The following is a 72,089-nucleotide window of genomic DNA, read 5'->3' on the forward strand; positions in this document are numbered from 1 at the left end:
AACAAGTTCTCATTTACAACTGTGACCTGGCCAAGATAAAGCAAAGCAGTGCGACACAAACAACAATACAGAGTGACACATGGAATAAACAAACGTACAGTCAATAAAACAATAGAAAAAATCTATATACAGTGTGTGCAAATGAGGTAAGATTAGGGAGGTAAAGCAATAAATAGGCCGTAGTGGCGAAGTAATTACAATTTAGCAATTAAACACTGGAGTGATAGATGTGCAGAAGATGAATGTGCAAGTAGAGATACTGGGGTGCAAAGGAGTGTGTCCCATATGGCACCCTATTCCATAGTGCACTATTTTGGTACATAGCCTCTGCCTTCCCAGTACCAGGACTGATTACCTTTGGGAGATGGAAAAAAAGTATAGAGCCATCCCCCACCTATTGTATCATACTTTACCAAAATAAAACAATAGAGCCATTCACCCCACCTATTGTATCATACTTTACCAAAATAAAACAATAGAGCCATTCACCCCACCTAGTGTATCATACTTTACCAAAATAAAACAATAGAGCCACCCCCCCACCTATTGTATCATACTTTACCAAAATAAAACAATAGAGCCATTCACCCCACCTATTGTATCATACTTTACCAAAATAAAACAATAGAGCCATTCACCCCACCTAGTGTATCATACTTTACCAAAATAAAACAATAGAGCCATTCACCCCACCTATTGTATCATACTTTACCAAAATAAAACAATAGAGCCATTCACCCCACCTAGTGTATCATACTTTACCAAAATAAAACAATAGAGCCATTCACCCCACCTATTGTATCATACTTTACCAAAATAAAACAATAGAGCCATTCACCCCACCTAGTGTATCATACTTTACCAAAATAAAACAATAGAGCCATTCACCCCACCTATTGTTTCATACTTTACCAAAATAAAACAATAGAGCCACCCCCTCACCTAGTGTATCATACTTTACCAAAATAAAACAATAGAGCCATTCACCCCACCTATTGTTTCATACTTTACCAAAATAAAACAATAGAGCCACCCCCTCACCTATTGGATCATACTTTACCAAAATAAAACAATAGAGCCACCCCCCCACCTATTGTATCATACTTTACCAAAATAAAACATTAGAGCCATTCACCCCACCTATTGGATCATACTTTACCCAAATAAAACAATAGAGCCACCCCCCACCTATTGTATCATACTTTATCAAAATAAAACAATAGAGCCATTCACCCCACCTATTGTATCATACTTTACCAAAATAAAACATTAGAGCCATTCACCCCACCTATTGGATCATACTTTACCCAAATAAAACAATAGAGCCACCCCCCACCTATTGTATCATACTTTACCAAAATAAAACAATAGAGCCATTCACCCCACTTATTGTATCATACTTTACCAAAATAAAACAATAGAGCCATTCACCCCACCTATTTTATCATACTTTACCAAAATAAAAATAAACATTAAAACCACTCTTCGTTTTGATTGGATAATTATTCAATGGAGATCTGTCAATTCCTCCTTCTGGTTCCATTTCCTTAAAGTAAGAATGTTTTTATATACTCATATTAGGCAGCATAATTATTGATGTGAGTAAATCTGTTTGTGAGCACCAAACCTGCAGCCAAGAAGCAATATTTAGGCAAGTAAGATTTAGGAGGAACTCAACAGATTTGGATTGATCCAAAGTAAACAGTGGTCACTCGCTGAGGAAGTGAAATTTACAGTCATCAAATTGTAGAGAGAGAGAGCGAGAGAGAGAGAGAGAGAGAGAGAGAGAGAGAGAGAGAGAGAGAGAGAGAGAGAGAGAGAGAGAGAGAGCGAGCATCTATAAGAATAGTAACAAACTCAACTGTAAGTCAGGTAAGAAACTAAGAGGGTCAAAAGTTCACCTCACCTACGAGATCCTTTCAGATTCTTACAGATGATACAATCAGTCTCTGTGGGCTGGATGGAGGGAGAGGGTGCTGTGGGCTGTGAGCTGCTCTGCTCCATGATTTCAGCTGAATAAACAGTGTATATTCCACTGGTTACGTCACAAATGGCAGCCTTTACCCTATATAGTGCACTATGTTAGAACAGAGCGCGGGTCAAAACTAGTGCACTATATAGGGAATAGGGTGCCATTTGGGACACTCTCCCAGTCTAAGCCATGTAGGGGTGGACCCGGACTTAAGGGCTTTGGCCTGTGCCTAACCTTTGTATTATTGCGTTTTAAACACCCTCATTTTATTGAAAATGAAAATATTAACGAAGAGGGTGAGGTACTTGCCTGAGTGGCATAAAGATTTGTTTAACTGGTACATATAGCTTAGGTGGTTTTAAATGATTTCCACTAGTTTGACCCAGAGCCATATATATAGACTCTGGTTTGACATAGTGCAAAACACCCTGAGAGCCCTTCACTGTACACTCTGAAGGAGAAAAGGGGCCCCATAGGAGAACCCTTTTTGGTTCCAGTTAGAACCCTTTTTGGTTCAACGTAAAACTCTTTTGGGTTCCATGTAGAACCCTCTGTGGAAACGGTTCTACATGGAACTCAGAAGGGTTCTACCTGGAACCAAAAAGGGTTCTTCAAAGGGTTCTCCTATGGGGACAGCAGAAAAACCCTTATAGGCTCTATATAACACCTTTTTTTTACCAAGAATGTACCTGGTAACTCTGTTTTTAGGGTGAAATACAGTAGGTGACAATGTTTCACTGATATGTTAACAATATGTTTGAACTATAGATTGTTGTTTCATAAAACAACACTTTTACAGTTTGGTTTGTCATAGTTGTGCAAAATTTTACTATACCTGTTACAGTTTAGAAATACCTGAATAACTGAAAAAGCCATTTTTTCCCCTCAGAGTGAATTAACTTTCTCCCACAACTGTCAAGCCAAGGTAAATGTTCAGTAGTGGGGAAAATACATTCAACAACCCTCAAACTAGGCCCTTATTTGTGTTTATTTTATTTGTGTTTATTTTACTAAGCATTTCTACAACCTATAACTATTCAACGGGCTGAACCTCCATGGCAACCAGGGATCACATTGATTTACTTTCATGGTTGTCAATGCAGTCCCCATATGGACTATGGACAGGTCCAAATTGGCTCAGTCCCCATATGGACTATGGACAGGACCAAATTGTCTCAGTCCCCATATGGACTATGGACAGGGCCAAATTGTCTCAGTCCCCATATGGACTATGGACAGGACCAAATTGTCTCAGTCCCCATATGGACAATGGACAGGGCCAAATTGTCTCAGTCCCCATATGGACTATGGACAGGGCCAAATTGTCTCAGTCCCCATATGGACTATGGACAGGGCCAAATTGTCTCAGTCCCCATATGGACAATGGACAGAGCCAAATTGTCTCAGTCCCCATATGGACAATGGACAGGTCCAAATTGTCTCAGTCCCCATATGGACAATGGACAGGTCCAAATTGTCTCAGTCCCCATATGGACAATGGACAGGGCCAAATTGTCTCAGTCCCCATATGGACAATGGACAGGGCCAAATTGTCTCAGTCCCCATATGGACAAGTCCAAATTGTCTCAGTCCCCATATGGACAATGGACAGGGCCAAATTGTCTCAGTCCCCATATGGACTATGGACAGGTCCAAATTGTCTCAGTCCCCATATGGACAATGGACAGGGCCAAATTGTCTCAGTCCCCATATGGACTATGGACAGGACCAAATTGTCTCAGTCCCCATATGGACAATGGACAGGGCCAAATTATCTCAGTCCCCATACGGACTATGGACAGAGCCAAATTGTCTCAGTCCCCATATGGACAATGGACAGGGCCAAATTGTCTCAGTCCCCATATGGACAATGGACAGGACCAAATTGTCTCAGTCCCCATATGGACAATGGACAGGGCCAAATTGTCTCAGTCCCCATATGGACAATGGACAGGTCCAAATTGTCTCAGTCCCCATATGGACAATGGACAGGTCCAAATTGTCTCAGTCCCCATATGGACTATGGACAGGACCAAATTGTCTCAGTCCCCATATGGACAATGGACAGGGCCAAATTGTCTCAGTCCCCATATGGACTATGGACAGGACCAAATTGTCTCAGTCCCCATATGGACAATGGACAGGGCCAAATTGTCTCAGTCCCCATATGGACTATGGACAGGACCAAATTGTCTCAGTCCCCATATGGACAATGGACAGGACCAAATTGTCTCAGTCCCCATATGGACTATGGACAGAGCCAAATTGTCTCAATGCTTTGCATTCCTAATTAAAATTGGTCACAGGGTTGATATGCCTGTTGGCCTGTAATTTGTTTAATGTTGTTTAATAAAAGTCTAAACCTCCGTTCCGTCTCATCTGTCTCCTTAAACTTTTCATTATGGACTGTGTTAAAACTCAGGAGGATAGACTGGGCAGCCAGGAGAGACCATTCATTTTGGCTCGGGGAGCTAACGGACTTGGAGCCGTGAAAATGCAGAGTTTTATAAACAGTCGGCTCCCCAAATCAACAGATGCAGCGATATTTAACGGAGAGTTATTGAGCTTTAGCCATGGCTGGTTTCCTAATGGGCCTCTCACCCTCATTGTTTATACTGATTTTAAGCTATAGCAAATGTTTGAATGTAGGATATTATTTAACTAGCTGGCAAATGTAAACCTTTATGTAAGCAATGTGGTATTGGAAAATGTAGAAATAAAATGTCAAAGTATTGCTTTGACATTTTATTTCATATCTGATTCATGTCCATCACTCTTTAAATATCCGTATTCACTCTGCACCTACCAAATCATGGCTATTTATATGTTTGCTTAGGTTGCTTAGAGTGACAGCTCAATGCCCCTGGCAGTCACACACGCGCACACACACACACACGCGCGCACACACACACACACACACACACACACACACACACACACACACACACACACACACACACACACACACACACACACACACACACACACGCGCACGTACTACCAGTCCCAGACAAATATTTCCTGTGAATTTGGAGTGGGACTTGGATTTGACACATTCATTTAACAAGTGCCTCATTTCAATATACAATATGTGTAATGAAGTTTAAATATCAAGAAATACTGTCTGGGCCAGTTACCACAGCTGCACCGTTTCAGAAAACAATTATTTGTGGTTTATAAAAAATAAAATAAATAAATTCCCATACAAATGACAAACAAAGCCTCTATCCGCACAGATACTACAACTCTATGTCCTAAACTAGCTCATTAGACAGCATTCAAACACACCAGAATATTTTACTCCAAACATCAGACAAAAAACTTTCATGCCAAATTGACTGGGAGGAGGGGTGGTCCAAAATAGGGGAGGGCTGCCAATGTTTTTTCTTTGCCTTGGAGAGGGTTGTGTAGTTTTTTGGGGGCACAGGGGAGGGTAGTGTAGTTTTTGGGGGGCACAGGGGAGGGTTGTGTAGTTTTTGGGGGGCACAGGGGAGGGTTGTGTAGTTTTTGGGGGGCACAGGGGAGGGTTGTGTAGTTTTTAGGGGGCACAGGGGAGGGTAGTGTAGTTTTGGGGGGGCACAGGGGAGGGTTGTGTAGTTTTTAGGGGGCACAGGGGAGGGTTGTGTAGTTTTTGGGGGGCACAGGGGAGGGTTGTGTAGTGTAGTTTTTGGGGGGCACAGGGGAGGGTTGTGTAGCTTTTTGGGGGCACAGGGGAGGGTTGTGTAGTGTAGGTTTTGGGGGCACAGGGGAGGGTTGTGTAGTTTTTGGGGGGCACAGGGGAGGGTTGTGTAGTTTTTAGGGGGCACAGGGGAGGGTTGTGTAGTTTTTAGGGGGCACAGTGGAGGGTTGTGTAGTGTAGTTTTTGGGGGGCACAGGGGAGGGTCGTGTAGTTTTTAGGGGGCACAGGGGAGGGTTGTGTAGTTTTTGGGGGGCACAGGGGAGGGTTGTGTAGTTTTGGGGGGGCACAGGGGAGGGTAGTGTGGTTTTCCAGGGTTTACATTTGCTCTTCTGCTCGTATTTTCCCTGTTAACAATGGCTTGACTTACTTTGATATTACCCTAATAAAGTTTAGAAACAGTTGTGAAGGTTTGTTATGGTGTGGCTGTTACTAAGCTTTAGCGCCTGCAGGTCTACGATATGAAGGCAGTGCGCCCCGTCACTCCAACTGATTCCGACAGTTGAACTTGAGGTGAGGAAGACTGTTTTAAGCCTACCAGAGTTACAGTGCCATCGAAAAATATTCACAGCCGTTGACTTTTTCCACATTTTGTTACGTTACAGCTTTATTCTAAAATGGATTACATTTTAAAACATCCTCAGTAATCTACACACAATACCCCATAATGACAAAGCGAAAACAGAAATACCTTATTTACATAAGTATTCAGACCCTTTGCTCTGAAACTCGAAATTGAGCTCAGGTGCATCCGGTTTACATTATTCATCCTTGAGATGTTTCTACAACTTGATTAGAGTCCACCTGTGGTAAATTCAATTGATTGGACATGATTTAGAAAGGCACACATCTGTCTATATAAGGTCCCACAGTTGACAGTGCCTGTCAGAGCAAAAACCAAGCCATGAGGTCGAAGGAATTGTCCGTTGAACTCCGAGACAGGATTGTGTTGAGAAACAGATCTGGGGAAGGGTACCAAAACATTTCTGCAGCATTGAAGGTCCCCAACAACACAATGGCCTCCATCATTCTTAAATGGAAGATAATTGGAACCACCAAGATGCTTCCTAGATCTGGCCGCCCGACCAAACTGAGCAATCGGGGGAGAAAGGCCTTGGTCAGGGAGTTGACCAAGAACCTGATGCTCACTCTGACAGAGCTCTAGAGTTCCTTTGTGGAGATGGGAGAACTTTATAGAAGAACAAACATCTCTGCAGCACTCCACCAATCAGGCCTTTATGGTAGAGCGGCCAGACGGAAGCCACTCCTCAGTAAAAGGCACATGACAGCCCGCTTGGAGTTTGCCAAAAGGTACCTAATGACTCTCAGACCATGAAAAACAAGATGCTCTGGTCTGATAAAACCAAGCGTCACGTCTGGATGAAACCTGGCACCATCCCTATGGTGAAGACATGCTGTGGGGATGTTTTTCAGCAGCAGGGACTGGGAGACTAGTCAGAATCGAGGCAAAGATGAACGGAGCAAAGTACTGAGAGATCCTTGATGATAACCTGCTCCAGAGAGCTCAGGATCTCAGACCGGAGCGAAGGTTCACCTTCCAACAGGACAACGACCCTAAGTACACAGCCAAGACAATGCAGGAGTGGCTTCGGGACAAGTCTCTGAATGTCCTTGAGTGGCCCAGCCAGAGCCTGGTCTTGAACCCGATCGAACATCTCTGGAGAGACCTGAAAATAGCTGTGCAGCAACGCTCCCAATCAAACCTGGCAGAGCATGAGAGGATCTGCAGAGAACAATGGGAGAAACTCCCCAAATACAGCTGTGCCAAGCTTGTAGCGTCAGACCCAAGAAGACTCGATGCCTACTGTGTAAATGGTCTGAATATTTATGTAAATGTAATATTTCAGGTTTTTTTATTTATAAATTAACAAAATATTCCAAAATACTATTTTTGCATTGTCATTATGGGGTATTGTGTGTAGGATTTTTTATTTATTTAATCCATTTTATAATAAATATATTTATTTTTACCTGAGAAATAAAATCAATCAATAAATCAATCCAAACTGTGCAGCAGCCAATTGATGAATGGAAAGAGACATCTGTTACAAAACAGCAAAAAGTTGAATGACATTCATAGATTGTGAAGCCAAGCCTTCGATACTGAGTAAGTCTATAAGGTAGGGGGGATGTATTCTCTGTTTGTAGAGATTGACATATCTACAGTATGAATAGTCAATTTATTGTGGTGTTGAAAATGCAAACCATGATATTGAAGTGCCCGAAGATGGTATGCTTTGTTTATTGGTTGTGTGGTGCATTGGCACAGAAACCTGTTTTGTGGAAAGTTCATTGCATTTATTTTATATAATTTTGAATATAATTTATATAATTTCCCCCTAGCTGATCATTGTCTGCTGCCAGCTCTGATCGTAGTGTAATGAAATAGGCAGGGAGAGTGAGCTCGTCTGTGGTGGTCAGCGAACCCTAAACCTTCTGGCCCGTATCCCTGCGTGGCATCGACTGTATCACATAAACATGCTGAGTTGGCAAAGTCGATATCCACGGTTATAAACACAGAGTCGCTACAGTTATTGTTATTTGTGGTCTTAACATTATTTTTATTTATTTTACAGTACAAGGGGAGGGTCATGTGAAAATATTTATAACTTTGGGGAGAGGGGTGCATTCTTTTGAATGACACCTTGAGTTGGACCAGTCTCCCCCCCTCCCCCCCCAGTAAATTGTTGGGTTGGGTTTAGTTCATGCTGATTAATTATTATGATAGACTTGTGCCACATTGAATAGAAGAACTCATGGGATGTAATATCAGATGCGTCCTGTTTGACTTTTAAAAGCACTAATAGTTGAGAAAGAGAGAAAGTAAGTTGTGTTTATACATTCACCATGCTTAAAACAACGTGACTCATGTCTTGACTGAGCATCCCAAATGGCATCCTACCCCCTATATAGTGCACTACTTTTGACCAGAGCCCTATATAGGGGGAATAAAGGGAATAGGGTGCCATTGAGGACGGATCCCTAATAGTTGAGAAAGAGAGGAAGTAAGGTGTTTATTTACCATGAGTATAGCTAGATTTTATCTTGATAGATATGGCATTGCACCTTTAACAGAGGTAAACATGATTCACTACACTCATAATGAAGCCCTAGATTGATCTGCCTCTCCAATTTCCAAAGGCTTCAAGAAAGAAGGGCAGTTTCATTATGAGTTCCACAGAATGTCGTTAGGCTATGCCTTGACTATTTATTGGCCTACCTTGGATCCAGATTTCCTTGACCATAAACCATGTTTTTTCCCCCCTCTCTTGTCTTGGAGTGACCATGCCATGATCTTTTTAATTTGAAGAGTGGTGCTGATGTTGTCATCACTAAGAGGTTATTGAAAACATTTGTCAGGTTGTGCTGGTGTTTTTGCAGGGGATGGTAATGGTACAGTACATGCCTAGGCCTCTCGCTGGAGTGCACTGGAAGTAGGTAAATATAGGACCCTAGTCCAACTGACTGGCTCCCCCTAGTGCAGTTTTCTAGGTTTTGTCCAAGTCCCAGTGTCTTGTTGTTAATGTTATTACCTTCAGCAAGAGATGTCAAATAGCCAAGATAGTACAGCAGGCTGCTGAGGGGAGGACGGCTCATAACAATGGCTGGAACTAAATGGAAACCAAGGATTTGATGTATTTGATACTTTTCCACCTATTCTGCTCCAGCCATTACCACGAGCCCGTTCTTGTGACACCAACCTCCTGTGTAATTAAATCAAATAAAAAAATCAAATACATTTTTATTAGTCACATGCGCTGAATACAACAGGTGAAATGCTTACTTAAGAGCCCCTAACCAACAGTGCAGTTTCAAAAAATACAGGAAAGAATAAGAGATAAAAGTAACAAGTAACTAAAGAGGAGCAGTAAACAATAACAATATATACGGGGGGGTGCTGGTACAGAGTCAATGTGCGGGGTCACCGGTTAGTTGAAGTAGTATGTACATGTAGGTAGAGTTAATTAAAGTGACTATGCATAGATGACAACAGGGAGTATCAGTGGTGTGGAGAGGGGGGCAATGTGAATAGTCTGGGTAGCCATTTGACTAGATGTTCAGGAGTCTTATGGCTTGGGGGTATAAGCTGTTTAGGATCCTCTTGGACCTAGACTTGCCGCTCTGGTACAGCTTGCCGTGTGGTAGCAGAGAGAACAGTCTATGACTAGGGTGGCTGGAGTCTTTGACAATTTTTAGGGCCTTCCTCTGACACCGCCTGGTATAGAGGTCCTGGGTGGCAGGAAGCTGGCCCCAGTGGTGTACTGGGCCGTTCGCACTACCCTCTGTAGTGACTTGCGATCGGAGGCCGAGCAGTTGCCATACCAGTCAGTGATGCAACCAGTCAGGATGCTCTCGATGGTGCAGCTGTAGAACCTTTTGAGGATCTGAGGACCCATGCCAAATCTTTTCAGTCTCCTGAGGGGGAATAGGTTATGTCGTGCCCGCTTCACGACTGTCTTGGTGTGCTTGGACCATGTTAGTTTGTTGGTGATGTGGACACCAAGAAACTTGAAGCTCTCAACCTGCTCCACTGCAGCCCAGGTCTCTGACCTCCTCCCTATAAGCTGTCTCGTTGTTGTCGGTGATCAGGCCTACGACTGTTGTATCATCGGCAAATTTAATGATGGTGTTGGAGTCATGCCTGGCCGTGCAGTCATGAGGGAACAGGGAGTACAGGAGGGGGCTGAGCATACACCCCTGAGGGGCCCCTGTGCTGAGGATCAGCGTGGCGGATGTGTTGTACCTACCCTTACCACATGGGGGCGGCCCGTCAGGAAGTCCTGGATCCAGTTGCAGAGAGAGGTGTTTAGTCCCAGGGTCCTTAGCTTATTGATGAGCTTTGAGGGCACTATGGTGTTGAACGCTGAGCTGTTGAACGCTGAGCTGTAGTCAATGAACAGCATTCTCACATAGGTGTTCCTTTTGTCCAGGTGGGAAAGGGCAGTGTGGAGTGCAATAGGCATCATCTGTGGATCTGTTGGGGCGGTATGCAAATTGAAGTGGGTCTCGGGTTTCTGGGATGATTGTGTCTTTTAAAGCACTTCATGGCTATTATGGCTATGGTGGTCTGCTTAAAACATGTTGGTATTACAGACTCGGACATGGAGAGGTTGAAAACATCAGTGAAGACACTTGCTGGTTGGTCAGCACATGCTCACAGTAATATGGCTAATATTGCTGTAATTGTTGGATAGAAAATAGAAAATCAATATAAAAACATAGATATTGTGATGTATCCAGTCCACATTGTCAAAGTATTTCAAGTCATAATGCATGACACAAAAACACATTACTTTCCTATGGCTATAAAGTTGCAAAAGTTCCAGAAAAGTGATATCTCACGTACCTCGTGATATCCAGTCAGTGATATATCACATGCATCAAAATCATTGAATCAACTGAACTCCTGTCAAAGTCACGCCCACACTGACTCGAAGCACATGATTAGGGGTGTTTACCTGCGTGCGATGCGTTGCACTGGCATACAGCTAATCTAGCTACTGCATGCTAACAAGTCTATCTCTTTATATTGAGGAAAAATACACTACCACAGTGAAAGACAGTTAGTCAGCCAAGTATCGGACAATATACATCGCACCTTCACTGGATTACTGCGCGTGAGGAGATTCATCCTTGCATTTGTGTGTAACGTTAGCTAGCTTGCTAGCTAGTTAACATCAAGCTAGCCTGTCAGCCGGGCTGTTCGAAAGGTGGGGAGCCTACTTTGCTGAATTTAACGACGCTCATCATTCCACATGTTCGCCGCTGGTATAAGGTTAACAGTATGGGTTTTGTCAATATACTAGAATTGAATACGTGAAATGTCATCGACCCACATTGTCTATTACTACAGGTGACCGCTAGCTAGCTCTGTTACAGAGCTTGCCCTTCTGTCTCAGTCCGAAACAGAGCTAGCTTGTTGTCACCTGTAGCAATAGACAATGTAGGTCGATGACACTAAATTTATTCAAATGAAATTATAGCATATTGACAACAACCATACTATTAACCACTTACCAGCGCAGAACATGTGGAATAGCTAACTTAGCTACAGTAATATCCCAACCAAGAAAAACAAGTCTTGGTCTGACAAGGAAGTGCTGCACTTCTCTGACTGTTTTCAGGTTCAGGCTCGTTATGATTTGACAGCTAGTTAACAGTTGATTTACTTTGTCATACACTGCAACGGTCTGTTGCAACTCTGTTTGTATCCAGCATAGGAAAATTGCCACATAAAGTGACGCAACTGAGCTAGTCATGATGTTACTGCACATCATCGCCAGTGAGAATATAATGGAGATTGCACCGTTTTAAGCACATGAATAACAATCACATTGTGTTGGTGTTCTCTCCATTCGTCTGACTATTAACATAGACTACATTCTTTGACATGTCAAACATGCATGTTTACTCTCTTTGCAGTGTGGTGAGACCGGATGAACACGTTTTAACCCTCTCTGACCACCAAATGAAATCCTAAATATCTCCAGTCCCAGCCTTCAGACAGGCACTATGGAGGAGTCAGATGTGGAGCGTGAGTGACCTCTTCATAATCGTGTCCTTATGCCATTACCTCTTTTGATATTGGCTTTCCCTTGCATGCTGTTTGGTGGTATGAATAGACCCCAGGTCTCTCATTCGTGTCTCACTACTCCACGTCTATTCTGTATTTTCACTCCTCCATGTCTACCCTGCTGTCTTCTCTCCCCGTCAGAGGTGACCCTGGCCCTGCTGGATTCAGCCAATGACAAGGACCCAGTGGTCAGGGAGCAAGTCAGGAAGTCCATACTGACCCTGGGGAAGCAGCAGCCTAACAAGGTCCTGTCCATGTGCCAGGACTACCTGGTCAAGCACCCCAAGGTCAGACACTGCTACTGCCACTTACTGTTGATTAGCTACTGTGTGGAGCAGAGACTGGAACACTATAATAGAAAGTCCCCAGTCTCATTAGCAATTCATGCTGAACTTGATGTGGGACAGTGTATGTGGCCCATGTTTGTAGTCTATCTGTGTCTGTATTTGTGTTGAGGTAGGTGGTACTCAATGCTGGCCTACGTAAACATTGCTCCATGTTAAATTAATATAATCTTCTTACTACCAAGACCCAAGAACATTGTAATACAAGCCTGATGTTTAAAACCTAATGTAGCAGTCATATGTTTCCATTGTACTTGAATAACAGCATAGATTTCTAGTTCTGTTTTAGAGGTGTTGTTTCTCTTAATTTCAGCCATTTATCTGTCCTGTCACCATCCTTGATGTAACTTTCACTCTCAGAACATGGGAAGTGGAAGTGTGACAGTGAAAGGGTTCTTGGATATGAGTAGAAGGCTACTGTACTATGTGTGACCATAGCCCTCTGATGCAAGGGCAATTTCAGACAGCACCAATGCTGCTCTGTGCTGCAGATTTCCTCACAATGCTGGAGAGAGAAGCTTTTGAGTTTTATTAGTCATTTGCATGGGATACGCATGGTATACATCGTCTAATGAAATGCTTACTTGCAGGTTCCTTCTCGACAGTGCAACAACAACAATAATAAATAATAAAAGATTGCATTAGGATGTGATATGTTCTAACATGAAGAAATAACACACATCCTTCCAGAAGCTGGAGACCTTATCATCACTTCTCTGTTGACTGGGACTCTGCATGTGCTGCTCCAATGACATGAATACAAAAGAGATGGTGAAATATACTGTATGGGAGAGACTTTTCATACAGGCCACTGTGTTGACATTAATGCATGTAGACTTAAGGCCTGTGTTTTGAAGTGAATTACAATGTAAATGTATTTTCCTGCAGCTTGTCATTGGGCACAGAGTTGTCATACTGCAGACGATTGAGCTGATTGTGAAGACCAAGATAGACGATATCAGTTACCCGAAAATCAAAAGCATAATTTCTTTGGCCTCCGATGAAATGACCCGATCAAAGGTTAGATTGTTTCTGATGATTGTTATTTGGTCTCATCTGAAATACAGTTGGTCATTCAATTTCTATGCTTTTAGCCTAATATTGCATGTAATCTAGTTATTCTTCTGAGAATGTACTTGATTTATCAGTGGTTCTACTTTGTTCTAACATTGAGGCCATTGCATCAATCAGAACACATGAGTAGTATCTGTTTGTTTTCATGTAAATACAAAAAGTACGGCCTAGGGTTTGATTCAACAGCTCAGTTTTCATGTTTTTACAGGATGTTGTACCTGATTGGCAACAGGCAGCCAGCAATATTCTGGTTGCTGTGGGAAACAAGTACATCAATGACATCATGGAGGAAATCCTCAGCAAGTTCCAGCCAGGGATCCTGCCTCATTTTTTTGTGGTCCAAACATTAGCAAGCCTCTCTGAATCCAATGGTAGGCAAACACCAGACACAATGGCAAGCGCACTGTGTAGAGCTGCCTAAAAGTCTAAATACTTAGGCTGCTAACATGTATCCTTTATGTCCTGTCACCTAGCTTCTGAGAAGCATTTGTTTGTCTTTTTACAAAGACTCCTCAGTGTTTTCAAATTGTTTAGAGATATCTCTTGGCATTGTAATAGAGGTAGAGTCTAACGTCTAATCTTACTTTTGTTGACAGTTTATGGTATGGTGCCATTTCTCAATGCCATCTTGGGCACCATGCTCCCTATGCTTGGCATGGCCAAGCAGGACAACATGAAGTGGGTGTTCTCCTCTGGTAGGACTAGATGCACTATATCCAACATACTGCAGCATTATATTTTATTATTGTACATGGTTAAACATGCATTACCAGACCCAGTTTATAGACCGACCTTCCTTCTCCCAGCTCTGTCCCACTTCAGTGAGAGTATCCTGGAGTACCTAGCCAACCTGGACAAAGCTCCCGACCCGACGGTGAGAAAGGACACGTTCTCCAGCGACATCTACGCGGCCTACGATATCCTCTACTGCAGCTGGCTCCAGAGCAGGGAATCCAAGGTACATTACATTAAGAGGAGCAGGAAACCAATTTCTCCTAATTATATTTCTGTCTCAACGGTCCCTCTGTTGTAGGGATGTCTTGATGAACGCAACCCCTTAGACGGTGTGCTGGTATTTATAGGCAAGGGAGGAGAGAGGTCCACAGTCAGGTCAATGACTGATATTAGATCAGTGGTTCTTAACCTTGTTGGAGGTACTGACCCCCACCAGTTTCATATGCGCATTCACCGAACCCTTCTTAATTGGAAAAATGGCTCTCTTCACCTTGAATTCAGTGAGCGTTGTGTTCTTGTATTGTCCATCTCCATGCAGCTTAAGGAAGTGTTCTCTTAGTTTTGCCGGTGCTAGACTAGAATTGCTCAACTTGGCATTGCAAATCATGCAGTTAGGACGCTGACTCTCATCACGTTCCGTTATACATGTGAATCCATATTGTACATATTCGTCCGACCACTTTCTTTTTTTGCTCGACATAGTTAGTATGAAGGGATTAAAATATTAAGAAAGAAATCACACGACGTACCATCACGACAGTCACAATTCGACTACTGAGCGCGCCAAATTCCCTGCAGCACAGATAGGCCAAGCGATGTTGCATGATCACCTGCAGCCAATGATGGCCAAGCGGGGCGTGTCATCACGAATCATATGAGTCGGGTGTGTGTCTTGACCTCCGCCGAACCCCTGAGACTGACTCACCGAACCCCTGGGGTTCGATCGAACCCAGGTTAAGAACCACTGTATTAGATGAATAAAGACATTTAGGAGAGTTTCCTGGACATATTTGCCTGGTTAATACTCAGCAAGGTTATGCAGAAAGGTTTTCTTGTTGTTTCTGAGTAGAGGACATAATCACAGTACAGGTTGGTCTAGGCTTGTGAGAAAACAAATAATCCCTTATCTGTAATCTGGTCATAAACTCTGTATTCCTCCATTTTGGTTATGAAATGATGAGCCACAGAGCAACTGCAGCATAACTGCTGCTCTTTTTATTTTTGAGAATGCCAAAAGTAAGATGACTCCCCGTCTCTGCATTGGTAAACAGATTTCTGCTTCAGTTAGATGTGGACTCGGTTGATTGAATCTTTTTCCATTGATTGTCTGTGTCCCAAATGGCATTGTATTCCCTAAATCACGTGTCAAACTAATTCCATGGAGGGCTGAGTGTCTGCTGGTTTTAACTCCTCCCTTGTACTTAATTGATGAATTAAGGTCACTAATTAGTAAACAACTCCTTACCTGGCTGTCTAGGTCTTGAGAGGAAAAACCAAAAACACTAGGCCCTCCGTGGAAAGAGTTTGACACCCCTGCCCTATAGAGTGCACTACTTCTGACCAGGACCCTTAGGGTTCATAGGGTTCTGGTCAAACCTGATGCTGCTGTATCTGATCAAAAATAGTACACTGTAGAGAATAGGGTGCCATTTGGGACGCAGTCCTAGTGTGGTGTTTCTCTCTCTCCCTGGTTGGGGCTGTAGCTACGACTAACTGTGGTGTTTCTCTCTCTCTCCCTGGTTGGGGCTGTAGCTACGACTAACTGTGGTGTTTCTCTCGCTCTCCCTGGTTGGGGCTGTAGCTACGACTAACTGGGGTGTTTCTCTTGCTCTCCCTGGCTGGGGCTGTAGCTACGACTAACTGTGGTGTTTCTCTCTCTCTCTCCCTGGCTGGGGCTGTAGCTACGACTAACTGTGGTGTTTCTCTCTCTCTCTCTCCCTGGCTGGGGCTGTAGCTACAACTAACTGTGGTGTTTCTCTCTCGCTCTCTCTCCCTGGCTGGGGCTGTAGCTACGACTAACTGTGGTGTTTCTCTCTCGCTCTCTCTCCCTGGCTGGGGCTGTAGCTACGACTAACTGTGGTGTTTCTCTCTCGCTCTCTCTCCCTGGCTGGGGCTGTAGCTACGACTAACTGTGGTGTTTCTCTCTCGCTCTCTCTCCCTGGCTGGGGCTGTAGCTACGACTAACTGTGGTGTTTCTCTCTCGCTCTCTCTCCCTGGCTGGGGCTGTAGCTACAACTAACTGGTGTTTCTCTCTCGCTCTCTCTCCCTGGCTGGGGCTGTAGCTACGACTAACTGTGGTGTCTCTCTCTCTCTCTCTCTCTCTCCCTGGCTGGGGCTGTAGCTACGACTAACTGTGGTGTCTCTCTCTCTCTCTCTCTCTCTCTCTCTCTCTCTCTCTCTCTCTCTCTCTCTCTCTCTCTCTCTCTCTCTCTTTCTCCCTGGCTGGGGCTGTAGCTACGACTGACAGTGGCAGAAGCAGTGGGATCCATGAGTCACCTGATGGCCCATGATAAACTGGAGGAGCAGCTTCCCAAACTCATTCCCACAATCCTCTCCTTGTACAAGAAGAACACGGAGCATTACGTCATCAGTAAGGTAGGTCGGCCTCTAATGACCGCTGCTGGTGTTCTATACAGGGAATAAAGTGCTGTATGTGAGGCACCCAGAGAGTTCAGCAGTTTGCCTGGTCCAGATCTGTGTGTGTGTAATAGTTTAGCTAACTCTTCTGACCTGCCAGTGTCCTGTCAAACAGGTAGGGCCCCCCTGGGAGGTATGCTTGTCATGTTCTCACGCCAAGACGTCTGGTTGTCTTGGCATGACCATGGTAGTTAGCTGTGGAGTTGACTGAAGCACATACTGATTCAGACCAGGATACTCTGCAGTCGAGCCCTATGCTATTTATGTTGATTGGGACTTGCATTTCTTCTTTAATGGAGTCATACTCTCCCAGTCGTTCATCAGTCCTGTATCAGTATTTTAGTCTAGTCAGTTTCCCAACACTGTCTGCTCTGCTCACTAATCAGCTCATGTTGTTTTCACCTCCCCTGCAGAGCCTGTGTCAAGTTCTGGATGCTTCTGTGAACATGGGCAGCAGAGTTCTGGAGACTCAGATCGACAGCCTGCTCACTAGTCTAAACCAGCAGGTACGGCAAAGTGACAGTCCCCTGATGGCACAGTACAATGCAATGTTGAGGGAGCTAGCATGCAAGCATTTCACTGCACCTTTTACACACGCTGTAAACTGTTGATGTAACTAATAACATTTGATTTGAAAGTACTTCCTTGAACACACAAAGCTTCTTGTCACTCCGCCTGGGCTGTTTGCGCAATGTCAATAGGATGTTTTTCTGTATTTAGCATAGCTAGTAATACTAGAGACTGACTATAAGGTTTCTCTATAACAGGATACATAATAAATCACTTCCTGTTGTCACATGGTTTGTGACTCACCCTATGCGACTTTGAAATGTCCATGATGCATTGGTTTGATTGCACTTAGGTCAACAGCAATTAGATTGAATCAGTAATAAACTTTTCAATATGGATTGGTTGATTTGTATGAATAATAGTTAATGTACCTACATGTACAGTAATTGTCATTTTGCTCCCCCTCCAGGTTTGTGCACCTGTTGATTACAGCAACCCACTGACGGTGAAAAATCACAACGAGGTATTGAGATGCTTCAGCATCCTAGGTTGGTTTTCTGTTCTTCAATCATCCGTGCGTGTGCGTTTTGTTCTCTGGGTTTATTGGATTGAGAGGTCAGGGTTGTAGTCATTTAAGTAAATGTTACAGATAGAAATGCATTGAATAGAATTTACACGATCCCTTATTCTTCATAACAATCACAACTGTTCTACCCAATCATTTCTACTGGAAGGTTCTAGAACAGGCCCCTTGACCTGGTCTTTGTTAGACCAGTCAGTGGACCAGTGTGGAGTTTTAATCCAGTAGTCATTTGCTTCCTGTTGGGGAGGGAGGGATTTAAGCAACAGTCCCCCTGCCACACAGACACTGCTGCTGCAGCAATATGCCACATGTCTGTCTTCACTGATTTTCCAACTTATGGAGTTTGGCTTGAAGACCTTATGGCTGCAACGTGTAGAAGGGTTTTATGAGGAGCTGGTCAATATAATTTTCAGATCTGGGTAATTTCCTTCACATTGTATAATATAAAATGATCATGGAATTGTAGAATATCAGTATTACTTGGTTCTGTTACCTACATGGTACAGTACTAGGCCTATATACCATGTTCAGAGTTCCAGACTGTTTTCCCTCTTCAACCAATACAAGACTCTCTGTGTCTCAAGTGGCACCCTACTCTCTATATAGTGCCCTGGTCAAAAGTAGTGCACTATATAGGGAATAGGGTGCCATTGTGAACAAGGTCTTTGTTATTCTAGAACTCGGAGCTGCTGCAGAGAAACTACATGATGGACACCATGTCCTCCTGTAATGAGAGAATCCATGATTTAGATCTGAGATGGTGTGACTTCACTCAAAGGTAAATGTGTTTAAACTTTAAACAGTGGTCTGACTCTGTGCCATACGCTTCCTTCCTCCTCAGCCAACACCTTCCCAGACCGGCTGGTCATGTTTGTGCTTCAGAAACTGGAGAACAGTAATGAGAGGATCCGTATGGGCTCCCTGGCCGTGCTCCGACACCTCATCAACTCCTCCAGTAAGACTGCTAGTTAGTCTGGCTCGGGCCTGTCTGCACAGGACAGGAGGCACTTACTGCAGTGTATATATAGACACTAATACAGTAAATATATAGGCACTACTACTAACTTACTACCTATAGTCACTACTACAGTATACATAGACGTTACTACAATATATACAGTACCAGTCAAACGTTTGGACACCTACTCATTCAAGGGTTTTTCTTTATTTTACAATTTTCTACATTGTAGAATAATAGTGAAGACATCAAAACTATGAAATAACACATATGGAATCACATAGTAACCAAAAAAGTGTTAAAAAATGAAAATATACTTTACATTTTAGATTCTTCAAAGTAGCCACCCTTCGCCTTGATAACAGCTTTGCACAGTCTTCGCATTCTCTTAACCAGCTTCACCTGGAATGCTTTTCCAAAAGTCTTAAAGGAGTTCCCACATATGCTGAGCACTTGTTGGATGCTTTTCCTTCCTAAAAGGCACCTAAAGATTCTCAGACCATGAGAAACAAGATTCTCTGGTCTGATGAAAGCAAAATTGAACTCTTTCGCCTGAATGCCAAGTGTCACATCTGGAGGAAACCTGGCACCATCCCTATGGTGAAGCATGGTGATGGCAGCATTATGCTGTGTGGGTGTTTTTCAGCAGCAGGGACTGGGAGACTAGTCAAGATCGAGGCAAAGATGAATGGAGCAAAATACAGAGAGATCCTTGATGAAAACCTGCTCCAGAGCGCTCAGGACCTCAGACTGGGGCGAAGGTTCACCTTCCAACAGGACAACAACCCTAAGCACACAGCCAAGACAACGCAGGAGTGGCTAAGGGAAAAGTATTTGAATGTCCTTGAGTGGCCCAGCCAGAGCCTGGACTTGAGCCTGATCGAACATTTCTGGAGATATAGATGTGCAGCAATGCTCCCCATCCAACCTGACAGAGCTTGAGAGGATCTGCAGAGAAGAATGGGAGAAAGTTCCCAAATACAAGTGTGCCAAGCTTGCTGCGTCATACCCAAGAAGACTCGAAGCTGTAATCGCCGCCAAAGGTGCATTAACGAAGTCTGAGTGAAGGGTATAATACTTATGTAAATGTAATATATCAGTTTATTCTATTTTGATAAATTAAAATAAATGTCTAAACCTGTTTTTGCTTTGTCATTATGAGGTATTGTGTGTAGATTGATGAGGGAGGAAAACTATTTAATACATTTTAGGATAGGGCTGTAACAAAATGTGGAACAAGTCAAGGGTTCTGAATGTTTTCCCAAGTCACTGTCCATGGTGTGCTTCACGTAATGGCATCAGTTGGATTTCATTTAGCGGTTATCCCTTGTCCTAACAGTCGACACACATCTTCACCACTTTTACTTGCTCGACACACTTCCCACAAACACGTCACTTGCAGGGGACACGGGTGTCTTGGGTTCTGTTCTTTGCACACGGCTCCCAGGGAGGAGACAGATGCACAATTTGCCTTGTGCAAAGGCTCATGGGGAGTCTTTGCTGCTGCCTTGACTCTCATATGTCTCTCAGGTAGCCCGTATGTCAGACTCGTGATGAAGTCTCTCCTGGGCATGGTGTTGTTCATGCCCTTCTTGAACAACACGTGTGTGTGTTGACAGCAGCCAAGTCAAGCATGTTGTAAAACACAGCAGCAGGCCAGCGGCGGGGGCTTCCTTTCAGAGTACAGCCGTGCCGTTTGATCAAAAACATCCACACCAATTTATGGTGGAAAACCATTCAAATAATGATATGCCCTCCGAAAACTGGTTCTAACTCCAGTTCTGTTTGTGATATTAAGATTCTAACAACCACAGTGTCTTTTTATATAGACTTATTTAAGGCAGGTCAAGGACGGAGGGAGGGGGGCATGACTTAAATGGCAGAGTAATAAAATACATTCATGAACAGTCAAAATTACTACTTTAGCAGTTCTAGTGTTATTTGAACCTGTTCTCTGGATTTGAAAGCATCACTGGTACTTACCAAGGACTTGTTTGATATGAAATGACCTCATGATGTTACTCAAGGCTTTCTGTCTGTGATCTAGCATCCATTATGGAGACGAAGAAGCTTCTCATCCTGGCCAGCATCAGACAACCACTGGCTGACCACAGCAATAAGGTAACCTCATGCCATGTGTACATATTAAACTGTTACAATTTGGCTCAGTTTTCTCTCCTAAAAGGCATAGAAAATAAAAATGAACACAGTTTCAATGACCCATATCAATGTGCTGTAAAAAAAAAAAAAAACATTTTCCATTGGGAAACATATCACACATTATGGGCCAATTTCCCAGACATGGATTAAATCTGGTCCTGGTTTCAAAATCACTTTCAATAGGCTATAATCTCCATTGAACGCGTTTTTTAGTACAAACATGCTTAATCAGGGAAACCGGCGCTACATGTTTTCTTATTGTTGTATTGTCAGTGTTTTGCTTGACCTCTGTCTATCGTTTCCCCCTGCAGGTGAAGAAGAGGGTTGTCCAGGTGATCAGTGCCATGGCTCACCATGGTTACCTGGAGCTGGAGGGAGGAGACCTGCTGGTCAAGTTTATCATCCAACACTGTGCTCTCCCCGACACCTACTATGTACGTTTGTCATATCCACAATCCGTTTTGGTCTTAAGACATTATCCTTGGCGAGGGATTAGCATGACATTGTAGATGGTGGATCAGTTAAAACTACTCTCTGACTTGTATATGGTGATCCGTGTGTTTCTTAAGAACTGTGTGTGGGTTTGGTCTGTTGCAGCGTCCAGGCCAGCGCCCCAGTGACCCGGAGGAAGTGACCAATGAGGCGCTGCGGAGCATGTGTGACAACACACTTCACCTCTTCACTACGACCGTGGGACGGCTGACTGACGTGAGTCTACTGCATGGAGATAAGAATCCTCTCTCTCTCTCTCTCTCGCGCTCGCTCTCTCTCGCGCTCGCTCTCTCTCGCGCTCGCTCTCTCTCGCGCTCGCTCTCTCTCGCGCTCGCTCTCTCTCGCGCTCGCTCTCGACAGGCAATCTATCACCTGCTTTCTTCTCTCACATTAACATTATTTATCTGATCAGCATATTTATGCACAAACAACATATTTTGTTGTTCATGGAATCGTTTCAGGTATAGAGGCAGTGAACAAATGACATTTTAATGTTTGTTCCTGCTGTAAAAACGGCTTTCGAATACGTCGAAGCCAAGTCACACTTAACACCAAACATAATACCGTTTTATGAGAAGAGGCTGAGGGTGGAATTGCTATAATATGGAGTTTTGTGTAAAGAAGCTCAGTCAGTTCATACTTTCCTATCATCAGATGTCTTGAGGGAAAACCGGCTCACATCCAAAGACGGCATCACCCTGTCTGTTTTACAGCCAATCACTCTGCTCTTAGTTACTTGTTCCTTTGAGGTTCCCAACATCAACACTCTCTCTGAGATGACATGTCTCTTGTATTACTTCCCACTGGAAGCTATGAGACAAGGCATTGACAGAGACTGAAGAGAACAATGATTTACCATTTCTTCATGGGATTAAATCTCTGCAGAATTGGGTTCAAATCATACATTAAATATTTGTATTTATAGTTCTGGGTTTGATTTAGCATGCCTAGAGCTCTGGGTTTGATTTAGCATGCCTAGAGCTCTGGGTTTGTACTTTTGTGACTATTCTTTTGGTTCAATTGCACCAGGTGAACTCAATGTTGTAATATTACTCTACATCTGTCCCCCTGTGGCAGGTGCTGTGTTCCATGCTGTACTACCTGTCTGTCTGTCTTCAGGTGCTGTGGTCCATGCTGTACTACCTGACTGTCTGTCTGTCTTCAGGTGCTGTGTTCCATGCTGTACTACCTGACAGTGATCCTCTGTCTGTCTCTTCAGGTCCTGTGGCCCATGCTGCTGTACTACCTGACCCCAGGTCAGTACTCCAACGCCACCACACCTCTCTGTAAGAGCCTCACGCTGCTGGGAACCAAGAAGAGAGCCTCCCAGGAGCCCAACTTCAACATCGACTTCAACGAGCAAGGTAGGTGTCTTTTAGAAGGAGCTCCATTTACTAGGTGTGCAACAGAAATGTATTTTTTCTATCCCATCCTCCCTGGTAGACATTTACAGTAGATTCATAAACAGTACATTACATTCATATTAACAAGCCATTATGATGTCATCACCATGAGCCAGGGGGATCTGACCAATGAGATGAGGTCTTTTCCTCCCTCCCTTTTCCACTCACTGAGTCCGTCTGGCGTTTCCGTATTGGGATTCGGCACACAGGCCCTTTAATGTAAACGAGATGGTCGCAGCCCGGGCCCACTCCTCGTCAGCACTTCTTTGGGATTGGGATTTTTTATTTTTTTTCTTCGTTGAAACTATATTTTCTACAGCCATTTTATTCTCATTAAAGGGCCGTTGGTCGGTTCTTAGAGGCCAGACAGACCAGAGTGTCTGGTTCTGATTAGCTGAATGAGAAGCCACATTTATCACTAAATAAAGCACTAGCGTCGGCTGGGTCTTGAACTGTAAGGTCATTGTTTCAATGATTAAGCTGAACTCTTTGTGGGGAGAAGTATGAGCCTGGCCACTTAATCATTCAGTCATTCATTATAATGCTTAGTCTGCTATCAGCCTTGTTTACTCATCTGTTTCTTCTTTCTAATTCAGTTAATCTTCCCTCTCCACATATACTGATGGTGCGGCTCTTGGTGAGTATGAAACCCTGATGACATGCCACTTGAATGCTCATAATTTCAGTTTGCTATGTGGGTGTTATAAAACTTGAATTTGATTTAAACCCCCATAAAGTGTGATCAATGTCTCCAGTAATAGCTAGGCTATTTCTTTGTCTTGCCTGTAAATCGGGATGTGCTTGTGTGTCTCAGGTGAATGGTTCGTTCCCGTTCCGGAGTCGTGGCCATGGTGCACCGTCTCTGTCTCTACTGAACGTTATAAGTCCTAATATCCACCCCAACGCTGAGACACTCTGGGAGAAGGAGATCCCTGCTCTCCTCAGCTACCTGGAAGGTAAAGGACCTCCACTCAATGACCCCAGAGTCTTAGAACCTGTAGCGAGCTATGTCTGTGTGTCAAATGGCACCCTATTCCCTATGTAGTGCCTATGGGCCCTGGTCAAAAGTAGTGCACTGAATAGGGTGCCATTTGGGGCTCATCATATAGAAATAACCCTGAGCGACTTTTATTGCTCCTGCAGTATTGACGGCTTAGGAGGCTGTTTGAACCTCATTTTAATGTCTGTGGTTTAAAATAGTTCTTCCTCCATGTATTCTACTGAGAACTGACATCAATAAAGACGCATGCTTCTACCACAACAGCTGCAGTTAAGGGACATTATAACTGATTTACAATTTTAAAGGCAATATTTTATGGGCTATATTTTTTTGGAGATGTAACTTACATTTTTTTGCAGTGGGCCATTTTCATCTTTCTATCATAAAAATACATAGCTTGGATTGAAGTAGAGCATAGGGCATTAAAACTGATCTTAAATCATTTTAGCTCTTTGGTCAGTTTTGAACGTGCACAGAATATTCTGCTGCTCTCTTTTTTAATTTTTTTTGTCTGGGAGGAAGTGCAGCGAGCGAGGTCTGAGTAGTATGGTCTATTCTTCTTTACAGAGTCTACCCCAGAAACACTAGACAACAAGAAATGGGAAGAGAGTCTATTACAGGTATGCCCGTCTTTATCTAACATCCTCTTTGTCTGTCCCCACAACACTGTCAATAAGTCACTATGGTGATCTTTATCTAACATCCTCTTTGTCTGTCCCCACAACACTGTCAATAACAGTCAATATGTAGAATATGGTTTGTCCCAAAAGGTATCTTGTTCATTTTATAATACACTACTTTTGACCAGGTCTCTGGTCAACAGTATTGCACTACATAGGGAATACGGTGCCATTTGGGATGCATGCAGTGTCTGACGCACAAAGCGTTGGATAAGAAGTGTTTTCTGTTTCAGTCACAAAGGGATTTGATATACAGCATAATGATGTGGTCACATGGCTGTGTGGTGGGGTTTTGTTTGGACATATACAGTTCCTAGCCAAGTCCCTGGTGGCCATAGCTGATGACAAGTGGAGCTGTCAGCTGGCTATAGAGGCTACACGTTACCTGTCCACCTATAACCAGTCCCTGGAAGAGAAGGTTAGTGAACAACCTCATCCTAACCTCTCTTCAACCATGAGTAGGGCCAAGAGTTCTTCATGACCTGACCAGGGAGTTCTCTGGTCTTCACTTATAGTTCAGGGAAAACTCCTAGCCCTAACCATGAGATGTAACACATTGTATTTATGTCTCTTTAAACATGATCTTATTTAAAAGTACCTCAAGGAACTCTTCTGAATCTGATAAGCGTTAACAAAATCTTATTAAAACGATATATTCTACAAAGTATCCAGGTTGGTAGAACCTCATAATCCTCAGCAAAATCTTAGTAAAAGAATATCTTCTACGAACTATCAAGGTTTCTCTTCTTGGCTTCATGGCTCTTTCCACAGGGTTTCCTCTACAGGTGCGTTGGAGTGACCCTGCAGCAGTGTTCCAATAAGGAGGTGGTCCAGAAGCAGCTCCAAGAGATACTGATCAGTGCACGACACAACGACGCCATGGAGAGAGCGGTAAACCTCTTAGTCCCCGTTTTGAGTCAGGCCATGATCCTCTTGACAGCATTTGCTTTTATTTATCATCATATGTTCAGCGTGACCTGTGATGTAATTGTCTGCATAAGGCAGGGCAGAGCGTCGCCGGGCAGAACAGGGATTCTTTGTGCAGCTAAATTGCCCAGTTAAGACAGTCTTGTGACAAGTAGTCTTAAGCCTTTGCTTATTTTCAAAGGGAGGTCACGTCTGCCTTCCTAAGCTGTAATTTGTGTCTGGAGTTAAGTTTCCCCCTCATTTCCGTTGTATTTTAACCAGATGATTAGGAATTGTGGTGTTTTTAGTCTTTAGGCCTAATAGAGAGTGGTAGTCAAATTGTAATGCCGGTGTTAATGATAATCTAGATGTACTGTTTAGTCATAGGAGGCTGAAGTGTCCATTAAACTGTGCTAATAGGGTGTGTTTGGGGTAATGGGTTTCCCAGGGTGTCGCCATGGGGATCGGGCTGTGTGCAAGCAGTCATCTCGATGCCACTCTGGCCAAACTGGACGACTTCGGGAAATCTGACGCCTTCAAGAAAGCCTCAGGAATATTCAGCCTGCTCAAAGTTAGTATGCTATTCATGTTTTTATTTTCATCGTAGGCGTTAAACACAAACTTGGCAATGTCTGCCTGCCTTGGGGGTTCTATCTACACCGTACAGTCAGCAATTTAACACATTCAGATTGAAGATTTTATGGAGCTTGTTGATTTTCTTTCTACTACTTTGAGCATTTGAGCCTGCCTGGAGTGGCAGGTACAGTAGGCACGGTTTGCACTTTGGGGACTATTCCATTGGTTCCATTTCACCAAACAAGCTCGATCAAGCCCTGCTAAAGTATTTTTAAAGGAAACGTTTACAGGTATTGATAAACTGATTTTAATTAGCCTAATTTATATTTTTGAAGGTTTTTATAAAGTTGACATTAATTCCACATTGTAATAGCTTTTTAGTCTGCTACTAAGCTCAATCTACACCATAATCCTCCCATCTCTACCTCCTCCTCCTCCTCAGGACAAGAATGACTTGGATGTAGAGAAGATGAAGAGCACGCTGATCCTGTGTTACGGTTACGTAGCGCTCCACGCCCCAGAGGACCAGATCCTGTCCCGCATCGACTCAGACATCCTCCGCAGCATCAGTAAGCACTTCAACACCAAGGTAAGGAGCTAGGACTTGGGAGACACACTCGCATGATTGCTCCACCACATCCCTTTTAATAAAGCTAGTACACAACGTTTTGACCCAAGAGTGAATCTCTGTCAGGAAGGCCTGGATGAAACAGACAGCCAGCATCTCTCAAATTTAAATAGTTCTTTAGATGTTGTCATCAGTCTCAATGGACCCGTTTTGGCCTTCAGGGCACATATTCACAAAGCGTCTCAGAGTTGGAGTGCTGATCTAGGATCAGTTGTATCTTTTAAATCATAATGAATAAGAGGGGGGGACCTGATCCTAGATCAGCACTCCTACTCTGAGACACTACAGGCCCAGGCCTTCATCAGCATAAAGACCGAAGAGAGTTAGTTAGGCTGTTACCTTTGGCTGCCCATACTGTTAGAGTACAGAGGCTGCCAGGGACCGACCTGTTAAATAGCCCCACATGTCCTATAAAGAGGTGCGGCCAGTCAAATTAAACCCCACTCCCATCTCCAACCATCCATTTACCCCCCCCCCCCCCCCATTGCAGAGAGAGAAAATAATCACTGAGCGATACCCGTCGCTGATCACCACATAGCACTGTGTTTTACCATCACCTTGTAATGTTTTCCCTTTCCTCAATGGCAGCGTTAGCTAGCGTAGTCAGAATAGCTGCAGCTTCACATTATTCCTGAAAATCAATTTTTTACCATTCTCCATTGGCCCAGTGAGCATGCTTGGGTTGGCAAGGTACCGAGTGACCTCACAGAGAAGTTCTGTGAGCATGTGTGGGTTGGCGTGGTACTGAGTGACCTCACAGAGCAGAAGTTGTGATAAGGCTGAGTCTGATGGAGTTAAAAGACATGCGGGTCAGACAGAGGATCCATCCCAAATGGTACCCTATTCCCTACATAGTGCACTACATAGTGAATAGGGTACCATTTGGGATGGACACAGACAGTTGGTTAGGCTCACTGCTCACAGTTACATACTGGTGGTTATATGGTTAAAACCAACAATGGGTCATAATTGAGGCATTTGAAAGGTACATAAAACCACACCGCACAAACCACAGTGAAAGGAATGTGTGATTATATCAACCAGTTGGAGAAGTTTCAAATGTCTCACTCGTAGCATTCAGGAGGTCTCTGTCTCTCCATGGCTACAGATGAACCTTGTTTATATCCTCAGGGGTTCTTCTCCTTTAGCCGCCGGCCATATGCTTAGCATCACAATGACTGTCTGAAAACTGGCCTCCATAGTTTTCTTAGTTAAACTGCAGCCTTCAGGGGCCGATGCCAACGTACACTATGACCTCCAGATGTCCACTTGAACTGGATCATGGGATTTTATGTCCGTGGTTAGGGTGGGTGATTGGACGGACACACACACACACACACACACACACACAAGGTGTTTAATGTTAAGAAGCCGAGTCTATATCCACGGAGTCGTTTGGGTTCCACATGGGGCTCATTTAATTGGCTACGGCTAGTTGGCTAGCACTGTAACATTTGCTAACCTTTTTACTGCAATAAGGATATAGAGGTTGAGTTCATCTGTATCTGTGAGACATTTAATGTATCGCTGTCCCATACCATGGTTAACCATCTAAACGGGGAACACTTTCATGGTAAGGGCCTTCTGTAGTTTGATAACATTTTCTTCATGAGGGGGAAGAGCCTATTCTCTTCTCTTTAGGGGGAAAGGATATATTATTGTCTAGTAGTGTTCACTTGTGGATTAAACTCCTTGTTGCTTTTATGTTGTGCAGGTTCTGGGAATTAAAATAGAGACCAAGGTACCGTGACTGGACCCTAATGAAGGATCCTCTCTATCTCTCTCTCACTAAAACTCTTCTAACAATCTCTTCTCTCTAGAACGCTGCTGCTTCAACTTTCTGAACTTTTAGAAGTAAATGGCTCTAGTTGAAAGATCAGCACCACGTGTAGTTATGATGGGAGGCAGTGTATTCGTTTGCCTCTGTTTCAGAAGTTCAGAAGGTTTAGTGCTTTTGAATGCCCTCCATGTCCTACTAACACGGTATGACACTATGGTGTTTCTAGGGCCTGTGGTTTCCTCCTTCCCTTTTTGATCGAAGACACACACCAGCTCTTAGGTTGTGATGCTAAATCAGATGGTGGAATTTGATGTTCAAAATCTTTTTTCCCCTTCCAGATCACAAAGCTTACATTTCTGTCTGACATTTACAGTCTCCAAATCAAGGCATGGATGATCATTCTTTAAAAATACACCCTCTACTTCTTGATTGTTTAATTCATATTGACCTGTATCTACACATTGATTTTTAAGCCAACTGAAAAGTAGTCAAATTCATCTTCAGTAGAATGTGACTTACCCAACCATAAGCTGTTGTTTCTTATGCCATGTTCTGAAACCATTCTATTGGTGACATGCTCTTATCAAGTTTAACATCATTTCTTTATGGACCCCTGACATTTTCAACATCTATAAATCACTACGGTTGAAATCCTTGGTCCTGCTCTAGGCTATCCAGCTATCTGTAGATGTTTTATAGATGGCATAGGGAACTTTAGAATCATAGGGTAAGTGACTTGTCTGTATGCTTGAGGGCTGCACTATACAACTAATATTTGGTTGTCTTGCTCAGAATGATGCGAACCAACTAAACCTCGGACTGCTATCGCCATGAACACAGTCTGAGGCTGTGTGCTTGTGTCTGTCTCCCTGTCTCTGTGTGTGTGTGTGTGTGTGTGTGTGTGTGTGTGTACGCTGTATTCCCCCCCCATCAGGACCTGACCATGAAGCTGAGTCTGATTCAGAGTGTGGGGCTCATAGCCAAGGCCATCAGCACCGTCGTACGCAATCAGGGCTACATGTTTGTCCGCAAGCAGGAACTCATGGGAGTCATGATGGTCAGTGTTTATGTCACCTGTTATGTCATGTATCTGTTATGTCGTTGTTAGGACAGTGTTATGTAGCCCTTATGATGGAGGGTTACATTAAATGTTACTGGATTTAGATCACACCAACTGTAAAACGTTGTTTATGACTGCCTATGACAGCTGTTATGTCTTATGCAGCTGTTAGAAAGGCTTTATGATATGAGGGCTGCTACAGTCAAGTGGTTCTGATTGTGTTGACCCATCTCAATATCTTCCTTTTATTGAAGGATTTTATCAAGGCAGAACCCACGGATGCCATGCGGACTCCGGTTCGCCACCTTGTGATGACCACGTGTGCCAACCTCATGTATCCTTTAATGCCCAGAGGTGTGCTAGTGGGTTGCATATTGGAACAGAGCCCAGAGATGTCAGCCATAGACTGTCAGCCTGTCAGGAGCTTGTCAGTACCAGGTGTTTCATCTTCTTCTCGGGTTGCAGAAATCAGGGAACTTTCCCCAAATTCCCAGGTTTTCCAGAAATCCTGGTTGGAAGATTCTGGATATTCCTTCCCTCCTGATTCCAGGAATCTTCCAACCAGGATGTCTGGAAAAACGGGGCAGTTTTTGCAACCCTAGCCTCTACTGAGTGACATCATTGATCCTTGACCCCGGGTTGACCCCAGTAACCTGGAGCCGGCGCTGACGGAGAATGAGAACTTTGATATGCTGCGGACGTGTCTGAACGGTGTGTATGGCCTTCCCCCGGTGAACACTCCGGACAAGGACAGGGGAAAAGACGAGGAGGCGCTGGAGCCCCAACAGAGAGAGGTGAGAGATGAAGCTGAAGCATCTCAATACCTCGTTGGGATTTTTCACCGTCAGTGGGTTGCTGTAATCAACAGGTGCACAAACCTGGAGGGGGCGCAAAATGACAATTACTGTACATGTAGGTACATTAACTATTATTCATACAAATCAACCAATCCATATTGAAAAGTTTATTACTGATTCAATCTAATTGATGTTGACCTAAGTGCAATCAAACCAATGCATCGAGGACATTTCAAAGTCAGTGGATTGGCATAGGGTGAGTCACAAACCATGTGACTAAAGCAGGAAGTGATTTATTATGTATCCTGTTATAGAGAAACCTTTTAGTTATGTTCAACTTTAGGACACACATGAACAACCTCAAGTATACTTATACTGTATACATAGCCCTTCTCTGTGTGTGTAGACATGCAGTCATCGCAGCAAAAACATAAACCTGCACTTATTTTGTGACAGTATGTAACAGGGTGTTCGCAGGTCCTTAAAAAAATCTCATTAATTTATCTGATTTAAAGGCCTTAAGTCTAAAAATGTCTTAAATTCAGTTTTCAAACGTCTTAAAGAATGTGACGGAGATGACTACACTGTTTTACATTGTGCTTCTGCGTAATTGTTGCCACTGCGGCAAAACGGCAACGTTAAATAACAATCGAGCCGCACTTTCAAGATGTTAGAGGTGTGTGTGTGTGTGTGTGTGTGTGTGTGTGTCGGACCGTTGCCAGAGGAGAGAGAAGGTAGCCTATACAGTCAGACAACAACCCGATCTGGGATGGTAAACCGACATTGTCCTTCTCTTACCTAAGAAATGTTGCTTATGTTTGTGATTAGGCTGCACAATGTTCCTGCTGATTGTTTTGGTTGTAAAAACATTTTTTGCTCAACAGTAATGTGCGTTAATCTGCTTCCTGAAATGAAAGTATCTGCCCTGTCCATGTTTGGCTGCTGGCTCTCGCTCCTTCTTCCCCCTTTACACACGGGAGTGAAGGGAGAGATGCGTTCTGAGAAGAGCAAGCAAACTGACAGTTGAGCAACATTTTAGAAATGTAATTGTGGGAAAGACAGTTGTTTTAAAACAACTACTTTTACTGTTAAGAGTAGAGTCTCAGCTTTGTGTATACTGTAAAAATAATTTCTGTGAAGATAGAGGAAATGACACCACTTTACAAACGGCTGATGAGCCAGTGGAACGGAGTGGAGTGTACCATTTGGGGTGAATACAATGGAATGTTTTTGTAGGATGTTACATTTACTGTTGGATCAATTGCATTGCTATCCAGCAACAATATCATATTTAGAGTTAGCACTCTAGCTAATGTGTTTTGAGTTCCTACTTCCTCGGGCAGCAGGTAGCCTAGCGGTTACAGGCCCTAAATAAATAAATATACCAAAGGTTGCTGGTTTCAATACCCGACAAGGTGAAAAATCTGAGCAAGGCACCTCAACCCTAATTAGCTCCAGGGGTGCCGTACTACTATGGCTGACCCTTTAAAGCCAACACATTTCACTGCACCTATCTGGTGTATGTGACAAAACATTAGATTTATTTATTTGTATCATTATGTAGCATATAGCCGAGGCCAATATACACAAACATGCAGACAAATAAAAATATCTGATTATTCTGGATCCTATTTTGTTATTGCACATCAGAATAACTATCATGCATTCCCTGAACATGTTAGATGAAATGTCTATAACAAGGTCTGTCTTTGTACTGGATAAAGTCCGTCTTAGAGCCTTCCCTCAAAGTATAGCCATTTGATCCTGGATTCACTGAATGAGTTATTTAATTTTTTTGGTTGTAGGCTAATGTTCTAGTCTTATCCCATAATTATTATTGGATAATACCTCCAGCAGACCTACTGGGTGTGTAGACTTTTGTTCCAGCCCCAGTCTAACACGTCAGATTCTACAAATCAACTGCTCAACAGGACCTTGTTAATCTGACTCCGGTGTGTTTGAGCAGTGCTGAATCAAACACACCCAGTGACCTAGTTCTCCAGGTGGAGAGTTGACCACATGTTTATACACTTACTGTGCTGTATATTTGACTTTAAGGATTTTTTCACAGTGGTATGGTTATGTTCAGTATCATTGGAGCAGGTATAGGTATGGAAGTCTGAGTTCTGGACACTTAGTTTGTGATCTAGCTAATGATTAGCCCATTGGGGCAGATGGGCAACCCCGTGCTTCTGCCATCTATAGCCTAGCAGCCCAGCGATCATCAACTAGATTCAGACGCAGGCTCATTTTTATTGAGCGGATGGAACATAATGACTAATAATTTGTAGACTACAAACTGACCGCAAGAAGCCCAAACACACATGTTTGACTAAAACATAATCATTTCAAACCTTGCTTACATTTGTATACGATCACACGTCTCTCTATAATGCGTGGGAGTACTTGGGAACAGTCTTAAATTCAACTTCATGGAACCAGCAGATACCCTGAAAGTGGAGATGGTAAAGCTTGTATCTACTGCTTTTCCCACAGGCGTTATACAAAGACACCTTCAATGCTCTTCAGGAGTTGTTGAGGAATATTCTTGTAAGAGACCTGAGTCCAGACGGACTCCAGAGTGTATTCAAGGCAAGTTGGTGATAAGAAGTATACGCTTAAATGTTTACTTATTTATACGTTGATCTTTAGCTCAACCGTGACCCTGTTTTTGGTTGTCCGCAGCACATTGAGGAGTGGTTGAGTTCTGGTCAGGATCATGAGAGGGAGAGGGCGATGAACACCACCGCTCACATCCTGGAGTTCTACTTCAACAACCTCCACGTCAAAGTGAGTCAGAAAAACATCTGCAAACCCTTCTTTCTCCGGTAATATTTGGACCTTACTAGCTGAAGTCCTTGAGTTCTGTAGACATAAACTAACAGCAAATATAGCTGTGTTTGTGTTTTTCAAAACGTTTCAGATGCCGTAGTGTATCTTATGAGCTGACCTTTGTTTGCAGTGGTTCTGAAGGCTCATTTGGTAGGAATATGGGGCTTGTGGTTCCAGGACCACAAAATACTGAAGGACATGGAAATAAATCATCCAGAACTCCTGGAGAACAGTAGAAGTTGATAAAAGTGCTTCTTTATTGTTAAAGGGATACTTAGGGATTTTTGCAATGAGGCCATTTATCTACTTTCCCAGACTCCGATGAACAGGTGAACTGAACTAGAAGTCTATGGGTATCTGCTAGCATCCTTGTAGATACCAATATACTCCGTCATTGTGCTAACGCTAGTTAGCATTGGCTTGCAAAACAACCTCTAATTTCCTTAATACTGGACACGGAGTCATAAAAATGGTATCCACAAGTGGGGGAAGTAGATACAGGGCCTCATTGCCAAAATCCTGAAGGATCCCTTTAAACGTGGAACCAACCCATAGCCTTAATCTGGGTGTTCTGTCTCTGTAGAACATGGTAACCTTCCACAACCTGGGATCTCTCCTGGGCCGCTTGGCCCCCCGATGCACCGACCCCAACCCCCTGGTCCGCAGGGCAGCCATCGACTGCATCTACACACTGCTCTACATCCAGCTACGCTACGAAGGTACACACACACACACACGCTGTCTCTGATTCAATATGTCTTGTATAGTTTCCTATTCTCTGCTGACCAGCTTAACTCCCCCAGCGACCAGCTTAACTCCCCCAGCGACCAGCTTAACTCCCCCAGCGACCAGCTTAACTCCCCCAGCGACCAGCTTAACTCCCCCAGCGACCAATACAGCCCATTTGTGGGCCTCTTTAATACGGGAAACTCTGGTTCTGTTCCAAAGGGCACCCTATTCCCTATATAGGGCCCATAAGGCTCTGGTCAAAAGGAGTTCACTATATAGCGACTGGGCTGCCTTTTGGGAAGCACACCTCTGTGTTTGTGTGGCATTCCGCTGGGAGTGAGATTGCAGTGTGTGGAGCTCAGCTGCAGCTGGTCTCATTGTCTCCCTGCCCTGGCACTAGGCTTCTCTCTGGACTATAAAGACGACTCGGTGGAGAGACTGATCACACTGAGGGAGAGCATGGACAACCCAGACCACTCTGTCCTCTACAAGACCTGCTCCGAGCTGGCCAAGGTAAGGAATTCTGTTACTGGATAGGAGAATACAGTCAGCATTACATACACAAAAATATTAAGACATTGTTTCACCTTGGGTTTCAAAATTCTGGTCAACTCTTTCTGGAAAACCTGGGAATTTGGGAAAAGTTACTGGAATTTTGCAACTCTACTTTCATAATGTGTGTCTTTATTTTGTGTCTCTGTCTTTTCCCCTCTGTCTTTTCCCGTCTGTCTGGTCTGGTCTGTTTAGATCATCAGTAAGCGTCTGCCCCAGCAGCAGCTCAACACTCTGATCTTCATGTTGTTTGAGGGGCTGGTGGACTCCCAGTCTAACTGCTCCAGAGCCTCCAGTGTTCTACTCAACACCCTGCTGAAGCACAGAGGAGCTGGACTACAAGACCTGGTACACTGGCACACTCACTGACTCGCACACTCTCTCTCTCACACACATTCACCCCCTCTAAATGAGCTGTGTGTTTCAGGTATCAGAGATGCTGGAGGTGCTTCACATCCGTCTACAGATGATCAGTGAGGATCAGGTGAAGGTGTCTGTGGCCCAGTCCATCCTCATCCTGGCTACACAGCACCTCCAGACTGTCATCAACACACTCATCTCCTTCCCCCTGCCCTTTGACAGGTGAGAACCCTCTCTCGTCCTCTCCTCCCTCCATCTCCTACCCCCTGCCATCTCCTACCCCCTGCCCTTCGACAACAGATCCTCTTCTCTCTCTCTCTTCCTCTTCCTCTGTTCAACAAGGAAGGTCCCTCTCCGTCTTTGTTTCTCCATTTGACAAGTGACAGCTCTCTCCTCCTATCCTTCTCCTTTCCAAAAGCCAACTCCCTTTCTCCATGCTTCATTTGACATGTTAATTCTCTCGCTCTCTCGCTCACACACGAGTGAGACTCCATGAATCTTCCAACCAGTATTTCTGGAGAACTGATGGATTTAGGGGAAAGTTAGACATTTTGCAACCCTGTGTGTAGTAGCAGAGGAAATGGTTTCACTGCCTCCCATTCAAAGTGAGCCCTACCCCTCATGGTGACTTCTCCCTGTGTGATCCCCAGTTGGAGCTGTGAGATGTGGATTGCCCTGGGGGCAGACAGTAAACTGGCCTCTCAGATCATGGAGATGCTGATGGAGAAGCTCAACATCATGGTGCCCTACGTGGACAAGAAGGAGTCCATGATGAGAGGAGGCCTCACCAAGGTGGCCACCAGTCACCCTCTAGCTGTGAGTAGCAGGTTATAGTGCTATGATGAGACTGTAGCTGTCTGGGTAATGGTGTGTTGCTAGGTTTATTTGTGTCAAATGTACAAGTCTGAGCAGTCATTTTCTATGCTATTCTATTGCCAGATGACCTGTGCCCTGAAGGAGATGATGCTGAACGGCCAGAGCCAGGATGCTGTGGTGTCCCTGTTCCCCCAGCTCTTCAGCTCCCTGCTGGTCCGCCTGGGCTCCAGCCTGGGGGTCACACTACCTAAAGACATCAACAGCTTCGGAACAAACAGAAAGAGCCCCACCAAACTGGCCGCCGGCTTCGACGTGTGCGGGTGGGTTAGGAGCCGACATGCGCTAGCTAGCGCATACTGTATCATAAGACACACGGGGTGGAGTGCAGGGACACTCCATTAGATTATCTGGAGTGCCAGTGTTGGAAAATGACTAGAGGTTAGGTCCTACAGGAGTCCACATGAACACCCCCCCCCCATATACCGCCCAGAAAATGTGATTACGGAGATCTTCCAAACATATACGTAAATATACACTAAGTACTGGTGACATACGTGCATATATGTGTGAGTGATATATGTGCATGCAAAGAGCAAACAACAAGCTGCACAAGAACTCACTACTGTAATGGTCCAGGTTACAAAGTGGCTCAGTGACTCGTGTTTGCATCTCAATGTGAAAAAAACTGTTTGCATGTTCTTCACAAAGAGGGCAACAGATGCTACTGAGCCAGATGTCTATGTGTCAGGGGAGAAGCTCCAGGTGGTATCTGATTTTAAGTACCTTGGCATCATACTTGATTCCAACCTCTCTTTTAAAAAGCATGTGAAAAAGGTAATTCAAATAACCAAATTCAACCTAGCTAATTTCTGGTTTATACGAAATTGTTTGACCACAGAGGTAGCAAGACTGTACTTCAAATCGATGATACTCCCTCGCTTAACATACTGCTTGACTTGTTGGGCTCAAGCTTGCTATATAACATTAAAACCCATTCAGTCTGTCTACAAACAGGCTCTCAAAGTGCTTGATAGGAAGCCCAATAGCCATCATCACTGTTACATCCTCAGAAAGCATGAGCTCCTGAGTTGGGAAAATCTTGTGCAATACACCGACGCATGTCTTGTATTCAAGATCCTAAATGGCCTAGCTCCCCCTCCACTCAGTACTTTTGTTAAACAGAAAACCCAAACATATGGCAGCAGATCCACAAGGTCTGCCATGAGAGGTGACTGTATAGTTCCCTTAAGGAAAAGCACCTTTAGTCAATCTGCTTTCTCTGTGAGAGCGTCTCATGTCTGGAATACACTGCCATCAGACACACATAACTGCACCACCTATCACACTTTCACAAAAAACATGAAGACATGGCTAAAGGTCGATCAGATTTGTGAACATAATCCCTAGCTGTGTATTGCCGCTTTCCATGTTGTCTGTTGTCTTTAGCTTGTGAGGTGTGGAAACACTTTGCTTTTATGGATTTTGTCTTGTTGCTTTTTGTTCTATGTTGCTCTGTCTGTATGCTACATCTTGCTTGTCCTATGTTACTCTGCGCGTGCTCACTGTTCAATGATTGTCTGCATTATAATAGTTTTTAATAACCTGCCCAGGGACTGCGGTTGAAAATTAGCCGGCTGGCTAAAACCGGCACTTTTACTGAAACGTTGATTAATGTGCACTGTCCCTGTAAAAATAAAATAAACTCAATCAATCAATACTATGAAGTTATCAGTACAGGTAATGACAGTATTGTTTTCACTGATCATAGTTACCATACAATGTGAAAATGAAGTTCCTTCAGGAAAAATGGAGTTATTTTAATTGAAGGTTTAATTCCTCTGTCTGTGTGTTCCTGGGTCTGCAGGGTAGCGGTGGAGGCGCTGCGGATCCTCCTGGCCCGGGCCCAGCTGGACCATGTAGTGAAACCCCTGGACCAGGAGGGGGCCTGGGACAAGATGAAGGACCCCCAGCAGCACATCCCTGGGGTCACCCTCCTCGCCAGGTACACCCTGACCTTAACCCTGGCTTCATGTCCACATCCTGGTTCAACCCTAACCTCAGCCCTAACTCTTTCTTCATGATATGTACAGTATAGCTACCCTTTATGCTGTACCAGTTAGTGTGAGATGTGTGTTGTTGTTTTCAGGGCCATGGCCAAGCACGCAGGCCCTCGTCTCCCGGCCATAGTGGAGTGTCTGTGCCCCTGTCTCAACAACATCTACGAGTGTCAGAGGGTCACTATCACAGCCTTCTTCTCTGAGGTGAGCCAAGCCCAGGGCCCACTGTTGTAGGTCTGTGAGGTGAGCCAAGCCCAGGGCCCACTGTTGTAGGTCTGTGAGGTGAGCCAAGCCCAGGGCCCACTGTTGTAGGTCTGTGAGGTGAGCCAAGCCCAGGGCCCACTGTTGTAGGTCTGTGAGGTGAGCCAAGCCCAGGGCCCACTGTTGTAGGTCTGTGAGGTGAGCCAAGCCCAGGGCCCACTGTTGTAGGTCTGTGAGGTGAGCCAAGCCCAGGGCCCACTGTTGTAGGTCTGTGAGGTGAGCCAAGCCCCGGGCCCACTGTTGTAGGTCTGTGAGGTGAGCCAAGCCCCGGGCCCACTGTTGTAGGTCTGTGAGGTGAGCCAAGCCCAGGGCCCACTGTTGTAGGTCTGTAAGAAGGAAGCAATATGATAGAATGTCCACCTCCACACTGATTATACCTATCCAGAACCTTCACATCTGCAAACATATAAATCCTGTGTGACACCAAGCAATTTGGACGCAATTTCTGTTGCAGATGCAAGTTGCATCATCAACTTTGCTGATACACAAAGCAATTCAAATGCAATAGAAATTGCATGTAACATCCAACCCTGTCATACATCACGATTTCATAAATTATTTGTTTTGCCCAACATTTTTGTAATTGTAACATAATCGATATAGACAAAATACTGGCTGTACAATTTAGCTAGCTAGCCAAAATGTTGCCAATTTGCCAACCATGTTTTGTCAATCTACTGTAACTAGCTAGCAAACCAAGCTAGCGATGAACTAAGCTAGCTAGCTAGTGCAGTTCATGTGGGACAGAAAGGTCTGGGGGAGGAGACAGGTTAAAGAAGGATTTTTAAGCCTTGAGACAATTGAGACATGGATTGTGTATGTGTGCCATTCAGAGGGTGAATGGGCAAGACAATCTAGAAGTGCCTTTGAACGGGCTGCCTTCAGACTAGTCTTATGAGGGTTGTGGGCATCCTGGAGCAAAACAACTGACATGTACGTGTTTGTGAGGGTCATATTAGTGTATCGCCCAAAGTGTTCAGACACTACAGACAGAAGTTGGCAGATCGGATGTACCGACTTCAGACGAGTCCCGTGACGCTTGTGGGGGGGTCGGTGTTAGAGGTGGGGCTGCCCACATCCACTCTAGGGGGGTTTAGAGGTGTCAGAGTTAGGATGTCAAACTGGACATAGTGGCTTTACAGTATTATAATACTTGGAAGGGATTGCATTTTAACTGCCGTTGTCACCAGGAGTGAAAGTACTTTACATTGCATTTGTTGAGCTTTTGTCCGTCTCCTACATGTATATCTCAATGCACTGGCTTCAGACTGTGTTCTGTCTCTGTGTGTAACACTAGTTACTGAACCACTGGCTTCACACTGTGTTCTGTCTCTGTGTGTAACACTAGTTACTGAACCACTGGCTTCACACTGTGTTCTGTCTCTGTGTGTAACACTAGTTACTGAACCACTGTGTTCTGTCTCTGTGTGTAACACTAGTTACTGAACCACTGGCTTCACACTGTGTTCTATCTCTGTGTGTAACACTAGTTGCTGAACCACTGTGTTCTGTCTCTGTGTGTAACACTAGTTGCTGAACCACTGTGTTCTGTCTCTGTGTGTAACACTAGTTGCTGAACCACCACGTGGTGACAGAGCTGATGATGATGGATGTCCTGATGAACAACATGATGGAGCGCATCTCTGACCCCTGCTGTACCGTCCGCATGCTGGCCGTCAGGGGGCTGGGGAACATCGCTGTGGGATCACCTGAGAAGGTACATATGGAGGAGGGGGGGGGGGGGGCGTGCTGGCCATCAGGGGGCTGGGGAACATCGCTGTGGGATCAGCTGAGAAGGTACATATGGGGGGGGGGGGGGGGGGGTGCTGGCCATCAGGGGGCTGGGGAACATCGCTGTGGGATCAGCTGAGAAGGTACATATGGGGGGGAGGGGTGTGCTGGTTGTCAGGGGGCTGGGGAACATCACCATAGGATCAGCTGAGAAGGTACATATGGAGGGGGGGGGGGGGGAGAGAGAGGGGAGGGGTGTGCTGGTTGTCAGGGGGCTGGGGAACATCACCATAGGATCAGCTGAGAAGGTACATATGGGGGGGGGGGAGAGAGAGGGGAGGGGTGTGCTGGTTGTCAGGGGGCTGGGGAACATCACCATAGGATCAGCTGAGAAGGTATGACTCTGATTAATCTTACCTTAATGTGGCAATAATACGCAGGCAAAAAGCATTAACAGACGTTTCAAGAGCTACCAGAGGGATAGGCTTAGGATATACTACAGAGCAGGATCAATGAGTTAGCCAGATATCTTTTGGGTTGTTTCTAAAATATATATTGATTTTCTGGTTCATTAAGAAATCTGAACTGTGTTTTTGGTGGAGTCAATTAGACCTTTCAAGTTTATATAAAATAAGTTATTTCAGAATATTTAGACAAGTTATCTGGCTCTCCTACTTTGTAGTATATCTCTCTGGTCTACCCAAGACAGCAGCAGAGGGGAACAATGTTTCAGACAAATATGGATCTCAATGTAATCAGAACCTATACAAAATCTATTTTCTAGGTAAATAAATATGCCAAGGAGCTGCTGGCTGCTATGAGCTCTGGGATGGAGGAGAAGGACGATCCTGGGAAACGCATCACTCTGGAGGCCATGTCGGGCCTGTCCAAGGTGCTCCTCTACCTGGACAAGAAGAACGTCCAGCTGCTGGTTGTCTACATCTTCATGAAGATCAAACCCTTCCTGGAGAGTGTGAGTAGAGCAGAGAGACACTTCTGTTGTCATGGTTACCACCCTGCTGCAGCCCGCTGTTGTCATGGTAGCGTTACCACCCTGCTGCAGCCCGCTGTTGTCATGGTAGCGTTACCACCCTGCTGCAGCCCACTGTTGTCATGGTAGCGTTACCACCCTGCTGCAGCCCACTGCTGGCTTGCCTCTGAAGCTAAGCAGGGTTGGTCCTTGTCGGTCCCTAGATAGGAGACCAGATGCTGCTAGAAGTGGTGTTGGAGGGCCAGTAAGAGGCACCCTTTCTTCTGGTCTAAAAAAAAAAATATCCTAATGCCCCAGGGCAGTGATTGGGGACATTGCCCTGTGTAGGGTGCCGTCTTTCGGGTGGGACGTTAAACAGGTGTCCTGACTCTCTGTGGTCACTATAAAGATCCCATGGCACTTATTGTTAGAGTAGGGTTGTTAACCCTGGTGTCCTGGCTAAATTCCCAATCTGGCCCTCATACCATCACGGTCACCTAATCATCCCAAGCTTACTATTGGCTCATTCACCCCCTCTCCCCTGTAACTATTCCCCAGGTTGTTGCTGTAAATGAGTGTGTTTTTCAGTCAACTTAACTGGTAGAATAAGGGTTCAATCAAAAGAAATAGAGGTGAATCCTGGTCCCTGTACATTGATTCTATGTCCAGTAGCTTTTGTCTATTGACTTTATTACTTTGGCGCGGCAGGTTCAGAGTTTGTTTTGATATTTTAACCTGTGTGTCATGATTGCGTTTGGTGTAGGGGGACAAAATAAAGTGGTTGGACTAGTAACCGAAAGGTTGCTAGATCGAATCCCCGCGCTGACAAGGTAAAAATCTGTCGTTCAGCCCCTGAAAAAGGCAGTTAACCCACTGTTCCTAGGCCATCATTGTCAATAAGAATTTGTTCTTATTAACTGACTTGCCTAGTTAAATAAATAATACAATTACTGAAATTTTGCAAGGTTGCCCTCACAAAATAGGTTTCTTACCTCAAGGGCCTTTTGTAGTTAATACCATAAGACATACAGTTTAACCTTACAGGTGTCATTGAGGTATATGGGGTTGGGTCTTTAAGCTTATTTGAACTATTCCTGATAAGTCCAGCGTCTGGCACCGTAAAATATGCTTTTCTCTCTTGGTAACTCCCCTACCTTAAAGATTAAGGTGAAATTACACCAATCCCTTACACGGAACCATAACTGGCTGCGTGCGTGTGCCATCGTGCATACATTTATTTTGTCCCCCCACACCAAACGCGATCACGACACGCAGGTTAAAATATCAAAACAAACTCTGAACCAATTACATTAATTTGGGGACAGGTCGAAAAGCATTAAACATGTATGGCAATTTAGCTAGTTACCTTGCACTTGCGAGCTAATTTGTCCTATTTAGCTAGCTTGCTGTTGCTAGTTAATTTGTCCTATTTAGCTAGCTTGCTGTTGCTAGTTAATTTGTCCAGGGATATAAACATTAGGTTGTTATTTTACCTGAAATGCACAAGGTCCTCTACTCCGACAATTAATCCACACATAAAAATGGTCAACCGAATAATTTCTAGTCATCTCTCCTCCTTCGAATTTTTCATCGTTTAACTTATATGGTGATTGGCATCTAAACTTTCATAGTATTACCACGACAACCGGCAACAGTTCGTCTTTCAATCACCCATGTGGGTATAACCAATGAGGAGATGGCACGTGGGTACCTGCTTCTATAAACCAATGAGGAGATTGGAGAGGCAGGACTTGCAGTGCGATCTGCGTCAGAAATAGGAATGACTTGTATTTTAGCCCTTGGCAACGCAGACGCTCGCGAGCAGTGTGGGTGCAATAATTGAATAACATAGATTCCTACATTTATTTTGCAACGCACGCGACGCGAGCGGTGTGGTCAGGGTATTAGAGACTAGTGGCCTCTGAGGAGGATGCTTGTGATGGGGCTACAACGTCTGAAACAGATTTGTAAGGCTTATTACGTTTCACTTCTTTTCTCAGAGATAAGGCAAGATATTATATGTTTATGTGATATTTGGTGTTTTGAGTTCCTAGTTTCTCAGGGCCAGATTACTATCATGTTGAAGTTGACAGTATCAAGAAATGGACAACCTTGTTTCAATAAATGGATGTTAAACTGTGAGTCACTCTGGATAAGAAGGGTTTGATCTGCTAAATGACCAAATGTATTAAATCAGGGTTTAGGTTGGATCCTCTGAAGGTTCTCTGTTATGTAGGTCTACATGTGTGTTAACGTTATGATGGGTTTAGGTTGGATCCTCTAACTGCGCTCCTGTACTGTTGACCCAATAGGAGAATGATGAGATCCGCTGTGCCTCCATCATGCTCCTGGGGAACCTGTCTAAGTTTGGTTCAGGAGAGCCTGTGTTCAAGGACCAGATCCACAATGTACTGGTCAGCCTGCTGCTGCACCTCAGTGACCCCAACCTGCAGGTGGTCAAGGTGGGTAACCTCACATCAACACTCACGTAGTGGACTTGGGAAACTATGGTTCTACGAACTGGTTTGATGTTTGGTACAGTATACTTGTCTAGTTTTCTTTGCAGTCCTGTGCTTTACATATGTAGAATTCTGATATAGTCTGGTTTATATCGTAGAATTAATCTGATATAGTCTGGTTTATATCGTAGAATTCATCTGCTATAGTCTGGTTTATATCGTAGAATTCATCTGATATAGTCTGGTTTATATCGTAGAATTCATCTGCTATAGTCTGGTTTATATCGTAGAATTCATCTGCTATAGTCTGGTTTATATCGTAGAATTCATCTGCTATAGTCTGGTTTATATCGTAGAATTCATCTGCTATAGTCTGGTTTATATCATAGATTAAAGTGAATCATACGTTATTACGTCATCATGGATTGAACTGAAGCAGCCTTTGTGCTGAGACTCAGATGGTAGACTAAAAGACTGTTTCCTGTCTGTTTGTCTGTGCAGGCGTGTAAGTATGCCATGCGAGTGTGTGCTCCGGTGGTGGGCTCAGAGCTCATCACCACTATGTTCCAGAACCATCTCCACGAGGACAAGAGTCTGCACTACGGAGAGTTCATCAACGACCTCACCAAATATATTGTGAGTTGATCACGGTCTAGTACTGTAATACTCTACTCACCATCACCATCGGCCATCAAAACCAGTAACGGAGATCTGGCATCAGGAGAATTATTTACCTACTGTAGTAAACAGCTTTTTAAATGCGTTGCACGCTATGCAATCAGTAGAACAGTTGCCTTAGAAACCCACCTTGAATAATAATGTTCTATTACAGAAGGTTCCGGTTATTTTTCTCTTTTTATATGATAGAACTGTTATTTGATTTGTCCCCAGATTCAAGACTTCCCTGGCATGCTCAACTTCTACCACATCACTGTCATCCAGTTCTTCAAAAGCAACTGGGCCGAGGTTCGGGCCGGCGCTGCTATGTTTATCGGTAGGTAGGGAAACTGGTCAGGGTGGGATGTCTCTGTTTCCTTTGATCTCTGTTCCCTCAACTTCACCTCAACAACCAGGCAGGATGTCTCTGTTTCCTTTGATTATCTCTGTTCCTCAACTTCACCTCAACAACTGGGCAGGATGTCTCTGTTTCCTTTGATTATCTCTGTTCCTCAACTTCACCTCAATACCAGGGTTGGGGTCAGTTCAGGAAGTACACTGAAATCCCAATTCTCTTCAATGCTTTTCAATAAGGAAAATTGGAATTTGGTTTACCTTGTGAATTGACCTCAACACGGCTCTGCTCTGTGTCTTAGCTTCTGTAGCTATCCCAATGTCTTTGTAGTCATTTATGAGTTAGACAAATATTGGTAATTTTTCAGACAGTGTTTGGTTATAATATAGGGTAAGTGTCATAATTAGTTGTAATTTTCAAGGAGAGAATATCAATGAAGCTGTTTGCACAAACCAAATATTCTCTCTAATTTACCATGGTAGAGATGTTCACGTAAATATTTATCTAATGAAACATTAATGTCCTTTATTTCTTTGTAGGTTTCCTTCTGGGTAATCTTCCTGAGGAATTATTTTCTCACATCAACATGGGGAGTGTGACCAAAGGTAGGCTTAGCTGTTTCTAGTTCTACTTCCAAGTGAGTTGGGCCTGTTGGAACGGTTGTTGTAGTCCGTGTGATGAGTACTCCTTCCATGTGATATTACTGTAACTAAATGTGCTTGTGTATGTCGGTCCAGGAGTTATTCCTGCTCAGATCCACGTGATCAGGGAAACCTACCTCATACTCGTTGTCTTCTGTCTGACTAGCGTTGCATAGGACTGGCACCACCTGGGGGAAGACAATGACCTCATACTGTGTTCTGTGTGTGCTGTCTCCCAGGTCTGGTCATGCTGCTCCAGGACCCAGACCCAGTGGTGAGAGTCAAGGCAGCTGAAGCTATGGGCCACTTCCATTGAACAGACACACATCCTGCCTGCTATTCATTACTTCATTAGCTGTTTTAGAATTGTTCATGTTTCTGTTTTCTAAGAAGATGATCTGGTACTTTACATGTTGACAGTGCAACTTGAATTAGTCCTTGAAAGTATGAATTAGTGACTAAAGACTGTACCGCCATGTATAGAAAAACATGCATAGCACTTTGGAGCAGTATTATGAAATCTGACATTTTTGGAATTTGTCTTTAGAATGTTGAGTGTTAGGGCTAGGTCAATTGGCCAATGGGCCTGACCTCCGCTGAGCTTAGTGTTTAGCTGAATTCCAAATCGAGCACTGTCCCCTCTTCCCTAGGCACTTCTGTAGACCTGAAGGGATTAGAAAGGTGTAGGCAATATGGTAGTTACTTCCTTCACCTTGGCCTCCTGATGGGATTTGCCTGCTGGATGGAATCTCCACCATATTGGTTATAGCTATCTATCCCTTTCAGGTCAAGAAAAGGGGCTAGCGGGGAGGGGCTAGGGGTTGATTTGGAATTCAGCCTTATTATTCTGTCTGTGCTGTGAGCCTCCAGCCTCCACTCCATTCACACTAGTCTAGTGGACCACTGAAACACAAGTAGGGCTGGCACTATTACCCTGTAACCAACGGTTATGGATAAAGACCGTAAAAAATGAATGTTACGGTTAAGTCTGTTTCTTCTGCAACATGGACTCTTAACATGATTCAACTTTTTTTGTAATGTAGAATGTTCGTTCAAATGATGTTAACTGGTGTGGCTCATGCAATGGAATGTACTGTACTTTTTGTAATGTCTATTGAGTTGAATCACCAAATCACAACACATATTTGACTTCCTGCTTTGGTCCTATGGGTACACTCGCAATGGCTGCCAGTCCACCCATTATGCCAACATTGAGTTGAATGGGGACTCCCGTTCTATTCATTCTGTTTCTATTGCAGCACATGCAGTCAGGAACGGAGGAGAAATGTTAGTCTACGTTTATTCATTTGTATTTTTTTGCTATTTGAACGGTTGTTACGGTGACCGCAGTCATTTGGCTGACCAAATTACCGTCCTACAAAGTTCCATGACCCTCACAGCCCTCCACACAAGGATGAGCAGTTATCAGCCACGTCCAAGGAGGCTGTCAGCAAGGACAGCCCAAAACCATCCCATGTACCTGTTCTTACAGTTACTTCTGAGGCAGAAGGGATTTCAGAGGCTCCATTTATTCTCATGCTAGGATTGTCTAACAGGACTGCATCCTAAAACACTATTGTAGCTTGTTCAGAAAATGTGTTGTAGGAACAGGAGTTTTCTCCTGACCACAAGACCTCGCCATGGGGGGAAAAACAGGACCTAGTTATATAGTTATACATTGAGTTTCTACTGGTCAGGGAAAATGCCTGGGTCACTTTCTTTAGGACCATGCAATGGAAAATGAATGAGAAATTTGTGTTGTTGGACAAGTCCAGATAGTCTCTCCCCGTTTTCAGTCAGTTTTCTTCCGTTTGGTGCCTAATGAACGTGACCCCTAGTCTTTATCTGTTCTTCTTTACCCCAGGTACAACATGTACGCAACCAGGCACTCCCGTGGAGTTGCCACACAGTGCCAAATAATCAGACCTGGATTTAAATACTATTTGATTTATTTCAAAAATAGTGTTTACTTTAACCTGCCAGAGGGGCAGGGTTTGCAGTTTTGCCAGCGCTATTCTATTGGTTCCATTGTGCAGGCAGAATTAAGAACACCTAAAGTACTTGAAATTATTTCAAATAGTATTTGAACCCAGATCTGCAAATAATAGTTTTACTGGGAAGCTGCATTAAGATGGATGTAATTTCCTTTCTTTTCATATCTCTCGTCTTATCTCACACGCTTTCTCTTAAAAGATGGAATGCACTTCACTTTTCCACTCCTACTGTCCTTTTCAGGAGATTGGGTTAGGGTACCGATTATAACAGGTTATGAGGTCTTAAGCTATGACATTCCTGTCAAGTAAGTTTTACGTTGCACTACTTAATCAGTCTGTACACAGTGAATTACACATCCACATGCTTTTGTTGCGTTACTGATGGATAGAGATGTTTGTTTGTGTTAAATTGCGGTATAGGCACTATTTAATGTGTTGCCTACATTGGGTAAAAGTCCTGGTACTAAAGTACAGCTGGATTGGACCTGGTTGTCTGTCAGTGTCTGGGGTGTTGAAGGGTTACTGAGGATGATGGCTGTTCTGTTGGACCATTCTTTGTTAATGTGATATTTTAATGTGACATCTTTCAATAATGGACATGGAAAAAGTGCACTGTTAAATATGCAAACTGTGTCCATTTAAAATGGAAACAGGCCTATGATGTTGATGATGGAAATCATATTTTATTTTGGAAATAATAAAGTGATGATCCATAGAAAAATAACTGGTGTCCTGAGCCTTTTATGTCACAATTGTTCAAAGGAAAGCTCTAAGAACTAAGACATAATAAATCATATGGTTATTAAAGCTGTTTGGTAAGGAAAATATGGAGAAAGATGAATATATAAAGGAAAGGTACTTATATACTATTGAGGATATAAACCTTACTGTACAGTATTTGATAACCTGTGGGAGTCCCCTGCTCTCCTCACACTCAGCATTCATCTGGCTGATGGAAGTGAATTGGGGAATAAGATTTAATTGTGTCCATCAGAGCAGTTTTTCTAAATGACTAATGGTTTTAATATCTCCTGAAAAGCTCACTTCAAAGTACTGTCCACTGGGTCTCTTCACAACTCCTCAAAAGGAAGAGAGGAGAGTATTAGAAGGGTAGTTTGAAGACTGAGAAGAAAAAGAAAGTAAAAATCTCACCCAGCACTATTTGGATCCGTAGTGTTCAAGGTGAATCAAACAACTGGTAAAGTTAATTTAACTCTAGGACATATCATTTATGTTACATTCACTGCACGTTCTAACTGGACATTGTATTCAACTGCAGTCAGCAGATTGGGGTCTCAGGCACTCTATGAGATAATCAACGCCTAATAGAATAGAATACATAGCGGCCTATTGAATCTGAGTCAATTTAACTTAATGACCAAACAGGCAGGCTTGTTGAATATAATGGGCTGAACCTTGATAACCACTAGCCCATGTGAATGACTGGATGTCCTCTTAAAACTGCTTACAGTGACTGCTCTGCATGAGAAACCCATATTGTCTAAATAAGCAATCCAATCTCAAGATACGTAATGATGATTTAAAATGATCAGTGCCATCATCGCATTGAATGGCACTGGTGTTCTTCTCAGGTCAAAAGAGTTAATTTCAGATAACAATTGGTTTACCGTAAATGGTAGCTCCACATTGTCATGCAGGTCATTTAAAATCTTAATTGACCATCTTTAAGTAATGACTTTGAAGTTAATGCAATCATATACTGTAGCTGCACTTGAGGAGGCTGTGGATTGGAATGCCAGCTAGATCAGTGGTCAGGACAGGAGATGGTGATATTGGTGCTTCATTGTCCTAGAGAAGACGAGGGATGATGATATTGGTGCTTCATTGTCCTAGAGAAGACGAGGGATGGTGATATTGGTGCTTCATTGTCCTAGAGAAGACAAGGGATGGTGATATTGGTTCTTCATTGTCCTAGAGAAGACAAGGGATGGTGATATTGGTTCTTCATTGTCCTAGAGAAGACGAGGGATGGTGATATTGGTGCTTCATTGTCCTAGAGAAGACGAGGGATGGTGATATTGGTGCTTCATTGTCCTAGAGAAGACGAGGGATGGTGATATTGGTGCTTCATTGTCCTAGAGAAGACAAGGGATGGTGATATTGGTTCTTCATTATCCTGCAGAAGCCATTGAGAGGCTTTAAAGCCACCGGTCGGCCATATTGGCTCTCCCCAGAAGCAGTCCTCTATAGCAGGTATTCACAAACTGGAGTATGTCAAATGTTGTTTTTTTCCTTTCACATTTTCAAACAGTCCATTTATATTTTCCAACGGGGCTATACATTTGGGTGAGGTTTGTTCCTCGCCTGAGTAACCTAATTTCACTGCCAAAAATAAAAGTAAACCATCTAGTGTTCAGCGAAATAACAACACAATGTCAAATACAGGTAGCCTAGTCAAATAATTAACATCCAATCACATGAACTGTTACTCTCTCGCGGGAATTCCACTAACAGTCCATATGTAGCCAAATGTAGCTGCTACTCATGTTGGTATCTGTACTGATGGCGCAAAAGCCATGACAGGGAGACATAGTGGAGTGGTAACGCGCGTGCAAGCAGTTGCTCCCGACACCACTTGGGTACACTGCAGCATCCAAAGAGAGGCTCTTGCTGCCAAGGGAATGCCTGACAGCTTGAAAGACGTTTTGGACACTACAGTGAAATAAAGCCTCTGAACTCTTGTGTATTTTCTGCACTATGCAATGATATGGACAGTGACCATGTAACGTTTTTACAATATAAAAGTGCGCTGGTTATCATGGGGCAAAGTATTGACACATTTTTTTGAATTGAAAGATGACCTTAAAGTTTTCTTTACTGACCATAATTTTCACGTGTCTGACCGCTTGCATGATGATGAGTTTCTCACACGACTGGCCTATCTGGGTGATGTTTTTTCTCACCAGAATGGTCTGAATCTAGGATTACAGGGACTCTCCGCAACTGTATTTAATGTGCGGGACAAAATTGAGGCTATGATTAACTTCTATGGCGTCCCACGTAGCGGGACACAGCCAGTGAAATATCAGGGCGGCAAATTCAAAAACAACAAAATGTCATAATTCAACTTTCTCAAACATACAACTATTTTACACCATTTTAAAGATACACTTCTCCTTGATGTAACCACATTGTCTGATTTCAAAAGGGCTTTACAGCGAAAGCAAAACATTAGATTATGTTAGGAGAGTACATAGACAAAAATAATCACACAGCCATTTTCCAAGCAAGGACATGTGTCAATAAAACCTAAAACACAGCTAAATGAAGCACTAACCTTTGACGATCTTCATCAGATGACACTCCTAGGACATTATGTTACACAATACATGTATGTTTTGTTCGATAAAGTTCATATTTATATCCAAAAACAGCATTTTACATTGGCGCGTGATGTTCAGAAAATGTATTCCCACCAAAACGTCCGGTGAATGTGCACATCAATTTACAAAAATACTCATCATAAACGTTGACAAAATATATAACAATTATTTAAAGAATTATAGATAGACTACTCCTGGATGCAACCGCTGTGTCAGATTTTAAAATAGCTTTACAGAGAAAGCACATTTTTCAATATTCTGAGTACATAGCTCAGCCATCACGGCGAGCTATACAGACACCCGCCAAGTTCGAGGCAACCTAAACTCAGAATTAGTATTAGAAATATTCTCTTACCTTTGCTGATCTTTGTCAGAATGCACTCCCAGGACTGCTACTTCCACAAGAAATGTTGTTTTTGTTCCAAATAATCCATATTTATGTCCAAATACCTTCGTTTTGTTTGTGCGTTCAGAGCACTATCCAAAGGCATAACGCGCGAGCGCGGAACCAGAGACGAAAAGTCAAAATGTTCCATTACCGTACTTAGAAGCATGTCAAACGCTGTTTAAAATCAATCTTTATGGTATTTTTAACGTACAATTGCGATAATATTCAAACCGGACAATAGCGTATTCATTCAAGGAGAAAAAGAAGGAACGGCGTGCTCGCGTGACTACGCATATCCAATCCCTTTGTTGCCAGGCAGTCCACTCAAAAACTGAGCTCCTATTATCTGCCCAGTGACAGGAGAATGCTCAAACCACTTTCTGAAGGCTTTAGACAGCCAATGGAAGCCTTAGGAAGTGCAACGTAACCCCACGGATACTGTAGTTTCGAAAGGGACTAGAAAAAAGAACTACAATTCTCAGATCCTCCACTTCCTGGTTGACTTTTTCTCAGGTTTATGCCTGCCATATGAGTTCTGTTATACTCTCAGGCACCATTCAAACAGTTTTAGAAACTTCAGAGTGTTTTCTATCCAAATCTACTAATAATATGCATAATCTAGTTTTTGGGCCAGTAACCTGTTTAAATTGGGTACGTTTTTCATCCGGCCGTGAAAATACTGCCCCCTAGCCCAGACAGGTTAAGAAGTGTGAGCTCTTCTCTGTCTGCATTAACAAGGACAACACACAGGTCTTTCCATCATTGTATGATTTTTTGTGTGCAAATGAACTCAAGCTTACGGACAATGTCAAATGTGATATAGCGAAGCACCTGAGTGAGATGGGTGCGCAATTACACAGGTACTTTCCCGAAGTAGATGACACAAACAACTGGATTCATTATCCCTTTCATGCCATGCCTCCAGTCCACTTACCGATATCTGAACAAGAGAGCCTTATCAAAATTGCAACAAGTGGCTCTGTGAACATTGTATTTAATCAGAAGAAGCCACTGCCAGATTTCTGGATTGGACTGCGCTCATAGTATCCTGCCTTGGCAAATCGCACTTTTAAGACACTGACGCCCTTTGCAACCACATACCTATGTGAGAGTGGATTCTTGGCCCTCACTAGCATGAAAACTAAATACAGGAACAGACTCTGTGTGGAAAATGATTTAAGACTGAGACTCTCTCCAATACAACCCAACATTGCAGAGTTATGTGCATCCTTTCAAGTTATGTGCATCCTTCTCATTAACCTGTGGTGAGTTATTCACAATTTTCAATGAACAAATAAGGTTTTATATGTAAAATGGTTAAATAAAGAGCAAAATGATTGATTATTATTATATTATTATTTGTGCCCTGGTCCAATAAGAGCTCTTTGTCACTTCCCACGAGCTGGGTTGTGACAAAAACTCACACTCATTCTTAAGTTTAATGAATGTATCATATAGTGTGTGTGTGTGGCAGGTTTACAATGATGGCAAAAAACATAACACCCTGGTGCTAGAGGGGGTACGCAGCTGGAGGTTGAATGTTTGAAGGGGTACGGGACTATAAAAAGTTTGGGAACCACTGCTCTTTAGGAATGAATGGAATTCTACAGTATTTCAATCAAGGACAAAATTACATAATTCATGATTTTGTTGTTGTTTTGGGGATTCTAAATATATACTTTAATTAAAGTATTTTTTATATTTTTTCATTTTTATACGTTTAGTGCACATAATACAATTTCAAAGTATGCATTAATAGAAAATGTGTTAAAAACTAATCTAGACATTAATAAATGTATATTTTTTTACAATAGAGGAGGAGTACCAAGATGGCTGCACTTTGGCTTTAATACAGCGCCCCTTGTCAGTCATCCAGGGTGTATACACATCAATGGTTCTGACTCATGTCATGCCACAGAACCATGGAAGACTTTCTCCTGTTCTGTAAAATCTCCCTCCCACATCCCTAACTTTACATGTTGATTAATGGCTAATGTCTAAGGTTTTTACACCTCTACAAACAGTTGAAAGCCTCATTAATGGGTACTTACAGTACCAGCCAAACGTCTGGACACACCTACTCAATCAAGGATTTTTCTTTATTTTTACTATTTTCTACATTGTAGAATAATAGTGAAGACATCAAAACTATGAAAAACACATATGGAATCATGTAGTAACCAAAAAAGTGTTAAACAAATCGAAATATATTTTAGATTTAAGATTCTTCAAAGTAGCCAACCTTTGCCTTGATGACAGCTTTGCACACTCTTTGCATTCTTCAACCAGCTTCATGAGGAATTATTTTCCAATAGTCTTGAAGGAGTCCCCACATATGCTGAGCACTTGTTGGCTGCTTTTCCATCACTCTGCGGTCCAACTCATCCCAAACCATCTCAATTGGGTTGAGGTCAGGTGATTGTGGAGGTCCGGTCATCTGATGCAGCACTTCATCACTCTCCTTGATCAAAAAGCCCTTACACAGCCTGGAGCTGTGTTTTGGGTCATTGTCCTGTTTGAAAACAAATGATAGTCCCACTAAGCAGAATGCTGTGGCTACCACTGCAGAATGCTGTGGTAGCCATGCTGGTTAAGTGTGCCTTGAATTCTAAATAAATCACAGACAGTGTTACCAGCAAAGCACCATCACATCACCTCCATGCTTCATGGTGGGAACCACACATGCGGAGATCATCCGTTCACCTACTCTGCGTCTCACAAAGACACGGAGGTTGGAACAAAAATCTCAAATTTGGATTTATCAGACCAATGGACAGATTTCCACCGCTCTAATGTCCATTGCTCGTGTTTCTTGGCCCAAGCAAGTCTCGTCTTCTTATTGGTGTCCTTTAGTAGTGGTTTCTTTGCAGCAATTGGACCATGAAGGCCTGATTCACGCAGTCTCTTGTGAACAGTTGATGTTGAGATGTGTCTGTTACTTGAACTCCGTGAAGCATTTATTTGGGCTGCAATCTGAGGTGTAGTTAACTCTGCTGCAGAGGATAAGTTCATTAGAGGTAACTCTGGGTCTTCCTTTCCTGTGGCGGTCCTCATGAGAGACAGTTTCATCATAGCGCTTGATGGTTTTTGCAATTACACTTGAAGAAACTTTCAACGTTCTTGAAATGTTCTGGATTGACTAACCTTCATGTCTTAAAGTAATGATGGACTGTCGTTTCTCTTTGCTTATTTGAGCTGTTCTTGCCATAATATGGACTTGGTCTTTTACCAAATAGGGCTATCTTCTGTGTACCAACCCTACCTTGTCACATCACAACTGATTGGCTCAAACGCATTAAGAAGGAAAGAAATTCCACAAATTAACTTTTAACAAGACACACCTCTTAATTGAAATGCATTCCAGGTGACTACCTCATGAAGCTGGTTGAGAGAATGCCAAGAGTTTGCAAAGCTGTCATCAAGGCAAAGCGTGGCTACTTTAAAGAATCTAAAATCTAAAATATATTTTGATTTGTTTAATACTTTGTGCGTTTCTACATGATTCCATGTGTGTTATTTTATAGTTTTACTACAATGTAGTAAATCGTAAAAATAAATAAAAACCCTGGAATGAGTAGGTGTGTCCAGACTTCTGACTGGTGCTTTATATCAAACTTCACTCCTGTTAAAGAGAGCAGGAGGTAGTTATGAGAGTGAAGGAATGTCTTCCCTTTCATGAATGATGGAACATCCTCAGTATGGGTGGACAGCTGCCTCCCATCACATTGAAAGAGGATCCTTATGAGGTTTCCTCGTTATGCATCAGCTAATGTTCTATCTGATCACAAGACTATGACGTCTCCTCCACCACCTCTCTCTCATGTAACCACATGAGGGAGCTAAAGCTCATCATAATCAAATCATCCTCATGTTGTCGTTTCAACCTTGCTGAATTGCTAAACGTGAGAGTCAGACAGACATACATTGAGTGGAATGCTAAAGCCATCGAAGAGAGTGAGAGAAATGTGATTATTATCCAATGGAAACAGTTCTGTGGATGTGGGTTAAAGGTCAAACACACCGTGATCAGATTGTGTTTATCAAGTCATTCACATTACCTTGCAGAAATCCCCTTAAATCCTTCTCAGGGTTGAATCTTTATAGTCTCAGGATTAGGGAAAATGTGTGTATATGTGAGGTCATGTAGATGTGATTCTAACTGCGTTCCCAATGGCACCCTTTTCCCTACGTAGTGCACTACTTTTGACCAGAGCCGAGGGAATAGGGTACCATTAGGGACGCTACCTCTGTGTGCCTGAGGTAATTTTCTATGAAAAAACACTAACTGTCCTTCATCATAATCAAGTTGATCTTTTCCATTGTCACCGTACGGTCAGTACCTCCTATTGACTTGGGCTGTTCTCTCCCTCTTTCTTGGCTGGTTTAAATAGGGGATTACTGCTCATTTGTTGCTGTATGATAACGTCTCTCATTGGCCACCCATTTACTGCTCTAATGCTGCTGATGAAAGGGCCTGACAAGACCCCCCCCCCCCCCCCCCACACACACACACACACACTCAGAGGAGCGGGACAGAGATCCGGTGTTATTCACAAAGACTTTAGGAAACCAGCCTTGCATACAGACACTACAATATGACAAACTATAGGTGGAAAACTTAATTAAAGATTACAGCACCCTTGTGAGATGTTACTTGAAGGTCATTGGAAGGATTTTGATAACTGACTGAAAATGGCACTGGAAGGTCATTGGGAGGATTTTGATAACTGTCTGAAAATGGCACTGGAAGTTCATTGGAAGGATTTTGATAACTGTCTGAAAATGGCACTGGAAGTTCATTGGAAGGATTTTGATAACTGACTGAAAATGGCACTGGAAGGTCATTGGAAGGATTTTGATAACTGACTGAAAATGGCACTGGAAGGTCATTGGAAGGATTTTGATAACAGACTGAAAATGGCACTGGAAGGTTGTTGGAAGGATTTTGATAACTGACTGAAGGTGGTAATTGATTCCTGTCCTCAGGTATATAGGAAACAAGACATACACCTAGAGATCTTTTCCTCCTCAATCACTTCTCGCCTTTCTTATTTCAAGGTTTAATAGAATGTTAGTGTTATTCCATGTGAGGCCCAATATGAAGGCCCACCTCTCCTCCACCACCTCTCTCTCCTCCACCACCTCTATCTCTCTCTCCTCCACCACCTCTCTCTCCTCCACCACCTCTCTCTCCTCCACCACCTCTATCTCTCTCTCCTCCACCACCTCTCTCTCCTCCACCACATCTATCTCTCTCTCCTCCACCAAACCTCTCTCTCTCCTCCACCACCTCTCTCTCCTCCACCACATCTATCTCTCTCTCCTCCACCACCTCTCTCTCCTCCACCACATCTATCTCTCTCTCCTCCACCAAACCTCTCTCTCCCACTTCTCCACCAAACCTCTCTCTCCCACTTCTCCACCAAACCTCTCTCTCCCACTTCTCCATCAAACCTCTCTCTCTCCTCCACCACCTCTCTCTCCTCCACCACCTCTCTCTCCTCCACCACATCTATCTCTCTCTCCTCCACCACCTCTCTCTCCTCCACCACCTCTCTCTCTCCTCCACCACCTCTCTCTCTCCTCCACCACCTCTCTCTCCCACTTCTCCATCAAACCTCTCTCTCCCACTTCTCCATCAAACCTCTCTCTCTCCTCCACCACCTCTCTCTCCTCCACCACCTCTCTCTCTCCTCCACCACCTCTCTCTCTCCTCCACCACCTCTCTCTCCTCCACCACCTCTCTCTCTCCTCCACCACCTCTCTCTCTCCTCCACCACCTCTCTCTCCTCCACCACATCTATCTCTCTCTCCTCCACCAAACCTCTCTCTCTCCTCCACCACCTCTCTCTCTCGCTCTCCTCCACCACCTCTCTCTTCCACTTCTCCACCAAACCTCTCTCTCTCCTCCACCAAACCTTTCTCTCTCCTCCACCATCTTTCTCTCTCCTCCACCACCTCTCTCTCTCCTCCACCACCTCTCTCTCTCCTCCACCACCTCTCTCTCTCCTCCACCACCTCTCTCTCTCCTCCACCACCTCTCTCTCCTCCACCACCTCTCTCTCCCACTTCTCCACCAAACCTCTCTCTCTCCTCCACCACCTCTCTCTCTCCTCCACCACCTCTCTCTTCCACTTCTCCACCAAACCTCTCTCTCTCCTCCACCACCTCTCTCTCTCCTCCACCACCTCTCTCTCTCCTCCACCACCTCTCTCTTCCACTTCTCCACCAAACCTCTCTCTCTCCTCCACCTCTCTCTCTCTCTCTCCTCCACCAGCTCTCTCTCTCCTCCACCACCTCTCTCTCTCCTCCACCACCTCTCTCTCCTACTTCTCCACCAAACCTCTCTCTCTCCTCCACCACCTCTCTCTCTCCTCCACCACCTCTCTCTCCCACTTCTCCACCAAACCTGTCTCTCTCCTCCACCACCTCTCTCTCTCCTCCACCACCTCTCTCTCCCACTTCTCCACCAAACCTCTCTCTCTCCTCCATCTCTCTCTCTCCTCCAACACCTTTCTCTCTCTCTCCTCCACCACCTCTCTCTCCCACTTCTCCACCAAAACTCTCTCTCCTCCACCATCTCTCTCTCTCCTCCACCACCTCTCTTTCCTCCACCACCTCTCTCTCCTCCACCTCTCTCCCACTTCTCCACCAAACCTCTCTCTCTTCTCCACCACCTCTCTCTCTCTCTCTCTCTCCACCTCTCTCTCCCACTTCTCCACCAAACCTCTCTCTCTTCCACCAACTCTCTCTCTCTCCACCACCTCTCTCTCTCTCCTCCACCACCTCTCTCTCTCTCTCTCCTCCACCACCTCTCTCTCCCACTTCTCCACCAAACCTCTCTCTCTCCTCCACCACCTCTCTCTCCCACTTCTCCATCAAATCTCTCTCTCTCCTCCACCACCTCTCTCTCTCCTCCACCACCTCTCTCTCTCGCTCTCCTCCACCACCTCTCTCTTCCTCTTCTCCACCAAACCTCTCTCTCCTCCACCATATCTCTCTCTCTCTCTCTCCTCCACCACCTCTCTCTCTCCTCCACCACCTCTCTCTCCTACTTCTCCACCAAACCTCTCTCTCTCCTCCACCACCTCTCTCTCCCACTTCTCCACCAAACCTGTCTCTCTCCTCCACCACCTCTCTCTCTCCTCCACCACCTCTCTCTCCCACTTCTCCACCAAACCTTTCTCTCTCCTCCACCATCTTTCTCTCTCCTCCACCACCTCTCTCTCTCCTCCACCACCTCTCTCTCTCCTCCACCACCTCTCTCTCCCCACTTCTCCACCAAACCTCTCTCTCTCCTCCACCACCTCTCTCTCTCCTCCACCACCTATCTCTCCCACTTCTCCACCAAACCTGTCTCTCTCCTCCACCACCTCTCTCTCTCCTCCACCACCTCTCTCTCCCACTTCTCCACCAAAACTCTCTCTCTCCTCCACCATCTCTCTCTCTCCTCCACCACCTCTCTCTCTCCTCCACCTCTCTCTCCCACTTCTCCACCAAACCTCTCTCTCTCCTCCACCACCTCTCTCTCTCTCTCTCTCTCTCTCTCCACCTCTCTCTCCCACTTCTCCACCAAACCTCTCTCTCTTCCACCACCTCTCTCTCTCTCTCCACCACCTCTATCTCTCCTCCGCCACATCTCTTTATCTCCACCTCTTTCTCCCCCTCTCTCTCTCTCTCTCTCTCCACCTCTCTCCTCCACCACCTCTCTCTCTCCACCTCTCTCTCTCTCTCCTCCACCACCTCTCTCTCTCCTCCACCTCTCTCTCCCACTTCTCCACCAAACCTCTCTCTCTCCTCCACCACCTCTCTCTCTCTCTCTCTCTTTCCACCTCTCTCTCCCACTTCTCCACCAAACCTCTCTCTCTTCCACCACCTCTCTCTCTCTCTCCACCACCTCTATCTCTCCTCCGCCACATCTCTTTATCTCCACCTCTTTCTCCCCCTCTCTCTCTCTCTCCACCTCTCTCCTCCACCACCTCTCTCTCTCCACCTCTCTCTCTCTCTCTCCTCCACCACCACCTCTCTCTTTCCTCCACCACCTCTCTCTGTCTCTCTCGTGCTCTCTCTGAAATTACAGTCATTCATTCCCACATGGCAGGCGTGGAAAGCTAGACAGAAGAGGAATGTATCTGGAGTTGTCCCCACTCTTTCAGGACATACTGTATGGCTTTCATTTGTGACTTGATTGCTTTTGCTCACATTTGATAGTTCCCATCAATTTATACTGTGGTGTGATACAATGAAAATACCTTGTTGTGCTCTGAAACCATTATATTTGAGATCCTTCAGTAATCTTGATTCTGTTCCGGATCAAGGAAATTGTCCGATGGCACTGGCTTGGTATTAGAAAACCTATTTCAATTGCAGACTGAAAGAGTTTTATTGACTTTGCAGTAAACTTGAAAATGTTTCATGCAACTTTTTATGCCATTTGTTTTCTTGTCCTGAGTTTACAGTTTTTGTCATATTCATACTGACATATAAAATTACTATCATGTAAAAACAAATGTGGATTCCAATACAATTAGTAGCTAAGACAAACTGTGGATGATGAATCGTTGCATTGTTACTATTGTCTTGCAGCCCAACCCATAACAATATCTCAGTAGAAGGAGAACTTGATGATTGCATACTACTACATCAACCAGAACAATACCTAGTGTGTTGCTAGGCTTAACTTGTGAGCTTCCATGCCCTTGGAAAATGATCACAGTTACCGCAAATTGAAATAACTGGGTGCTCCTTCCGTTGATCATTTTCAATTTGGGTGCTTGGGTGTGTTCTATCCCATCAGGATGATATCCCCATAAGGTACTCTGTGTCTGGTTGTTCACTGCAGGTTCAAGAGAAGCACACACACACACACACACACACACACACACACACACACACACACACACACACACACACACACACACACACACACACACACACACACACACACACACACACACACACACACACACACACACACACACACACACACACACACACACACACACACACACACACACACACACACACACACACAACATAGTAAGGTGGAGTCAGTGTGATCACAAACGAACCGTGAAATTAAGAAACAGATAGCTAGCACACAGTCTCTCTGGGGACCCTGATGCTAGGGGGAGAGAAGAGCAGCCCTTCCAGGCCAGTGGGAATCATTCGCTTTAGGAGGGGACTCTGTCCTTCAGCCGTTCTCTTCAGAAGGCACCGGGAGGATGAGCTAAACTCTCACCGCTCAGCCACTAGGGTAAAAGGAGGGAGGGAGAGGATGAGAGGGGCTGGGTGGCCTTTAAACAAGGCTAATGGACACCAACTCTTTGGTGAGGGAAAGGGAGAATTTCAAGAGGAACTGGACTGATAATTAAAAATGCTTGATGCAACATCAGTAGTAAACAGTATTCCACCTGAAAATAACTCTAAATGAACTAACCTTTATATATATATATATATATATATATATATATATATATATATATATATATATATATATATATATATATATAAACCTATATATATATACTAAGAACCTATATATATATATACTGCTCAAAAAAATAAAGGGAACACTTAAACAACACATCCTAGATCTGAATGAAAGAAATAATCTTATTAAATACTTTTTTCTTTACATAGTTGAATGTGCTGACAACAAAATCACACAAAAATAATCAATGGAAATCCAATTTATCAACCCATGGAGGTCTGGATTTGGAGTCACACTCAAAATTAAAGTGGAAAACCACACTACAGGCTGATCCAACTTTGATGTAATGCCCTTAAAACAAGTCAAAATGAGGCTCAGTAGTGTGTGTGGCCTCCAAGTGCCCGTATGACCTCCCTACAACGCCTGGGCATGCTCCTGATGAGGTGGCGGATGGTCTCCTGAGGGATTTCCTCCCAGACCTGGACTAAAGCATCCGCCAACTCCTGGACAGTCTGTGGTGCAACGTGGCATTGGTGGATGGAGCGAGACATGATGTCCCAGATGTGCTCAATTGGATTCAGGTCTGGGGAACGGGCGGGCCAGTCCATAGCATCAATGCCTCCCTCTTGCAGGAACTGCTGACACACTCCAGCCACATGAGGTCTAGCATTGTCTTGCATTAGGAGGAACCCAGGGCCAACCGCACCAGCATATGGTCTCACAAGGGGTCTGAGGATCTCATCTCGGTACCTAATGGCAGTCAGGCTACCTCTGGCGAGCACATGGAGGGCTGTGCGGCCCCCCAAAGAAATGCCACCCCACACCATGACTGACCCACCGCCAAACCGGTCATGCTGGAGGATGTTGCAGGCAGCAGAACGTTCTCCACGGCGTCTCCAGACTCTGTCACGTCTGTCACATGTGCTCAGTGTGAACCTGCTTTCATCTGTGAAGAGCACAGGGCGCCAGTGGCGAATTTGCCAATCTTGGTGTTCTGTGGCAAATGCCAAACGTCCTGCACGGTGTTGGGCTGTAAGCACAACCCCCACCTGTGGACGTCGGGCCCTCATACCACCCTCATGGAGTCTGTTTCTGACCGTTTGAGCAGACACATGCACATTTGTGGCCTGCTGGAGGTCATTTTGCAGTGCTCCTCCTGCTCCTCCTTGCACAACGGCGGAGGTAGCGGTCCTGCTGCTGGGTTGTTGCCCTCCTACGACCTCCTCCACGTCTCCTGATGTACTGGCTTGTCTCCTGGTAGCGCCTCCATGCTCTGGACACTACGCTGACAGACACAGCAAACCTTCTTGCCACAGCTCGCATTGATGTGCCATCCTGGATGAGCTGCACTACCTGAGCCACTTGTGTGGGTTGTAGACTCCGTCTCATGCTACCACTAGAGTGAAAGCACCGCCAGCATTCAAAAGTGACCAAAACATCAGCCAGGAAGCATAGGAACTGAGAAGTGGTCTGTGGTCACCATCTGCAGAACCACTCCTTTATTGGGGGTGTCTTGCTAATTGCCTATAATTTCCACCTGTTGTCTATTCCATTTGCACAACAGCATGTGAAATTTATTGTCAATCAGTGTTGCTTCCTAAGTGGACAGTTTGATCACAGAAGTGTGATTGACTTGGAGTTACATTGTGTTGTTTAAGTGTTCCCTTTATTTTTTTGAGCAGTGTATATATAAATACACAATACAGTATATATACACAATAACCCTAAAATAATTTTTTTCTCGTGTTTCTATGGCTAAAACTACCAGGAAATCAATACTCAATTGTCAAATAGAGAACCTTCATAACACATGCACATATTCAAATGAGTTTGCTGCGCCCCCATGCATGCACAGACTGTATGAACATTATCATGGATTAAGTTGTAATGTCCTCTGGATCATATGGAGCCTGTTAGTGGGAGCCTGAGAGAATGTAATGCGTTGAGAGAATCCTGTCTCTTTCTGTCTGTCTGTCTCTCTCTAACTGCCACTGAATAATCTGGGAGGTAAGGTGTTAAAACAGCACAGCGGGAGCAGATACCTGTTAGCTTCTGGGGTGTGTTTTCTTCTGCCACTGTCATGCTTCTCTCCAAGACCCAGAGTTGATGCTGTCACTGTTGATCACCAAGACTGTTAAAGATGTTCCCTCTGAACGGAGCCGATGCTGTCACTGTTGATCACCAAGACTGTTAAAAATGTTCCCTCTGAACAGAGCTGATGCTGTCACTGTTGATCACCAAGACTGTTAAAGATGTTCCCTCCCTCTGAACAGAGCTGATGCTGTCACTGTTGACCACCAAGACTGTTAAAGATGTTCCCTCTGAACAGAGCTGATGCTGTCACTGTTGACCACCAAGACTGTTAAAGATGTTCCCTCTGAACAGAGCTGATGCTGTCACTGTTGATCACCAAGACTGTTAAAGATGTTCCCTCTGAACAGAGCTGATGCTGTCACTGTTGACCACCAAGACCGTTAAAGATGTTCCCTCTGAACAGAGCCGATGCTGTCACTGTTGATCACCAAGACTGTTAAAGATGTTCCCTCTGAACAGAGCCGATGCTGTCACTGTTGACCACCAAGACTGTTAAAGACGTTCCCTCTGAACAGAGCCGATGCTGTCACTGTTGACCACCAAGACTGTTAAAGACGTTCCCTCTGAACAGAGCCGATGCTGTCACTGTTGACCACCAAGACTGTTAAAGACGTTCCCTCTGAACAGAGCCGATGCTGTCACTGTTGATCACCAAGACTGTTAAAGACGTTCCCTCTGAACAGAGTTGATGCTGTCACTGTTGATCACCAAGACTGTTAAAGACGTTCCCTCTGAACAGAGCCGATGCTGTCACTGTTGATCACCAAGACTGTTAAAGACGTTCCCTCTGAACAGAGCTGATGCTGTCACTGTTGATCACCAAGACTGTTAAAGATGTTCTCTCTGAACAGAGCTGATGCTGTCACTGTTGACCACCAAGACTGTTAAAGATGTTCCCTCTGAACAGAGCTGATGCTGTCACTGTTGATCACCAAGACTGTTAAAGACGTTCCCTCTGAACAGAGCTGATGCTGTCACTGTTGACCACCAAGACTGTTAAAGATGTTCCCTCTGAACAGAGCTGATGCTGTCACTGTTGACCACCAAGACTGTTAAAGATGTTCCCTCTGAACAGAGCTGATGCTGTCACTGTTGATCACCAAGACTGTTAAAGCTGTTCTCTATGAACTGAAGGGTTGTGTCCCAAATGGCACCCTATTCCCTATATAGTGCACAACCCTATCGGGCCTGGTCAAAAGTAGTGCACTAAATAGGGAAAATGGTGCAATTTGAAACACAGCACTTCAGTTCAGAGTGTATTAACAGTATAGTGCCTGATATCTTGGATAGTGGTCTGGGAGAGCCATGTGTGAGGTAAAGGGGAGCACAGTAGCCCAAGTGGTTCAGCTCCAAGAGCAAGCTGTTTCCAACTGTATACCTCCCTGACGTCATGCAGGTTCCTCATCCAGTCAAATACATGAAATAACATCTGTTTTTCATGCCCTCCCCTGGTACTGTATTTCCCTGAGCTCCTATGGCTGTAAAACCATCCTAGGTAACAAATCATCAGCAAATGGTGTGTAGCCTTACTACTGGATGTACTGTGCCAACCACCTGTTTGGGCCTGGAGACTAAATGATCAGGCTAATCGTAGAGATAGTAATTAGTGAGTGTACGTGCAAATCTTACTCCGTCTGACTGAATCACATGGGCTAATTAATTTCATTTCACTAAAGCAATCTGTTCCTTTCTGAAGATGGGTCATTAAATCAAGGGACTTGTTCCCAGTCAAATATCCTAGATTGCCGTTCTATACCTTCCAGTGGTGTGAGGAGATTGATTACGTTACACCTCTGGCCTGGGTTCACTAGTATTGTACCGAATGAACATCATCTCCTCCTTCATCCTCGGATAACTCTGTTATTCAAAGAAGCAGCAGAGCTCACTGTACAGAAACGTACGGGTGCCTCCCACATAACACCCTATTCCCTTCATAGTGTACTACTTCTGGTTAAAAGCAGTAGACTATATAGGTAATAGGGTGCCATTTGGGACACATCCTGTGACTGACTGTCTGGTGCTGCAATAACATTAGCTCAACACCCACCGTGATAGGTCATCACATTTCATTAGACCTGATAGAGACCATGCAGCGCTTCACAAAGAGTAAACGAGGTACATTAATATCTGGTCTTATCTAGTTAAATATGCTCCCATGTTAATGAGCAATCACCAGCCTTAATTAACCAGCAATCGCCCACTTCTTAAATTTAATTAAATGCCACTTGAACCGTTTAATTGTGACAGCACTTAAATTGCTTTGTCCTGGATGAAGTAAGGAAGCATCCCTCAGGGGAAAGTGAATTATATTGTGGTGAAGAGGACGCTGTTCAAAGATCGGCTGCTGTGTATCTAAATTAAATGTCCATTTATTAATGTGGAAATCAATTTTGATAATATGACTTTATTATAAGTATTACAAGTTAACAATGTTAGTGTCTAATGGTATGGTGGCTTTGTAGTTGAATTTGTCTGTTATATCCTCACCTATCTTTCAGTGTTAGCAGCTAACTGTGTTAGATCAAGTCTCCATCTGCTTAGATTCACAACTGTGAAAGAGAGCCAGCAGTTCTGGTAAAATAAGACTGTAGAGGCTATAATGGATATCTGAAAAGAGACGGATCCATTTGAACATGTGCACTTGGATAACTACAACCACTTGTCCCTTCTTGACTAAATTCACCTCAATTCATCATGTTGAGAAAGCGAGAGAGAGCGCATTGATAGAGGAGAAAGAGAGACAGAGAAAGAGAGAGAGAGACAGAGAGAGACAGAGAGAGAGAGAGAATAAGAGAGAGAATAAGAGAGAGCAAATGAGAGAGAGAAAGAAAGAGAAAGAGAGAGAGAGAATAAGAGAGAGCAAATGAGAGAGAGAAAGAAAGAGAAAGAGAGAGAGAGAATAAGAGAGAGCAAATGAGAGAGAGAAAGAAAGAGAAAGAGAGAGAGAGAATAAGAGAGAGCAAATGAGAGAGAGAAAGAAAGAGAAAGAGAGAGAGAGAATAAGAGAAGGAATAAGAGAGAGTTATAGAGTGTGTGGCCGCTGGCATCTGGTCGATGCCAGCGGCCCCAGACATTCCCCACTGCTTGTTAGTGTGCCAGGACCTTAGCACCTCTGTGCTCCGCTCCGTGCTCCCGTCCCGCTCCGCTCCGTGCTCCCCACCCGCTCCGCTCCGTGCTCCCCTCCCGCTCCGCTCCGTGCTCCCCACCCGCTCCGCTCCGTGCTCCCCACCCGCTCCGCTCCGTGTTCCCCTCCCGCTCTGCTCCGTGCTCCCCTCCGGCTCCGCTCCGTGCTCCCCTCCCGCTCCGCTCCGTGCTCCCCTCCCGCTCCGCTCCGTGCTCCCCTCCCGCTCCGCTCCGTGCTCCCGTCCCGCTCCGCTCCGCGCTCCCCTCCCGCTCCGCTCCGCGCTCCCCTCCCGCTCCGCTCCGCGCTCCCCTCCCGCTCCGCTCCGCGCTCCCCACCCGCTCCGCTCCGCGCTCCCCTCCCGCTCCGCTCCGCGCTCCCGTCCCGCTCCGCTCCGCGCTCCCCTCCCGCTCCGCTCCGCGCTCCCCTCCCGCTCCGCTCCGCGCTCCCCTCCCGCTCCGCTCCGCGCTCCCCACCCGCTCCGCTCCGCGCTCCCCTCCCGCTCCGCTCCGCGCTCCCCTCCCGCTCCGCTCCGCGCTCCCGTCCCGCTCCGCTCCATGCTCCCGTCCCGCTCCGCTCTGTGCTCCCCTCCCGCTCCGATCAGGCCAGGCCAGGGGTTACACACAGCCAATTTACACTGACGGACATTCAACTTGTCAGCTCACAGTTGCTGCGAGAGAAATAATGACTCGTCTGTGTTTTTTCCCCTCCAGAATGGAGTGATGGAGCTGGACTTGGAAACTAAAGACACAAGGCAGCTCTGAAACATGTGTTTGTGTACCAAATGGCACCCTACTCCATACATAGTGCACTACCTGTGACCAAAGCCTTATGGGCCCTGATCAAAAGTAGTGCTCTGTAAAGGGAATGGGGTGCCATTTGGGACGCGGCGCCCTGTAAGTGTAGCTCACTGTGCCCTCAAACAAAGTGAACCAGAGAAGGGACCACCTGGTGAAAAGTTCCCCTAGCGATGGCTCCACATGCCCACCCATCTCAGCCAGAGCCTAATTAGAATAATTGCAGGGATTGTCTAACAGAGAGGAGCATGGGAAGTCCTGAGGTGGGACAGGAGAGGACATGGTTACACATATGGTTCATCGGCTGCTGGGAGTTTTCTTTCTTTAGATAATGAGTTAGATTTGAAAACAGAAAGTAAACGAAGGCCTTTGGTTGAGTGAGACCAGAGGTGGTTAGTTGTCAAAGGCCTGTTTCAGTACCAGTACCATAAAACTTTCTTCAGGGACTTACAGTACTATGTGAATGTGCTTTTGCTGTGTGAATGTTCATCAACAACATGGGAAAGTAAATTCACTCTAACTTGGAGACATAATTCACAGACCAGATCATATCATCAGATGTTGATTAGACTTTCTGTTGTTGCTGATATGCTGCAAGATTTGGCATCATAAATCTTTATGGCAAAACCACGGAATCAAAATATGACTATTGTACATTTAATGTTTAGGACTAAGGTACTGCACTGTTGGCACGGTCCCCCATTTAGTTCTATTAGATCCTGTGTTACGTGAAGTGAAATGATTTAGACATGGTTTGGTGATCCTGTCTGCTCTGTTATTCTGATATCCCATGCGTTTCGATAGACTGTTCATTTATTTAGCTAACCCACTTTTCTCCATTAGTTTTCATGTAAATGAAAGGAGCCTCTATTCATTCCACATCTGGGATTCTGGAGCCAGTGCTTGTGACTTCCCTAATCGGCAGCAGTACAGTTCCATAGCTGGAGCTAGCCCTCCATCTAAAGAGACCAGCCTACTGACAGTCTGATGCCCAAATAGCACCCTATTCCCTATATAGTGCACGACTTTTGACTGGAGTCCTATGGACCATGGTCAAATGTGCCCTACAATATGTAGGGGATAGGGTGCTATTTAGGACGCTAACCCAGTCTGCTGCCCATTGGTTCAATCTGGGTATGGATATCACACACGGTGTGTGTGTGTGTGTGTGTGTGTGTGTGTGTGTGTGTGTGTCCAAGCACATGGATCTATGTTTGGACACAGAGGGCTATAACCCATTTTCTGTGTTTCTCCTGTCTAAGCAGTTTGTTGTCCTTGTAAAACAGCCGCTTCCTTTCCAACGTTGTGCAGTGCGTCAGTAACCTTCCCGTGCCCCTGTCTTGGTCACGCTGCCGTGCACATTGGCGGCGCTGTGGTGGATTCCCCCGGGGGGCCTGCGGGACTGGCCCTCTGTGTACTCCCTGTGTGTTCATCACTGCTGCGTTGTGCAAACACATACGCATAAGTACACACACATACACACACACCCCCTTCCCCCAGGGAGTGGTACCACATAGAGCAACAGCGGATACCTGTGGGGAACTCTATTCCCTGGTGGACCATGCAGCGCAGTGGCATCGCCCTCCAAGGCCCAGGATCTACTAGGGGATTTAAAGTCAACATCAACACAGGCAGAGCTTCAAAGACTGGGCTTCTGGCTTGGCAAGGCAGGGGTGGCAAGCCTCAGAGACCACCAAGAGTGATGGCTGAGTGATGGCTCAGTGGGTCAGTGCTAGCTTTGGGACACAACACCGGGAGTGTGTGTATTGGTGGGACTTCGTGAGTTGTGCATTGCTCCTGTGGGTGGCAATGGAAAATAACTCTACCACAATATAGCCTGCTTCACACCAATTTTTTTTCCTGTCAAAAAAGGCATGTGTATATTGTCTAGCAACTCTACTACCAAATGTAAAGTGAAATGTGTCCTTCGCTTTCAAATAAACATTTGAATCCATCTTTTGCCCGAACCGCACCATGTTCCTGCTGTGTAGACAGTGGTGGATTTCATGGTAGAAAGTCTTGCGTGAAGTGTGTGGTCTAACGGCAGCCCACTGTCTAGCTCAGCAGGAATATGGACAAAAGTTGGATTCTGACGTTTGTTTGATCATTTCTTTGAGGAGAGTTTATGCTTGTTTGTTCATTATACAAAACTAAAGCTGTGTTCCAAATTGCACCCTATTCCCTATACAGTGGAATACTTTTAATTATGGCCGGGCTCTGGTCAAAAGTGGTATAGGGTGCCATTTGAGACACAGAGAGCCTAAACTAACACACTGACAGTAAAGATGGCGTAGTCTCAAAATAGAAAGCTGGATGAGAGTTACCGTAGTTACAACAACCCTGATGAGGTCACAGCCCAGATGTTAGCCTGCATGCCTGTAGAAACCCTAGGAGCAGACTGACACCAGAGTCTGTGTAGAAACACCTCAGGAGCAGCAACATCCAACATCACTTCTCATCGCAGTAATAATTCATGTCTCCACAAGCTAACAGGAGCTAATTAGAACAGGAGGTATGGTGGCTGTCTGTCCATACCTTAGAGCTCGACATGACATGACACGCACAAAAAGAGAAAAAGCATATGTTTTGTATGTTGTTTTTCTTCATGAAATACATATTAAAGTCTTAGTCTATTTCCCCCAGACCTACAGTAGGCCACTACAGTAGTGTCAGGGTCTAAGTTTTGTTGAGTTTTCTGCAAAAGGCCACACAGCCAGGTTTCATACATAAAATACACACATACAGATGTAGGATCTTAATGTGATCACCCTGTTGCAGGAGAACTTTTCTGCAATGCAGGACATTTTAAACTTGTAGTGTATTTGAGGTTTAAAATGGCTTCTAAAGTTTATAATTTACACTTTCAAATGTCAGACTTTATTTTTCCTTATGAAAAATGTATCAACCTCACCAAAATGTCCATTAACTATATTGATCATAATAATTCACATTTCCTGTTGCTGCAGGATTATTTTACTGGCTCAAATGAAGATCCTACATCTGTACACACATTAATGCAAGTGCATTACTCATGTTACAATACCTGTTTACACAGTGTGTACGGCTCATTCAATAATGAACTCACATCTTCATGTTCATCTTCATTTTTCCAGTCCTGTGTCGTCAGGAATGGATTTTTTAAAGCCAATTTAATTAGAGCTGTGAATATGGCTCTAACAATAGGAGGAGGAGAGGAGGAGTGGAAGAGGAGGAGAGGCGAGCACAGTTACAGCGTAGTAGTGACACACTGGGTCTTTCTGAGCTGGGAAGTGTTCATTTATCATTGTCTCCTGGGACAAAGAGAGGAGAACCTGTAACCATGCTAAGAGCTGTACTGTTCTAGCCTCCACATAGCTGGATGGAATATAGTACAACATTACAATAATGAGGTACCATGCAACTCCTGGAGGTGCATCCTGAATGGCACCATATTCCCTATGTAGTGCACTTCTTTCGATCAGAGCCCTATGGGGTTCTAGGGAATAGGGTGTCATTGGAGACACATTCCTGATGTTTCATTTGCCGGCTGGCTCCTCCTCTCTCCTCCTTCATCATTGTGGTATTCTCTTTAACCACAGTGTGAGGTGTTTACATTACATATTACATATGTGTGGTGCCAACAGTTGCATCTTTGATTTGGCAAAGGGGTGTCCGCCGCATCCTACACATGTACAAAACACCCATTACCCACATGCCACCCCCCCACCCCACCCCTCCCTCACCCTCTGCCAGCTGCTCACTGTACAGTCACAACAAGGAGTTAGAAGGGTTAGACCAGCTTTGTCCCATGTTGGCCATTTTGATTTTGTGAGTCCATTTACGCCTCTTAATAACAAGGGGGGGGGGGGGGGGGGGGGGGGTTATACTAATCATGTTAAGCCAAAAGCAGGGACTGTTATCAGCCACCGTCAGACCTCTAGGGCTGCCTGCCAGCTTGTGGATGGGGGACAGATAGATAGAACCGTAAACTAGCCTTCGACCAAATGAAATCAAAATTCCCAACTAAATGTTTCTCCCCTTCTGGCTGGGATTATTACCCCTCTGCTTCTATGGCAGCCTGCATGGGACATAAAACAGGCCCCCAGACTTCATAGAGATTACGGCTGTGTCCCAAATAGCACAATTTTCCCTATAAAGCAGTGCCCTATATAGGCACGTAGTGCACCATATAGAGAATTGTGTACTATTTCAGATGCAGACAGTGTCATTCAGACCCTTCCTAGGTCATGTACTGTCATGTACAGCGCTGGCTGGTCGTCGTGTTGTTTTAGTGTTAGGGTGTCATCCATAAACAGAGAGTTTTGAGACAGAGAGGGGAGGAGAGACCGGAGCGGAGGGAGATAGAAAGAAAGACTAGCAGCCATTTGTTGAAATGGGCCTGGCTGTCTATGCTTTTAGAAAACAGTCCTGCCTCTTTGTCAGTTAACACGCATAAGGGTTGTCCATTGTATGAAGGATCAATATAGGCATTAGGGGAGTGAATGGGAGCTTCAGTGCAATTTGGGCTGAGAGCGCTTGAGTACTGTGTAAGTAGTGGTGAAATGAGCGGATGAAGACGGCAGAGGGAGAGGCAAGGGAGGAGAGGAATAAAATGGGTGTTAGGAAGCAAGAAATGCAGCAAGGTTACATTTGCATGACATTTTCAGAGTGCTGCGCTGACACAAAGTTAGGGTGTTCGTTATATTATATTATCTGTTTTCATATCTTGGTCGATCAAGAAATGTACACGTTTTAGGATGTTCCTTGTTACACGTTAATTTCCTTTTGTGCAGATTTCTTTTTCTCGCGTTTCTCAAGAGACTTGTATGTTAAACATGTTCATTCAGGTTCTAGTACTAATAGGTACATTAAGCCGGTATCTATGGCTATGGTGTTGTGGCCACATAAGTCTTTATTGATGATAAACACTGGCCCTCATTATACAGCTAGTGCATATTCATGAGATGAGCAGTGTCGCCAGCTGGGGATAAAAAGGGTAGTCAAACACAAGATTGATATGTGCAGAAAATATCTACAAAAGCAAATTCCTTAGACTTTTCTCTTTCTCACACTACTTAAAGTGGAAATGACAGCATTTGAACTACTTTGCAGATATGAACCAGACAATCATAATCAGTCAAATTCCCAGTTTATGCTACAAAACCAACTTTCTAAGAGGTTTTAAAAATAGGTTCTATTTTTACAAAGAATGCCATGATGTAAAGTAAGGCATTGTTGTCAGAATAGATGGATCCAGTTCAATTCATGGTTTATATTTCACCAATACATTCCTTGGTAGTCCAACAAATATTGCTATCATGTTGTAAATCACAGCTGCCCTGGTACATTGTTTGCTGCCTCCAGCCATTCAGGATGCAATGTTTCTGTTTCAATGACAAAAACGGACGACTGTAACTAAGGCTGGGAATGTTGAACAATTGAACTAGCAAAGGCAATGAACACAAATCAGTCATAACGTGGCTAATAGGCTAGCTTAGAATATATTTATGTACCTATTTATTTAACAAGCTAAAAACACGGAGCCTAACTTTAGCTAGGTTCTGGGAGGATGTTATGTCATTGGACGAGTGGGTAAGTGGCCAAATTTCCCCCCCATATCGTTCTCCTGTGGCTACAGCTAGAGATGCAGGTGTAATTTGGTTAGCTAGCAAGAAATGTGAATTATTTTGCTAGCTAGCTATGCTGAACCTGAACGGCTGTTATCCACAGTTAGCATATATCTTAGTTGTCAATGAAATGTATTTGACATCAATCAAATGGGCAGGCAGCCAGGCAAGTTTCCATTCAGTTGTCAAATCGTGGGTTGGGACAAGCATGGATTGGCAGACAAGCTGCAGAGGGATGAACAGGCTACTATTCCACATCATTAATCAATGCAGTTTTGATCAGCCAAATACAAGCTGAAAAAGTTCAACAAGGTTTATCTACTGAT

General features: G+C 44.3%; 1 protein-coding gene across 2 annotated transcripts; it reads left to right on the plus strand.

The window, feature by feature from the left end:
* Positions 1-11,101: 11,101 nt before the first annotated feature.
* On the plus strand, positions 11,102-47,704 carry LOC115177321 (maestro heat-like repeat-containing protein family member 1). 2 transcript variants are annotated; one of them, XM_029737979.1, is made up of 43 exons: positions 11,102-11,380; positions 12,093-12,204; positions 12,385-12,530; positions 13,476-13,607; positions 13,870-14,032; positions 14,258-14,356; positions 14,468-14,619; positions 16,851-16,991; positions 17,447-17,539; positions 18,013-18,091; positions 18,968-19,081; positions 21,132-21,205; positions 21,556-21,678; positions 21,842-21,952; positions 22,956-23,100; positions 23,736-23,776; positions 23,954-24,095; positions 24,707-24,759; positions 25,130-25,237; positions 25,591-25,710; positions 26,174-26,296; positions 26,744-26,890; positions 28,644-28,670; positions 29,644-29,766; positions 30,024-30,103; positions 30,419-30,563; positions 33,063-33,158; positions 33,252-33,356; positions 33,982-34,117; positions 34,528-34,640; positions 34,875-35,027; positions 35,107-35,261; positions 35,690-35,855; positions 35,979-36,175; positions 37,720-37,857; positions 38,002-38,116; positions 39,744-39,890; positions 40,689-40,877; positions 43,187-43,336; positions 43,835-43,969; positions 44,225-44,327; positions 44,885-44,950; positions 45,226-47,704. In XM_029737979.1, exons 2-43 carry the CDS (start codon positions 12,183-12,185, stop codon positions 45,300-45,302), a joined length of 4,944 nt encoding a protein of 1,647 aa, XP_029593839.1. In that variant the 5' UTR covers positions 11,102-11,380; positions 12,093-12,182; the 3' UTR covers positions 45,303-47,704. The 2 variants fall into 2 exon arrangements, with proteins under 2 accessions (XP_029593839.1, XP_029593840.1); XM_029737980.1 differs by lacking the exon at positions 28,644-28,670.
* The last annotated feature ends 24,385 nt before the right edge of the window (positions 47,705-72,089 follow it).

The sequence above is a fragment of the Salmo trutta genome, chromosome 37 (genome assembly GCF_901001165.1).
Source record: "Salmo trutta chromosome 37, fSalTru1.1, whole genome shotgun sequence".
NCBI lineage: Eukaryota > Metazoa > Chordata > Actinopteri > Salmoniformes > Salmonidae > Salmo > Salmo trutta.

What these genes read in the sequence shown, in the direction of transcription:
- LOC115177321 (XM_029737979.1), top strand. Translation starts at nt 12,183, where the DNA reads ATGGAGGAGTCAGATGTGGAGC. An exon ending in GAATATTCAGCCTGCTCAAA is followed by an intron (nt 26,297 to 26,743) that starts GTTAGTATGCTA and finishes CCTCCTCCTCAG; the next exon opens with GACAAGAATGACTTGGATGT. An exon ending in ACCACGTGTGCCAACCTCAT is followed by an intron (nt 30,104 to 30,418) that starts GTATCCTTTAAT and finishes GGTTGACCCCAG; the next exon opens with TAACCTGGAGCCGGCGCTGA.